Genomic DNA, 69,259 nt, shown 5'->3' with positions numbered 1-69,259 from the left:
CACGGAAATGAGGTCGCGTGGCTTCTGAAGCTGAGTCACAAAGGACATGGCAGTGTGGACGCTGCCATGGGAGGGAAAGCTGGTCACCGTGTCCTGCGGACCCTCCAGCAGCCCTAAGGGGAGGCCGACACGACAGGAAGCTGAGGTTTGCCAATGACCACTGAGTCGCCAGCCTGTGAGCAGGCCAGGGGGGTCATGCATCCTCCGTGTCCAGCCGCCCTCCTGACCACACCCTCCCAAGACACCTGCAGCCAGGACCACCATCATAAATTTTTAAAAGACTCTTGTTTTGGGGGTAACGTGTTAGCCAGCAAATGGTCTTGCAGACAGAGCATGAGCAACTGGCCTGTAGATTAACAAGGATAAACCCAGGGCTGCCTGGCTCCAGGGTCTGTGCCCGTAGCCACCACCTCCCGGAGGAGGGATGTCCAAAGCGGGCACGAAACACAAGGAGATTCTGGGTAGAGGTCTGGCCTCCCCACGCCGGAGCCTCCTAAGCGGAGTCCAGCGGGTTGGGGAGGAACGATGCCTACAGATACCCTGCAGGACGCTAAAGCCACTCCAGGCCGGTGGCCGCAGGCTGGTGGCCGCAGGCTGGTGGCAGCAGGCTGGCGGCAGCAGGCCGGCGGCCTCGGTCTGTATTTGCTGAGGGCCTGTGGGGAGGGGGGTGGTGTTCAGCTCGTTTGGAAGCCCCGGACTTGGGCCACTGGCCACGGCGACCCTCAGCATCCAGAGCGTCCCCCGAGCCTGGCAGCCGCCTGGGCGGCCAGCGACTCGGGTCCGGACGTGTCCACCGGCATCCCAGGCTGGCACCTTCCTGCGGCAGGGTTACCCCCAGGCTGGCAGAGCCGCCCCTCGGGGTCCAGTGCGGGGACGTCGGAGCGTTTCCCTGCTCCTCAGCGCCCGGGGGCCTGGAATTCAGCCTCTGCCCTCGATCTCTCCAGGAAGGGCCTAGAACCCACCCGAACCAAGCCCAGCGCTCCCAGCTCCTTTTTTCCTGAGCCGTCCAGCGTCCCAGGCCGAGCCGGAGAGCCGGAGTGCCCTGGTGCTAGGAAACGGTCCAGAGAGCTTTTGATCCCTTGCAAAAAAAGAAAAAAAAACAAAAAAAAGGGGGGCATTTATTATCAGAGACTGTTTGCTCCAGGTTTTAGTGTCCTCAAGAGACAAAGTGAATTCTCTCTGCAGTTGAAGGGGCTTCAAAATAGAAAATCGGAGGGTGGAGGGGTAGGCCCGGGCCAGAAAGCAACATCCATCACCCAGGAGGCCAGGGGGGCTGTCACCATAGAGCCCTGCGACGGCTGCAGGGGCCGCGGGGCGGGGGGAGGAGGGGAGGGGCAGTGTGGGTGCAGGGGCGCTGCAGGCAGGGCACGCTCGCAGATGTGCCTGGGCCTCCTTCGCTCAGCTTTGGCGGCCGCGGTCTGTGTGTCCCGGTCTCCTGTCCTCACTCTCTGCACCCCCATCCATCCCTAAAGACCCTAGTCTTCACTGGGGCAGAGACCGCGCGGTCACTTTGCACACCCCGCAGCCCCCACGGAAACGCCACAGGCTGATCCTTAGGCTTCAGCCCGCATGCCCCGGTAGAAGGCCCAGCCCCGTTCCACCTAGAGCTTCTAAATCTGTTCCCCAAGTGAGTCTCACTGGGAAACAGAGGAAAACTGAGGGGCTTTGGAACCAAGCGGACCTGGGTTCAAATTCTGACTCTCGGGCTACGCAGGACTCTCTGGGGACCCTGCGTCGGGTCCCTGCTGCCCTCAGTCCCAGGGTGCTGTTGGAGGACTAAGTACCTACTGTGTGTAAGGTGAGCAGTGCAAGGCCCGCGTGGGGTAGAAGCTCAAAAACAATGGCTACGATCAGGCAAGATGAAGATGAAAAAACTGCAGTCCAGAGAGGGTGGGTGACAACCCCAAGGTCACAGAGCACATTGGAGGCAGAGCCCAGACCAGGCCTTGGGCTCCAGATCCCCACTCACCTGGGTGTTTATTCCTCTAATCCAGCGAGACATCTTCCGACCCCATCTATGAAATGGGTCTGGGGCTGTATCTCTCTGTAGGGGATGTGTAGGGACAAAGGAGCGGAATGTGTGTGGACCCCAGAACCAAGTGCCTGGGTTCAAATCCCAGTTCTCCATTATGAACTCTGTGACCCTGGGTAAGCTATCCACATCGGGGCGCCTCAGTTCTCCCATCTGTAAACTGGACCTAATAAGGACCTACCGCATAGGCTTGTTGGGAGGATTCAATGGGTTCAGAGTCAGTAAACATCCCTCAACGAGCAGAACGATTATTCTGATGGCCCCCGGCCTGGGGGTGCCCACGCCACAGAGCTCGAGGCTCACCAAGCCCAGGGCAGGCTTCCGGGAGAAGGAAGGAGCTGGCCGCCACCCTGACCCCACAGAGGGCTTGGCAGGACAAGGACAGGGGGTGCCGGGCGCTGACCAGACAGGCCTGGGACGGGAGAGAAGACCGGGAGCTGTCCCCCCGCGCTGCCACCAGCCAGGCATGACCCGACGAGGTCCTCCTGGCCAGCTCGGTGGAGCCGTGGGCATGCGGGCCAAACTCTTGGGTAACCGGGTTTTGAGCAATTCTCTAAAACAGCGCAAAGTCCCCCAGGAGCCCGGGTCGGTGGCTGTTTTACATCCTTCAGGTTCGATCTCCTTGTTAAAGACAGTCATTAATCAGCCTCCCTTCTATTTTTAGACAACTCATGCCTAGCCGTCTGCCAGACTCTGGCTCCTCTCCCAGACTGGACTCTGTGTTCTGAGTTGTTTTTTTTTTAAACTAGAACCGAAGCGATTTCTTAACACTCCCTCCAGGAGGGGGAAATATACAGAGGTCAGTTCTCGGCATTTCAGCAGCTCGCAAACTAGAGAGAATCAGGGCTTGTTTTTTGGCTACACTGAGACAAAATTAGCCGTCCTGCTGACAGTGTGTTTGTTCCTTTTGGGCTTTTCACCCTGTCTTGTGATTGCGTCCTCAGGAGGTGGCTTCTCCTGTCAGATTGCGAAGGAATGGGGTTTTACTCCCTCACGGCTGTCATGAGTTTTTACAGGTTCCCAGCGGCTAGCGCAGTGCCCAAAGGCAAGGGTCTCCGTGAACTTGGCCGGGTAAATGCTCCTCCTTGCAACTCTCACCCCTCCGCCCTTCAGCGCCGTATGTGACTCACGGCGCGTGGCCTGGGGGGCGGGTGTTCACCGGCCCAGGTTGCTTTCCGCTCCCGCTTCTGATACAGGCCCCTCTTTCCACTCGGGGCCCAGCTCATGTGGTTGAGATGAGATGAGTCTTGCTCGTGGGGTCAGACGTGCGACCCAAACCCAGGCAGTGGTCCCATCTCTGAAGGTGGTTGGTAGGCGTGTGGATGGGCCTGTGAGCTAAGAAGAACCCATCCGAGCTCCCCCAGAGGGCGAGACCGCTGTCCAATACAGCAGCCGCCTGCCGCATGAGGCTACTTAAATTTAAATTAATTAAAGCTAAATAAAATTAAAAACACATGTCCCCAGTGACACCAGCCACATCTCAAGTGTTCAATAGCCACACGTGGAGAGTGGTTGCCGTGTTGTATGTCCCCACATAGAACCGTTCATAGAAGGCAGTACAGGGACTTCCCTGGTGGCGCAGTGGTTGACAATCTGCCTGCCAATGCAGGGGACACAGGTTCGAGCCCTGGTCCGGGAAGATCCCACATGCCGCGGAGCAACTAGGCCCATGCACCACAATTACTGAGCCTGCATGCCACAACTACTGAAGCCCGTGCGCCTAGAGCCCGTGCTCCACGAGAAGCCACCACAATGAGAAACCCACGCATCACAACGAAGAGTAGCCCCCGTTCACTGCAACTAGAAAAAAAAAAAAAAGGCAATACAGCCTTCACATGGCTCTATCTCCTGGGACACTCATCCACGGAACCCAGGCACCATGCTGGGAAAACAGACCCACAGGGAGAGGCCCGGGTGGAGAGGAAGCACAGCCCTTAATCCTCCGCTGCAGCCGAGCATCCAGGTGAGAGCTGGCACCAACCTGCCAACCGTCGGAGCGTGCCGTCCTGAAAGTGGATCCTCCGGGCCCCAGTGAAACCCAGCCAGATGACACCACATGCACAAGGGATGGGACTTCCCCACTGAGCCCCATCGAAACTGCAGCTTCAGAAGCAGTAGGTGACTACTACTGTTGTTCCAAGCCAGTAAGTTTGGGGGTGGTTTGTTCTGCAACCGTAGGTCGTTAGAACGAGATTCTGCCTTTGATTTACAAAAAGATAGCCCTGTGTCCTTAGAGCAAAGCCCGCTGTTGTCTTAAGCTACTTCGCGTGGGTTTGACTTGTAACTGAAGAGTGAAAGCTATCGAAGGCCTCTTTTCCATGTTAGACGGGAGTGGGGTGAAGGAAAGTAAGTGAAGGCTGTCGTTCCGATTGGCACCCTCCGCGTGTTTTCACACAGAATCCTGAGTCTTTTCCACACGTATGTGTGCATTCGTGCAGCTGGAACATCAAGCTTTTTCTCCGCCTTCAGAACTTGTTATGAGACGTTGCACATAATGGACACTCAACCCCAGACGTGACCGTCAGCCCCAGGGGAGTCACGAAACCGGAAGATGGCTTCGATTGAGAACAACGAGGTTTCTGCGCACGCGGGCTCCCCCTCCAGCAACCTGCATCGCCCCGCAGGTCCCACGCTGCGGCCACCCACCGACTGGTCGGAAGAGAAAACAAAGACCTAAAGTCCGGGGGACTTGGCCTCTCGCGCCCTTGGAGGTCAGATTCTGAACCATGGCCGCGACACTCACGGCTCCTAGGTGCCCTTGGGGAGCTGGGCCTTGAGCCACAGGTCCTTGGGATCCATCATCAGGACAGCGGTAAGAAACAGTCCATAAGGAGTTTCAGTCGATCAGGACGTGTCCATCACGTACGGTCACCACAGACCCCATCGCAACGAGACCTTGGTGTCATGTAAAGATTTCCAAGACGTGTTGGCAAGAACCAGCGTTGGATTCATGCAATCCTTGAATAGCAACAGGGCCTTGACGTCTGAGGCAATGAGGCTTGATCCAGCACCATCTCCAGGGATGAGGAAGTGCTGGCAGCAAAGGGGGAGAAGACGCAGCCCTTGCTCTGCATCTCCCCTCACCTGGCTGTGGAAGAAGGACTGAAACTAAGGCCCAGTACGATGTGCTGCCTTGGCACTGGGAAACTGGGAGGGCGTTGAATGTCCTGCCTGTAAATTCCACCCCCCACCCCACAAGCTACTCCCATGGGTGAGGTCCCTTAGCCGCACAACCCTCCCCGTCAAGGGACCAGGCGCACTTCCTGCTTGCCCCTGAGTGGTGCCTTTCAGTCTGCTGTGCACCCATGGAGTTCTTCAAAGGAGCCAATGTATCCTTCCAGGGGAGCCAGGGGGCGCCTTGCCCTCTTGCTACTACAAAGCCCACCCGCCTCCCAGAAACCTTGGTCACTCAGGCTGTGCCTGAGTGCAGCCCCCGTGACCCTGCACCATATGCGATGTCCTCCTTCCCCAGGGTGAGGCTGTGTGACCCATGAGCGGTTGGTCTCATCTGTCAGGTGGTAGGAATTCCTCCATCGCATAACCCTAGGGCATCGCGTAACCCTAGGCCAGGAATCCCTCCCTCACCAATGGGATGAACAGGAGGCAGTTAAAACACTGGTCTCTAAAGAAGGTTCTGGGGTCTCCTCACCAGCAGCCTTGGTGGTGCTAGGAATATCAGTGCTCCTCTGCTCTGTGGTCGGGCGCCTTTGCTCGTCTTGACCCCGGACCCCAGGTGCCTTCTCCTCATGACCCTCTTGGACATGGCCACCTCCCCTCTCCCGAGAGCTCCACATCTTTTCTCATCCACTCTCCCAGCAGCCCAAGGAGTCAGGAGGGAAAGTTAAGCACCAACCCCTATTTGACAGGTGAGGGCCTTGGGCTTGAAGAAGACTGTGGTCTTGGTGGAGGCCACAGCCCTGACCTGGAGGAACTGGCCGTGTCTTCCAGGGCTGGCTCTGGGGACCCTTCACTGGTTCCTGAAGGGCATTTGGAGTTCAAGGCCAAGACAAGCAGAGGTGACTCATTCACTAATTCTTTCACTGTGGCTGCTCTTGGGGAATAGAGTCAGAGAATCTCACCCTCCTCTTCTTTTCAAAGTTCCCAGCCTTCCAGAAGGGAGGAAAGACTCAGGATTAGAATGCGTTGAAGCAAAAATATGGCTCCCAGTACCTTACTCTGTTCCGTTTACATTGTGTATTAGCTTCCTAGGGCAGCTGGAACAATCACAAAGTGGGTGGCTTGAAACAGCAGAAATGTGTTCATTCATAGTTCTGGAAGATAGAAGTCTGAAGTCAAGGTGTTGGCAGGGCCGTGCTCTCTCTGAAGGCTCTAGAGAAGATCCTCCCTGCCTTTTCCAGCTTCTGGTGGCCCCAGCGGTCCTTGGCGTTTCTTGGCTTTCAGCGGCATCTCTCCAGTCTCTGCCTGTTCTGTGTCCTTCGCTCTCTTTAGAAGTCAGTCGTTGGATTTAGGGCCCACCCTGATCCAGTGTGACTTCGTCTTAATGAATTACATCTGCAAAGACCCTAATTCCAAACAAGATCACATCCCGAGGTTCTGGGTGGACATGAGTTTTGCGGGGGACACGCTTCAACCCCCTGCACGTTGTCCTCATTGGTGTGGCTGATCAGCAGCTCTTTGGGTCACCCCCACTGACTCCAGCTAATGCTGCAAGCGGGTGTGCTGTTCCCAGTTCCCTGAGAGCATTCTCACCTCAGTACTTCTTCTAAACCCACCCTCTTGCTTCACAAACCGCCCCTTCCCCTGCATTCCCTAGGTTGCCGCATAGCGCAGCCATATATCCAGATATGACTCAGGCCAAAAACTTGGAGGTCGGTCTCAACAATTCTTACCCCTCACTTCCTCTGCCTCCAGACCTAAAAGCCACACAGTCTCCTGTGTGTTTATTCGCACACCTCTCACCTCCTCTCCACGCGTCTCATTTCTGCTTTCGGTCGTCATCACCTTTCACCTGGACCCTATGAACATTTCCCACCCCCATCCACCCTGCACCGGAATCAGCTAAAATATAAAACTGGTCGGGGCGTTCCCAACACCCCTTTGAAAACCCCTTGAAAGTGATGGACCCTCAGCTTCGGAAAAAATGCACATAGGCGTGTATCACACAACTTCACACGGAATTTCAAGGGCCTCACAAGATCCCATTACCCACAGGGCAAAGCTTCTCAAACCTTACATCACCTGGGGATCTGGTGAAAACGCTAGTTCCATCTCGATGCAACTGGGCAGGCCCAAGAGTCTGCATTTCTCCCAGCCCCCCGCTGAGGCAGATGCTGGTGGTTCTTGGACCACAATTTGAGTGGGTGCATGATCACCATAGTGACCAGTTATTGTATCATCTTTTTTAATCCCTCCAGCAACGCTCTACAGGTGGCATTATTAGGTTAAAAAACTGAATTTTACAAACTTACGGTTACCAAAGGGGAAAGGGTCTGGGGCATAAATTAGGAGTATGGGATTAACAGATCTACGCTACTATATATTAAAATAGAATAGATAAACAACGAAGATTTACTGTAGAGCACAGGGAACTATATTCAATAACTTGTAATAACTTACAATGGAAAAGAATCTGAAAAAGTACATGTTCATATAACTGAATCACTTAGCGGTACGCTTGAAACGAACACAAGATTGTAAATCAACTATACTTAAATTTAAAAAAACCTCAGAATAAAACTGAGTTTTAGCCAGTGTAAGTAAACTGCCTAAGATGGTACCACCACCACGAGCAGAGCCAAGATCTGAGCCCAGATCTGTCCATCCCTAGGTTCTCTGCCTTTAACCCCACACGAAAACGCCCACAAAACTGTCCCGTCTCTTGTCACCAAGGCAGATGGACTATCCTCTCCTTGGGTGCCTCTGGGCCAAGAACTTCCTTAAAGGCACCTGTAAGGTTTTCATCGTGATGACCTGTTTACACGTCTGTCTTCTGTGGCTTTGAACTCCAGCCCTTGACTGGGGCTCCACAAAGCTTTGAGTGACTGGGTTGGTTTTGCCCCCTCTGACCCGATCCCCGGCTGGGCACCCCCTCTGGAAACTCAGCCTGAGACTGGTTTTACCTTCTTGTTAGGTCAGCGGGCACCCCCTGGCTGCAAGAGCCCGGAGCGGAAAGGCCAGGCGCGCTCCATCCCGCCAGAGGTAATTGTGTCTCTCGGCCAAGTGCCGGCCCCCTGTTCCTTGCCAGCCATTCACGGGGGAGAAATGATGGAAAAGCTGGAGACACTGACTCGTGAGGAAATATGAAAAACGCGCAACAGTCCCCAACTGTGTTTAGCTTGGCTCGCACACAAAGGGGGGATGTGATAAGGGCTCCAAGTCAGAGGGCGGCTACATGGGAGGATCGTGAGAGTGTGGCTGGGAGGGACCCCGCGCGGGGGGCGGGAAGCGGGATGGAGGGGACCAAGCTCGGGGTCCGAGCTCCAGGGGACCAGAGCCTAAGGCTCCCACACGCCCCTCCACGCTTCCTGCACGGGGGTTCTGGCCAGGAGAGTTAAGCGTCTTCCCTCCAGCAAGCTCTCCAGCGCCCACCCTGGACCTGGCACCCCCTCCAGGCTGGAGGGGCAGCTGCTGAGGCAGCCGGGGCCCGCTCTCAGGCAGCTTCTAGCCCACCAGGAAGAAGCGGTTCCTGCGGCCTCTGTGCTGGCGGTTCCCGCTTTCTAGAATGTTCTTCCCCAGCTATTCAGATGATCAACTCACCACCGTCGTGTTGGGATGACGCCGACTTTATAACCGACCCCCTTTTAAACATGGTCAACCGCACAAAGTCCCCCCCGACCGCGGCCCCCCAGATCCCACTCCTCCGTTCTGCCCATGTGCTCTGCGCTCCGGAGCGCTTGGCACTTTCTAACACACGTATAGTTACTTGTTTATTTTGTCTATTGTGTGTTTCCTGACTCGTCCCCCTGGGAAGGACCGGGGCCCTCTCACTGTCCCCTGAGGCTGCGGAGCCCTCAAGGCGACAGGACCACAGGGACCAAGGCTGGGTTCGTCCTCTGGCTCGGGGGTCCCTCTGGGGGTCCAAACACCCCTTCGCATCTCTTCCATCCTGAGTCACCTCCTCTGAGCCTCCTTTCCTCCAGCTGCCCGTCAGGCGGGCTGGGTTGCCCACAACTGTAAAGAAAGAATTAGAAATCACCCGGCTACTGGGGATGAGATGACTGGGGACTCCCCACCACGTGACCAGCCGCCCACACTGATTTGTCGTGGGAATGACGCAAACACCAGTCTCTCCCCTGAGCAGGAACACGTGTCCGTCGTGTAGTAGCTGCTGCAAACGCCCCGTCCCGTTGGGGGTTTCACACTCTACCGAGAGCAGAGGGGGCCCGAGAGGCCCAGGCTTCACCCGGAGTGAGTGGTGTTTTAAAAAGGAGCAATAAAACCAATTAAATAAGCCCGAATCACCAGCAGGGGGTCAGTGTGAGTTCTAGGGGCAAAAACTCAGGAGGTCAAATCCCAACAGCCTCTCAGTTCTGTGTGACCTCAGTTGAGTTGTTTAAAGACGCTGAGCCTCCGTTTTCTCATCTGAAAATGGGCTCATGACAGGACCGTCCTCACTGGCCAGCGTGAAGCTCAGAAACAAGTGTCAAGTGCTCAGCGCAAAGCAGGCGTAGGGAGCGCAGTCGTACAGAGCACCATGAAGAAGAGGAAAGTGGGAACGACAGGCACCGCTACCGGGGACTCAGTGAGCGGTTGGGAAGACGAGGCAGGGCCCAGGGGCTTCGGGGGATGCTGCCCCCCGCATCAGGGTACCCACGCCCTGATTTGGTCTTTGAGTCAGTCCGCGGCCTTCTCCAGCCCCCTGAGAAGAGGCCACCTCCTCCCGGCTTCACCCCGTCTAGACGGTCTTTCTCTTCCTCTGGGGCAGGGACCTCGTCTTATTCACGTCTTCCAGATCCAGATCCAAACCCAGCACTGTGCCCAGCAAGCATCCAATGTGTGTTTGTTAATGTAAAATGAGACCCATGTAGACAGTTCATACGTACCACCTAAGCTAAGTGCTTCGTTATAGACGCAGGTCAGCTGAGGCCCCTGCAGGTTACGGGCCCAGCCCAGGACCACCCACCCATTTATCAGCAGAGCCAACCTTGGCACGAGCCCCCTGACGCCTGGCCGCAGCCTCACCCACTAGGAGGGCTGTGCTGGTCGTATGCCCTGGCACCCAGAAACCCAAGAATGGTGGGTTGTCAGGAGGACGGAAGGATGGGGTTTACTGTGAATGAGACAAGAGCTCAGTGGGAAAAGATCTACTGTCCTCTGAGCAAGAGAAACAGAAGAGAGAATTCTAGAGAACCCAGAAGTTCAGAACAAGAATGAAATGTTCGAATCTTGGTAAATGCTACGTGTCGCCATCCGGGCCGGGACTTTTGAGGCCTCAGGGGTTTGCCAGGGGCAGGTAGGGGCGGGGAGGGGGGACAGGAGTGTGTGTGAAGGAGGGGGGCCCGCAGGGAGGCCTCCAGGCTCCCTCCACCCCTGCGCTAGCTTTAATCTGAGGGCTCTGCCTTTATCGCTTTTATTTGTGTATATTTCTGGGTACAATTTCCTTTGAACAAAGGGATCTGTGACTCAAAGAATGTTTGAAAACCACTTACTATTTCCAGTACAAGATCAAGGCGAGGAGCAATCGGGAATGGCTGGGAAAGACGGGGCAGGCTTCCAGGAGGGAGAGTTGGAATTCGGACAAGGAGAGGGAAGAAGAGAGGGGCCCTGGGTCAGGCCGATGACGATAGGAATGGGGTGTGGGGACCAGCCAGGTGACCGTGAGATAGCCAGGGGCCTTCTCGGATAAGAGCAAGAGTCGTGTTGATAAACGGCGAAGTGGGGAGGGTTAGAGGGGCTGGGGTGAGGGCTGCCCCGCTCTCACTTTTGTTAGGTTCCCTGAGTAGCAGGCCCAGGTTTTAAGGTCTAGGACAGCAATTCCTGAAACCTGGTTCTAGAACGTTCTAGGCATCTCCCACCATCTTCATGAAGTCTACAGCACATGGTGTCATTGGAGAAGTTCCAGCAGAGGCCGGTGCTCAGAAATATCCTCCCTCCCCTGCTGTGTCTGACCCCCTTGCTCCTGGGTTTCATGGCCTCTGGCTTCTAAGGCGTTGATCCATGTTCACATACAAACATCCAACCCAGCAGCGGTACCCTTGGGTATTCAACCCAGAGACGTGAGACTCACGTTCACCCGAAAACCTGCACCCGGAAGTTCCTAGCAGATGTGTTTGTAACAGTGCAAAACTGGAAACCACCCAAATGTCCTTCAGTGGGTGAACTGTGGTACATCCATTCCCTGGAATACAACTCGGTGATAATAGTAATTGATGTGCAAACATCTTGGATGGATCTCTAGGGAATTATGCTGAATAGAAAATCCCCAGTTTTAACAGGTTACATACTGTGATTCCGTTTACATGACACTCTTGATATAACAAAGTTACAGAGATGGGGAACAGATCACTAGTTGACAGGAGTTAGGGATGGGGAAGAGGGTGAGCCTGGCTATAAAGGGGTCGGGGGAACACCAGAAAGCCTTGCGGTGATGGAGCGGTCCTGTATCTTGATGGAGGCGGTGGCTATACCAACCTACACATGTGATAAAATTGCACAGAACTACACATGCACAAAGTGAATGCATGTAAAACTGGCAGAATCTGAATAAACTTTATGAATTGAACCAACGTCACTTTTCTCATTTTGATATTGCACTATAGTTAATCAAGATGTGGTCATTGGGGAAAACTGGGTGAAGGGTACACAGGACCTCCTGTGGATTCCTTTCTTTTTTTCTTTCTTTCTTCTTTCTTTCTTTTCTTTTCTTTTCTTTTTTTTTGCAAGTTCTTCTGGATCTGTAATTATTTCAAAGTAGAAAGTTAAACAAACAAACAAAAACCCCAAATATCACTGGGAGGGGTAACTCTTGTGCTTCAGTTAAGTTGTTGGAAATCGGTCAAATCTTCGACAGCAGAGGAGGTGGCAGGGCAGGGAGGGCCGCTGAACCTCAGTCAGCATCTCAACTGTTTGCCCTGGCTCCAAAGCAAGTGTCACGTTGCAAAACTAAAGCCAAACAGAACAACACCAACAGGATGTATTCCTGAAAAAGAAAGGCCCAGTGGTGTGCTGGGCCAGTCTGGTTGCACATCTCCTCAATTTCATGTTCCTTGAGTCATGTTGTGGCTTAAAATCAGCCATGGTGGGAGTATTTACACCACAGAAATTGGCAAACGCTACAAATCGGATTTGTTTTCTTTTTAATGTAGAAAGCCAGTTGTTAAATATTCACCAGCACCGCACTGAGAATACCTGGCCAGAACTGTCTTAGACATGAAAGGACACTTATCAGCATCTACAGAGAGGCCCTAAGGCAGGGTGTCCAGGACTGGTTAGTGTGGTAAGCTGAATAACGGCCCTCTGAATATACTTACGTCTGTGAATGTTGCAGTCATGTTAGCTATGTGAACTGGCCCTGGACGCTTAATCCTCTGAACCTCCGTTTCCCTTTCTGGAAACAGGTATGGTGCTGATGGTGGCTGCCATGCCTACTGCTGGCTCACTGGAATGAGACACGAGGTGTAGAAATGAAAGCGTTTTGTGAACAGGCAGGCTCTGCTCCGAAACAGACCATCATTACCCGATGCTCTGCTGGTCCCACGCAACTGGTGTGTTTACGAGTGTGTTCCTGAGGATTCAGGGCGGGGGCAGACACTCCCCTCTGATTTTAAAAGCCACCCTCTAGAGATCCTAGGTATAAGCTCAACGAAGAGGCCATAATGCAGGTGTAATCTATTTGATCTACAGGACGCTGGCAAATCGTTTCCTGTCTCCAGACTCAGTTTCCCCAGGTGCAAAATAAAGGCGCCGGTTGGCTGATGTGCTTCTCGGCTCTGGCTTCTGTGAGTGCTGAGAGGCACAAGCCGTGCCGTCTACACTCACAGCCCCGTCTGGCTGAATCGTCCCGGCGAGCACTGCACTCTGCCCTTTACCTGCTTCAGCCCCAAGGTCCTCCCAACAACCTCTTTCACAGGTGAGGCATGAGGGGCTCCGAGAAGTTAACGTTCCCAAGGCCGCGGGTCATAGACCCCTGGGCCAGGACTTGAACTTGGGCCTACTTGCTCTGACACCTGTGTGACTTCCACTTTCCAAACTTGCCATGAGATATTTTCATGCTGTTTTGTAGGGAAACCGGATATATTTTCAAAATACTTGAGAGGGTCAAGACTATGGTCATCTAACAGGGTGAATGGTGAAACCCCCGACAAACAACAGCCTGTGCATAAACTGCATCTGCAATCCAGGCCTTTCCAGGTGGAGGAGGAGGGGCCTCGGGGAGGACGGACAGACGCCCAGTGGCGCCTGCCAGGCCTGTGAAAGAGAGAAGAGGTGGAAGAAGAAAGAGTAGGAAAGAGGTTTCTTCCCCCCTCAAGTTAGAAAGTGGGGAGAGAGAGAGACAGAGCTCGAAAATACCGAAAGGTCCCTCCTGTCAACCTCTCCCCGTCTTAACTAAGCAGCTATTCCACACACCCCACCCTCAAAACTGCTTTGCACTCAGCGCGAGCCGCTGCCCAGCAGGCCCCAGCTAAGCCTTCAAAGTCCAGCTGCCTCAGGAAATGCCAGCAGCCCACAGGTGTGGGTAGGGGGCCCTTCCCACTCTCCTGCACCAGGCAGAACAGCCACGAGGTGGCCCGAGACGCTGCGAGAACATTCCCCAGACCCTCCCCCACGGGCTGGGACCCCCAACAGCATCCCACCGACTGTGACCACCCCCGGGGGAAATGCATTGTCCAGGGAAGCCCAGCCTACACCTGCAAGCACCCACACGGGTAAATCTCAAACAAAACCTCCTACACTTAGCACCACGATGTGCAACGCACACGTGTTTCCTACCCTCTTTTTTTAATGCTGGTGGCAGCCTTCGACATTCATTTTACTGCTCATGGATGGCTTTTGAGTTTCATTTTTTTTTTTTTCTAGCTGCGCTGGGTCTTTGTTGCTGCACGCAGGCTTTCTCTAGTTGCGGCAAGCAGGGGCTACTCTTCGCTGTGGTGTGCGGGCTTCTCATTGCAGTGGCTTCTCTTGTCACGGAGCACGGGCTCTAGGCGCGCGGGCTCAGTAGTTGTGGCTCGCGGGCTCTAGAGCACAGGTTCAGTAGTTGTGGCGCACAGGCTTAGTTGCTCCGTGGCATGTGGGATCTTCCCGGACCAGGGCTCGAACCCGTGTCCCCTGCATTGGCAGGCGGATTCTTAACCACTGTGCCACCAGGGAAGCCCCTTGAGTCTCATTTTTGAAAACCCAGACCACTGGATGGAGGCACCAAGTCCTTTCTTTCTTTTCTTTTTTTTTTTTTTTTTTTTTTGGTTAAATATAATTTTTATTTTTATTTTTAAAAAATTCAACAGCTATATTTATTTTTAAATTGCACCTAAGTTTGATTCTAAAAAAATGTTTCAGTTATGTGTACTTCCTTTTAACAAGTCAATCTGTAACTTTCTTTTAAAACTTATGGATACGTTCTTTTCCGTTATGGTCTATCCCAGGAGATTGAATGTAGTCCCCTGTGGTCTACGGGAGGAGCTTGTTGTTTATCCGGCCTGTATCTAATAGTTTGCATCTGCTCACCCCAAACTCCCACTCCATCCCTCCCCCACCCCCTCCTCCTTGGCAACCACCAGTCTGTTCTCTGTGTCTGTGAGTCTGTTTCCGCTTCACAGAGAGGTTCATCTGTGTCATATTTTAGGTTCCACATATAAGGAGGCGCCCAGTCCTTTCAAGGAGGCCTGGCCCCGTCTCCAGCCTCCTCACCGCTCCAGTCCGGGGGCCCCGTGCGCCTGCAAACCCTGGCGGTTCCTGAATGTCTCCAATCCTTCCACACGTCCGGGCCTTTGCCCAGGCTCGTGGATGTCCGTCCTTCTGTCTGCTGATGTGTCCTACAGTTGCGACCACCTTGATGAAGCCTTTCCTGAAGTCCTCATTTGTGCCATGGGCCGTGTGCAAGCGCCTCTGTTCTCCACTGATCACACAAGGTGTGGTCGTCCTATGGGGACCAGGCGTGAGCCCTCTGGGACCTGTTCCTCCTGCCTGGCCAGCGTCCCACAGATCAAAGTTTCTCCATTAACGTTTGTGAATGAGAGAGACAGTGGGTTGGAGAGGGAGGGCCGGAGGGGCAGGATTCGGACCTCCGCCAACGGCAGGTCCAGCTCCTAAGGAAGGAGAGCAGCATTTACGGGTTTCCTCTCTGTGTCACGGACGGCACCCACCTCTGTCTCCAGGTGGGGGCATGAGTCATCCTGCAGGTAAAATGTTTAAGAAAACCCTTAGAGATGCTTTGAGAAACCTTCTTAGAAGAGAAAAGCACAACCCCTTGGCTTAATCCAGAAAGGCAGGAATGAGGTAGAGATAGGGAGATTTGGGGGCAGGGGGGAGCGGGAGAGGAGAGAGGGGGCCCCATTTCCAGAGCAGTGATGCCTGACCTTGAATTTAGAGCCCCTCCCCTATGCCCACCCCGCCGACAGCCCCAGCCTTTAGTGTCAGTGGTCCTTCAGGGGACAGAAGGGAGATGGAAGGGAGACCTTCCCACTGGCACATGACGATAATAATAGGACCTGTCTCACAGGGTTTTGTGAGAACCCAGCGCGTTAATAGAAATAAAGCACTTAGAAAATGGCCTGGCAGGGAAAAAGCGTTCCGTTCATTGTATTTCACCATCACGTCAACCCTTCAAAGTGAATATTATTATCCCCAGTTTATAGAGAGGGAAACTAAGGCAGGGAAGGTCTCCAGGAGAATCAGCTCAAGGAGAAATACATCACAGAATCAGCTCAGTGAGGAATATTTAGTGAGCATCTATCACGTGAAGGGCCCTGGGAGGGTTCCAGGAAACTAAAGGTCCTCCCTGCCCTGAAGGGCAGAGAAAACCCTGGGGGAAGGAAGGGGCTTGTGGCTGTCAGGGAGAGCTTGGTAGGAGGAACCACACCTGGAAAGTTCTAATCAGGGTTTGTGATTAGGTGGAGAGAAAAAACCATCAACAGCTCAGAGGCGGGGAGATGCTTTAGTTAGATTTACCTCCTCCACCCTCCAGCCCTGCACCAGAATGTGCTGATTACAGAGAATAAAATTGCTCTGGTTAAGAGCAGGTCAAAGGACCCATTTATCGTGGGCCTCAAAGTAGACTTTTGATCTCCAAGTGAGGATGCGTACCCCACCTCACTCCACCAGGGTGGAAAAAAGTATCCACCCCTCCATCCTCACCATTAAAGGTAAAGCCCTTCAACCTTGGGGGCACATTAGAATCCCCTGGGGGAGTCCCACCCCCACCTCAATTAAGTCTGAATCCCTGGGGGTGGTGCCCAGGTATCAGCAGGTTTTAAAGCTCCCCATGGCTGCTCCAAAAGCAAGTTTGCAGCTCTGTTTCTTCGGCTTATTATTATTATTAATTATTATTTTTAATGGAAGTGGCCAGAGCCTCTTTCCAGGCGAAGAACAGAAAGCAGGGAAGAACTGGCTTCTCCCTGTGATCTGGGTCCAAACCTCTTTTTCTCTTGCTGAGGGATTCTTCCCAGCAACCTCCAAGCAACCGGCCGAGAGACGCTGTCCTGCATTTTCGGTCCTCAGCTATAGAACAAAGAACCCTTAGAGGTTTAATATAAGAGGCTGCTCAGCTCTCTGGCCCCTGGGCTAGTAAGATCTAGAGTGAGAATCCGGGTGGCCCCTTCTAGGACAGAGCAAGCCTCAGAACAGGGCTGGAGGACTCCAAAGGAGGCAGCACCTCTGCCACTACCTGCTGCCCACCTGTCCCAGCCTGCAAGGGAGGCCTCAGCAAAACACGGGGCTGCAGGACATAAAAGCCTGCAGCTCACGCCTGAGTGAGGGGTGCGCGGTGTTAGGCCCTCAGGCGGCGAGCCACATCCCGAACCCCAGCCCTTCCTCCTCTTGAGGGAAACCCACTTGAATTCGACTAGTTGGTGGGAATCTCTGTCAACGGACTATCTCCCAAGCCTCCTGCTCCCCGAGCTTTGTTCCTTGGGGACGCGACTTCAAGCTCGTCTGAAGTGGTCCTGACCCCCCTCGGGCTGGGGGTGGGAGGATAGGCAGTGAGCACTGAAAAGGACTTGGGTCACGTGAATGAGGCAAGGGGTGGAGGGGACATTGCGCCCACCTTTTCACTCTCTCCAGGAGATGCTGTGTGGCAGTCAGGACAAAGTGGACCTCTCTGAGCCCTAGCGTGGGACCTGCCAGTCACGCCTTCTCCCCCCTGCGGCTTCCACAGTTCACTCTTACCTGGGTCCCCTCTGCGTTTACCTTTGTGCACATTTGTGTCTCTTCAGGGTCATCCTGCCGGAACCCACATCTCCTCCCACCTCCCTTGCTCTTTCGGGGTCTTCACCTCCCGCTCCTGCCCAGTCCTTCCACTGGACTGGTCCTGTCTGACGACTTCCCAGACCTAGTCCACTCCTCTTGCCCAACGTCTCACGGCCTTGGGTATTGCTGACCACACAATGTAGCTGTGGTGGTAGGGTTAAAATGACGATCTTGATAGATAGATGGATAGATAGATAGATAGATAGATAGATAGATAGATAGATAGATAATTGATAGGTAAATAAATGGTAGATAGATAAATAAATAATAGATGGATAGACAGATGATAAATAGATAATTGATAGATGGATGGATAGAGAGAGAGAAGGTAGGTAGATAGATACTAGATGGATAGATAGATAATAGATAGATGGTAGATAGATGATAGATAGATGATAAATAAATGATTGATAGATAATAGATGGATGGATAGATAGATATAGGTAGATAGAAAGATAGCTAGCTAGATAGCTAGCTAGATAGATAATAGATAGATGGTAGGTAGATGATAGATAGATGATAAATAAATGATAGATAGATAATGGAGGGATAGATAGATATAGGTAGATAGAAAGATAGCTAGCTAGCTAGCTAGATAGATAGATAATAGATAGACGGTAGGTAGATGATAGATAGATGATAAATAAATGATTGATAGATAGATAATGGATGGATAGATAGATATAGGTAGATAGAAAGATAGCTAGCTAGCTAGCTAGCTAGATAGATAGATAATAGATAGATGGTAGATAGATGATAAATAAACACTTGATTGATAGATAATAGATGGATGGATAGATAGATATAGGTAGATAGATAGATGATAGATGATAAATAAATGGTAGAAAGATACATAATAGATGGATAGATAGATAGATATAGGTAGATAGAAAGATAGATGATAGATAGATATAGATATCACATAGTGCTTAAAGCATGTTTGTTCTTTTTCTCCCATTTCTGCCTCCCCTCTTGAGGGTTTATGGTGCTGAGTTTACCTGGGGGGCTGGTGCTGTGTGGGTCAGCAGTGGCTGGAGGGGGCTACAGGGAGGAAAGTGTCCAGAGACGACAAATCATTGGTCTGAGGCCCGATGGAAGTAACCACCCCCAACCTTCTGGGGCTGCCATCCCTGGGGTGGAGAGAGTTAGCGAGATGGTCTCTGCTTCACCGTCCCATAGAAGCAGCACGACCAGAAGCTGAGGTGCTCTTGAGATGGAAGTGGCTGGCCCCAGTTCTCCCCGTGGCTGCTTTAATAAGGAGGCAATCTTTCTTTTTCTCTGTCCTTTGAAGATTTGGGTCTAATTTGCAAGGGAGCTGCTAGCCTGATCGTTCCATTTTAAGGACGTGTAGCCCTGGAGGAAAACACCAACTAAGAAAACGGATTATCTTAAAGAGGCAGACAAAGGAAAGAGAAGAATTGGAGAAATTTATAATTTTTTAAAATTTGGTAAGAGAAACAGGAAAAATATTAGTGAATAGTTATGAGGTCAGGTAGGGAAGCATTTCTAAGCAAACACATATTAAGAACATATAGGACTTCCCTGGTGGCACAGTGGTTAAGAATCCGCCTGCCAATGCAGGGGACACAGGTTCGAGCCCTGGTCCAGGAAGATCTCACATGCCGCGGAGCAGCTAAGCCTGTGTGCCCCAACTACTGAGCCTGTGCTCTAGAGCCCATGAGCCACAACTACTGAGCCCACGTGCCACAACTACTGAGCCCGCATGCCACAACTACTGAGCCCACATACCTAGACCCCAGGAGCCACAACTACTGAGCCTGTGAGCCACAACTACTGAAGCCCGCGTGCCTAGAGCCCCTGCTCCGCAACAAGAGAAGCCACCACAATGAGAAGTCCACCCACCACAACAAAGGGTAGCCCCTGCTTGCCACAGCTAGAGAAAGCCTGTGCGCAGCAACGAAGACCCAACGCAGCCAAAAATAAAATTAATTAATTAATTAATTTTAAAATATATATATATTAAAAAAAAGAACATATAATGGAAGGAGTGAAAGATTTGAATACTTTTTTTAAATGTAAAATTTCTCTATGTGAAAAAGAACAATTTCTATAGGTAAAAAGAAAAATGTGTACAATTATAAATTATATAGGTTAACAAACAAAATATTAGAACATATATGACAAAGTAAATGTCCTTCATATATAAAGAGCTCTTAAAAGTGAATAAGGAAAAAATGGAAAATTCCAGTTAAAGAAAAGTTCAATGAACATGTAAGTTACAAATGAAGACATACAAGAATACAAAGTGTATCCTGTCTAGTAATAAAATAAATACAAACTAAAATAACAGTGAAATTCTATTTTTTTCACTTAAATAAATACTCAGTGTTGCTAAGAGTATGGGAAACAGGAATTCTGATTCAAAGCTACCAAAAATATAAATACATTTCTGGGGGCAGTTTGCTAATATGAATTAAACTCTTCACATCCCTTCACTTAGTCACTCTCACTTTTAGGAATGTTTCTTAAGGAAATAAATATGAAGATTTGCATATGAAGATGTTAATCACAGAGTTCTTCATGATGATTTTATCTATTTTAAAAAATTTTTTATTGGAGTATAGTTGATTTACAATGTTGTGTTGGTTTCAGGCGTACAGCAAAGTGAATCAGTTATACTTATATGTCCACTCTTTTTTTTTTTTTTTGTCCACTCTTTTTTAGATTATTTTCCCATATAGGCCATTACAGAGTATTGAGTAGAGTTCCCTGTGCTCTACAGTAGGTCCTTATTAGTTATCTATTTTATATATCATGAAGATCTTAAAATTAAGAACAACCTAATGTGTGAAAATAGGAAATCGATTTAATATAGTTTAGCATAAATATATTGGATAAAATACAATACAGCCAACAAAACCCTATTTTCAAAGAATATTTAGGGATACACAAAAATGCTCACAATATAATATTAAGTTTTTAAAAAGGCAGGCTACATTGACTTCCCTGGTGTTCCAGTGGTAAAGAATCCGCCTTCCAATGCAGGGGACTCGTATCCCTGGTCAGGGAACTAAGATCCCACATGCCGCAGAGCAACTAAGCCCGTGCGCGCCACAGCTAGAGAGAAGCCCATACACCGAAACGAAGATCTCGCGTGCTGCAACTAAGACCCGACACAACAAAAAATAAATTAAATAACTAAATAAATAATACATCTTTTAAAAAAATTAAAAAGTAAATAAAAAAGGTAGGCTACACACTTTGTATGCATTCGAAGGCAAATATGGCTTTTTAAAAAAGCAAAAAAACAAAAAAAAAACAAGCTAAAGGAGTTTGGGAAGGTCTGTGTATCCCTGAGCCAAGCACGGGGCCAGATAAACTGAGTCAGTGAGGGTCCACCTGGACCCCTTACCCACGTCTTTGTCGGGGAGGAAGAGCCCTGTGATTGGCAGCTCACCAGAGTCACATGGAGTCGGGCAAGGCGATTCCCCACGGGAGGGACTTGGGGAATACAGATATAGCCATCCTGCCTACAGTGACATTGACTGTGATGATGGCGGTGGTGAGAGGGGGAGGGGCTAGAGGGGCACTGAAGGGGTGGCACCTGCCGTGCTGGGGTTCCCAGGGGCAGTCAGTCTAAGCATGTACTTGGCCACTTACAAAGCCGGGCACCAAAAACTAATTTTTAAATGTTTTCCAAAAGCTTTGAACTAGAGAAAGACCAGAAATGATTGATTTCTTTATATTTATTTTGTAGCTGAGTATTATATTTAATTTGCCCTTGAGTATTGTTTTTCTTTTGAATTAAATAGGGCAGGGAGAGGAGTGGGGCTCGTCTGGCCCTCATGATCACTCTGTGTCACCACCAGACTGCTGGGTGGGGTCTGATCTCCAGCCCACCCAGAGGAGGGGGGCGACTGGCTGCAGGACTGTGGCCCCTCCTGCCCGGGAAATGGAAGGCTGGACCCAGAGGCAAGGTCAGGAGAGCCTGCTGGTGGGCACCAAGGCTCCCAGACCAGAACTCAGCGCAGACCCTACTCACTGCATAAGACAATTGTGTACCTAGAAAATATTCAGGAAGCTGAGAGAAATGAGTGAGTTCTGCAAGAGCACAGGATGTGAGGTCCAAATTAACACTCGATTATCGAGACTGCCCTGTGGTCCAGTGGTTAAGACTTCGCCTTCCAGTGCAAGGGGTGAGGGTTTGATCCCCAGTCGGGGAGCTAAGATCCCACGTGCCTCGCAGCCAAAAAACTAAAACATTAAAACAGAAGCAGTATTGTAACAAATTCAATGAAGACTTTAAAAATGGTCCACATCAAAAAAATCTTTAAAAAAAAAACTCAGTTATTATCTATAGACTATCAAAGAACAATTGGAAAGTAACATTTTAAAATGCCATTTATAATAGCATTAAAAGGGCTTCCCTGGTGGCGCAGTGGTTGAGACTCTGCCTGCCGGTGCGGGGGCGCGGGTTCGGGCCCTGGTCTGGGAAGATCCCACATGCAGCGGAGCAACTGGGCCCATGAGCCACAATTACTGAGCCTGCGCGTCTGGAGCCTGTGCTCCGCAGCAAGAGAGGCCGCGATGGGGAGTGGCCCCTGCTCGCCGCGGCTGGGGGGGGGACCCTCGCACAGGAATGGGGACCCAGCACAGCCAAAAATAATAATTAAAAATAAATAAATAAATACAATAGCATTAAAAGAAAACCAAGAAAAAACTAGGAGTATATTTAACAAAATATATCCGAAATATGAAATATGAATGTTTTGAAAACAACAAAACATTACTGAGAAAAATTAAAGACCTAAACAAATGGTAAATTATGCTGTGTTCATGGGTTGGAAGACTCAGTTGTTAAGATGTTAGTTTTACCCAAACTGATCTATGGATTCAACTCAGTCCCAATCAAAATCCCAGAGTCTTTGGTTAGAAATTGACAAGCTGATTATAAAATGTGTATAGAAATGTAAAGGACCTAAACTAGTCAAAAATATTTGAAAGAGGAATAAATTGGGAAGACATACCATCTGATTCCAAGACATTATAAAGCTATAGTAACCAAGACAGTGTGGGACTGGCATTAAAGAATGACAAATATATCAATAGAACAGACTAGAGAATCCAAAAATACACCCACAAATCTATGGTCAGTTGATTTTTTAATGAGTGTGTTGGAAAAAAGTCAACAGGAAAAGGATAGCTTTGGAAAAACTGGGTATCCACATGAGAAAAAAAGAAATGAAACGTAAATCCAAACTTACACCATAGACAAAAATTAACCCAACATTAATCATAGAGCTAAACTTTATAAAAGCTAAACCATAAAAATTTTTGGAGGAAAAAGTCTTTTTGACTTTGGTGTAGGCAAATATTTTTTTTAGAAAAAACACAAAATGCACTATCAAAAAAGAAAAAATGGATGTTTGACTTCATCAAAGTAAATACCTGGTCTTCAAAGATATTTCTTATTTTTCATTAAAGAATTGAAAAAGAAAGCCACAGACTGGTAGAAAACATTTGAAATACAAACATCTGACAAAGGACTTGTATCCAGAATGTACGAAGAACTCTTTTAACTCAATAATAAGAAAACAAATGACCCAATTTTAAAAATAGATGAAAGATGCTATCAGATATTTCCCCAAAGAAGATGTATTAATAACCAATAAGCACACTAAAAGGTGATCAATGTCATTTGTTGTCAGAGAAATACAATGGGATATACTATACAGGCACTAGAAGACTGAGAATTAAAAAGCCTAATCATTCCAAATGGTAGAGAGGACATGGAACTCTCACACATTTTCATCCATTGTTAGTAGAACTATAAAGTGACAAGACCACTTTGGAAAACAGTTTGGCCTTTTCTTATACGGTTAAAAACATACTTATATAAACGAACACAACATTTTAAATCAACTATACTCCAATATAAAATAAAATTTTTTAAAAAGGAAAATTAAAAAAAATATATACAACTCAATGATGTCACTCCTTACTTAAGTGAAAACATATGTTCACACAACTTATCAATGGATATTGAAAGGAGACATATGCATAATGTCCTCACACTGAAAACAACTCAAATATCCATCAACAAGTGAATGGACACACAAGTTATGGTACATCCATACAACGGACTAAGCCTCAGCAATAAAAAGGAACAAACTAGACACATAACAGGGCTAAATCCTCAGAACTACCGTGAGCAAAATAAGCAGACACAAAAGAGTACTTACTGGGTGATTCATTTATCTGAAATTCTGGAATTGTCAACTGTGGATGATTTTGCGCTCCCAGGGGACATTTAGAAATATCTGGAAACATTTTTGGTCTGTCCCAAGTTGGTGTATGCTACTGGCATCTGGTGAGTAGAGGCTGGGGTGCTGCTAAACATCTTAAAAATGCAAAGAATTATCTAACCCCAAATGCCCAAAGAAACCCAGGCAAAACCAACCTGTAGTGACAGAAAGTGGATTGCTGATTGCTCCTGGCTGGGCAGTGGGAGAGTGAAGATTGACTGCAAAGAGAAAAGAGAATGTTTTATATCTTGATTGCAGTACACAGAAGCATTTCATTTTATGCAAGTTATACCTCAATAAAACTGATTTAAAAAAATGACCCTGAACACTACCTTGAAATACTTTTCTGTTGTTCTCATGCGCCAGGTCACTAAAAATGCATGGTTCTAAGTGTAAAGTACCCTGAGCAATCTCTTAGTACTGAAGATGCCCCTCCCATCCTACAAAACTGAACCTATGTTTCCTAACTAGAATTTGAGGAGGGTGAAACCAGGAGGCGAGCAAGAACAAAGAAGTCTGTGGTCAATCGATAGTATTATAATATTCGATTATTACACACACACATAGATGTGGATATGGACACATATCACATCCATTTCCACAAATGCTGTTTGCATGGTGCCTGACATCAGGAAACTATATAATGTGTTAATAACCTTTGCTGCAACCCCACATTCTTTATGCTTTGATCTCTCCACCCATGGATGTTTTCATAAAGCCAAAAGACGCTTTAACCTTTTGGTGAGGGTGCAGGCTTTGGGAATGGAGGCAGGTGAGGAGAAAGCAGTTCTATGCTGATCATCTCAGAAACGATCATTTTGGAGCCCTTTTCCGTGGTGTCCTGGGACCAGCTCACATAGGCTTGTGAAAGCTGACCTCAGGTTTCCATCTCAAAGCAACCGTGGTGGGAGCATTTACACCATGGAAACTGGCAGATGCTACAAATCAGGGTTTACTCCCCGGAGAGCTGGTTGTTACATGTCTGCCAGCACGCCACTGCCTCTGACTCAGAAAGAAATGAAATTCATAACAAAAAGAGGATGCCCAGGGGGTGTGAACACGGACATTGCGGTTTGGAAATTTTTGCCTCTTAGGTCATAAAGACAGTTGCAACGGCGCTGAAGATCCGTCTTCCTGTAAGACGGAGGGTGGGAGTGGGAGGTGGGGAGGGGCCTGGACCACATTCCAGGCAGAGGTTTAAGTGAAAATTGTACTTGGTAGCATGGGGGGCTTCTGGTTAAGCAACACACCGTGTTTACTTTAAAAAACCTGTTCTTTGTACTGTATTAAAGTTGGATGCAGCACAGAGTTGGGTGGGATCTTGGCCATGACCTCAACGCGAGGGCAGAGGAGCCCCCATGTAGGGAGGGGCCCACCACAGCCTCTGCTCACTGTGCTTTCCGACGGTTCAGGATCCTGCAATGAGCCCGAGGAGACAGGATTGCTCGAGGGGCCACACGGTGAGTCCCAGGCAGAGCTGAGGCGTCCTGCGGGGCTTCTGGGGCCTGACTCACTGTCTGCTTTTCCACGCGAGTAAGGCCAGGAAGGAGAGAGCGTCCCCAGGGAGCAGCTTCTGGGGAGCTGTGGCTCTGCCCCGTGCTGCCTCTGGCTTTCTGGGTGCCGGCCTGGCCCACGTGGAGAAGTTCATTTCTTCCTGGTGCGGGGAGCAGCGAGATGCCCAGACGAGATCCCAAGTCCGTGCAGTCAGTAGCAGCAGAGCGGAGGCCTTGGTGGGGGGACCCATGCTGTCCTGTGGCTGGAGGGCCCTCCTAGCATGTATTTAAATCACCTTGAAAACGTGACCTCTATTTTTTTCTCATCAAGGAGCAGTTTGGGGTCCCAGCAAGATACTGGCCCATGTCCCTGGGCTTGGAAATCAGACCTGGAAAGCTGAAGACCTTCCTGCCCTTCTGAGGGCAGAATGCCAGTGCCAGGTCCCCTCCGTCATGCTGGGACACAAGGAGGAGCGGAGGGGGGCGGAGACGCCCACCACCAGCAGCCCTGCTGGGCCACCAGAGCTGGGCACAGAGTCTAGGCTGCCCCCCCTGGCCTCCTAAAGGGCCCTCGGCTACTTGGGCTCCCGTGGGACCTGGGGTGGGGGTGGGGAGTCTTTAGCTCCGTCCCACTCTCCCAGCAGAACAGGACGGCAGGGCAACCTGCTCTCCTGGGTGAAACTGTGGGAGGAGACCCCCCAACCTCTCTGCCGCTGTCTCCCTCTGATAGCGGTATTTAAAAAACTATATATATAAAAAAAAAAGCAAGCAAGCAAGCATAAAGGATTGCAGGGGGGCAGGGGGAGGCGGTTTGAGGAGTGGGGAGACCCTAGGTAGAAATCAATGAAGTCTTGAAATCTTCTGCACTGAAAAAGCCTGCACTTCTCTGTTGTCTTTGGGAAGCCGTGGAATGGCTGGGAAACTGTTTTTAATAAACAAGAGTTCAAACGCTAGGCTCCATCACCAACAGTCACGTCTTAAACTCTAAACTTTACATGAAAACTCTCCCAGTTCCTTTGAACTGGCCTCCCCTCTCCAGCGAGCATTCCAGTGTTTATGCATTTTTCGAGATTGCTGGCAGGATCGCGGGGCGCTTTGAATACTTTCTCTCTCTTTAGCAATCGCCTGCTTTCAGAACCCATTAATGCTCCACTCAGCAACATCAAGGTATTGCTTTGAAGTCCCTTCTGGCTACAGGCCTCTCACACTCTTTGGTTACTGTGCAATCAAATAATTAAATGGATTCTCAGGGAAAAAAAAAAAAATCATTCTTTTCCTTGGTAATTAAACACTCCGGGTTGAACAGGAGTGCCGCCTTGCCAAGGAAGTCAGGATCTATAAAGACTCGGAGCCCAGAAGTCTTTTCTCGTGGTCCCTGGGGAGAAAAATAATCACAAGCACTCAGCTCGGTTCTCACTTCCCTTCTGCACAAGCAGCTTCCCTGGGCTCCGGGCTCTCGGTCTCAGGACCTCCCTTCCAGGGTGGGGGGCAAGGGGATCCCCGCCGGGAGGGTCCCTTTGGGGGTGAGGGATGGCCGGGGTGCTGGGAGGGGCATCTAGAGGCCAAAATGGGCCTGTGAGAGATGGTAGGTGCAGGAGGGCAGGGACTGGGGCTGCCCCAAACCCCCTGTGAGTACTGGGAGGGGGAGACAGAAAGAGGAAGGGGAGAGGGGAGGGGGAGGGGAGAGAGGAGGGAGGAAGAGCGGCTGGAGGGAGGAGAAAGAAGGGGAAAAAGAAGGATGAGGAAGGGGCTTCCCTGGTGGCGCAGTGGTTGAGAATCCGCCTGCCAATGCAGGGGACACGGGTTCGAGCCCTGGTCTGGGAAGATCCCACATGCCGCGGAGCAACTGGGCCCGTGAGCCACAACTACTGAGCCTGCGCGTCTGGAGCCTGTGCTCCGCAACAAGAGGCCGCGATAGTGAGAGGCCCGCACACCGCAATGAAGAGTGGCCCCCACTTGCCGCAACTAGAGAAAGCCCTTGCACAGAAACGAAGACCCAACACAGCCAAAAAAAAAAAAAAAAAAAATTAATTAATTAATTTAAAAAAAATACCTGAACCAGTAAAAAAAAAAAAAAAAGGCCATTACATACCCTAAGCCTCTGGTTGCAAGCATCTAAACGTGGCATCTCTAGAACTTGAACTTGAGATATCTCTTCGTCACTCCATCCTGTTTCTCAAAGTGGCAAGTGTCCCCCCTCCAACCTCTCTCTCCCCATTTCGGACCATGTGGTGTGTGTTCTTGGTCTTGAGAACACATCCGCCCACTCCAGGGACAGGAGCTGTATTATTAGTCAGAAGTCTTCTGGTTGAGCAAAACAAAACCCAAGTCAAATTGAGTTAAGACAGAAAAGGGATGACAGGATTTATTGGCTCACAAGGCCAAGTTTTGGGGCCGTTGAATCTGAGGATCCAAGTGACGTCATGGAAGTTGGTCAGTCTTTCTCTCTGCCCCCCATCCCTTCCTCTGTGGCTCTGAGTTCTTTGTTGGTTTCAACCCTGGGGGTGGGGGTGGGTCACTCTGCACACTGTGGTCTCCAGGAGCTCAAGGATTCTGCGCCCACTGCAGAAGCCCCAGCAGAAGGACAGCATTCTCTGAATTCCTGGCACGAGCCCCACGGCTGACTCTCACCGGATCCACATTAGTCACGTGTCCGTCCTCGAACCCGTCATGATAGCCAGAGGGATGGAATGTATTAATTGGCCAGATCCTGTGCCGTTTGTATAGCTGAGGGGTGTTCGCCAAAGGAAAACCAAGGTACTATTATCGGGAGACAAAAACATGGACGCAGAGCTAGCTAAAATAACAGCGGGGACAAATGCAAGAAAAACATCTCACCGGTGTCATTTATGGAGATTCTCACAAGGAAGTGGGGCCCAAAGGGTGGAAATCAGCCGGGATCAGAAACAAGACGTCATCAGATGTGGTACAAAGTGGGAGACGCAGAGCAGTGGAACCAGGCAAGCAGCTGACGAATCAAGCAGGTGTGACCCAGAAGAAGGACCTCCCAACAGGTAAGGGGTGAGGAGAGGCAGGCAGGAACCGCAAGCCATTCCTTCCCCGCCCAAAAGTGAATTCCACAGTTCCTGGGGAGTCAGGAGCCTCTGCTGGGCTTAGCCTGCCGCCTGCCTCCGAGCAGGAGAGGCTGTGCGATGATGGGCTCTCGTTGGAAGAGGAGGTACAGGTGGCTGGTCTTCACAGTGACCAGGGCGGTCTGCAGAATGGCCACAAAGTTTGCTTGCAGCGATACAAGTCTTCACACATGTAGGGATTTATCCTCAAAAACTGGGAGACGTTCAGAATACAGAGCTAGAGAGTGTGCCACATACTGGAAGGGAATGCACCGAAATATTATCAATTGCTATCTATGGGTAGTGGGATTATAGATGGATTTGGAGGGCCTTTTTTTGTCATTCTATGTATTTTTCAAAATTTCTACCATGACTATTTATTTCTGTGGTTAGCAAAAAAAAAAAAAAAAAAAAAAAAAAATTTAAAGGAAAAATCTCTAAGTAACTCACATATCAAATGTTCTATAAGCCAGACTTTTACTATCATAATCCACTCTCCCATTTAATTCATTTTCTCACCATCTCTCTGTCCCTTGCCCTGGGACCGGCTATCCCTCAGTCTGGATAGTTGGCCTCTGGCCGACAGGGAAGCAGGTGGCCCAAGCAGCCGTGGCCCCTAAAGCAAGGCTGGGAGGCGTCTCTGCTTCTCCAGGTGGCCTGGCGCTGCCGAGGGGACAGGGCTCAGATGCACAGCAGCTGCGCCCCTCCCCCGGCTCACGCCCCTCCCCGTTCTCTCACCCCCTGGGCGTTTTCGGGCAGGAGGAACGGACAGCTAAGGCCTGCAGCCGTCTCATGTCTGCCAAGCAGTGGGTGTCATCTGGCGGCCCTTCCGCCCAAACCTTTTATGTTGACAAACCGTGTCTGTCAGAGGACTAATTGCGTCTTGCCGTCTCCAGCCCGGCCAAGTGCTCCACAATGATTCACAAACCATCTACACAACTGATGATCGCAAAAGACTTCACCCCCGTGGAAACAGACGCCCGAGCACGCACCGCCTGGTTGAGGATGGGAGCTGAGGCTCGTTTTACTGATGCAGGTCCCCGCCAGGACAGAAACCTCCCCCTAAAAGTCAGTAAGACCCCCCCCTGCCACCAGCTCTACCTACCCCCATCCCTCCCAGCTGCCCCCCAGCAACCAGGGAGCCCACCGTTTCCCTTGGGAAAAATACAGTCACCCAGGCCCGTGCCAAACTCAGAATCCCAGGGAGGAAGAGACTTGGAAAGCTCATCTAGTCTAGGGCGCAGCCTTCGGGCCTAAAGATGACCACTGACTTCGTCTTCTCAACCTGGCAATCTGTGGAGACAGAAATTCCATAATTTCTCCCAAGGGTCTTATATCCTGGTAGCCAAGATGGTTTTGTGGAAAGATGGTGGCATCCTGCTTTTCGTCCTGTTGTGTCTTCCAGGAGAACAGAGGGGAAACGCCCAGATCCTGGCTTCATTTTCAGATGGTCAAAGATTCGGACAACCTGGATTTTCCAGCTTGACCCAGGCTGAGCGGAGATGAAAATCAGAGGTGTGTGTAGTAGTCGGGATAGAGCGTGTGGAAGAAAAGCCGGCAGAGTCTGCTGGGGCCTGTGACAGCAGGCAGACTGGGAAGATGCAGTTACCAAGGTGACGGGCGGGCGGGGGGAGTGTGGAGGTCTTTCACGTGGTCAGAGGAAGTTTCTCCTTAAGACGATGCTTCAAGTTTTTCTCTTTGAAAGATTTGTGCTTTTCTTTTTCTGTTAGGACAAAATGGTAGGTGTCCCCATTCTATCGGTCGGGAGACAGCCATCACTCTAGGTATTTGTTATGGGTTGAAGTGTGTCCCCCTTACAAAAGTTACGGGGAAGTCCTAATACGCGGTACCTCAGAATGGCACCTCACTTGGAAATAGGGTCTTTGCAAATGCAGTCAAGTTAAGATGCAGTGATGAAGGTGGGCCCTAACTTAAAATGACTGGTGTCCTTATAAAAAGGGGACATTTGGGCTTAGTCACAGACAAGTACAGAGGAAGGGCTGTGTGAAAAGACACAGGGAGATCGCCATGTGAAGACTGGGGTCATGCAACCACTGGTCAGGAGCACCTGGGGCCACCAGAAGCTGAGAGAGGCAATGAAGGCCACTTCCCTCCAGGTTTCAAGGGGAGTCTGGTGCTGCTGCCACCTTGATTTGCGACTTCCAGCCTCCAGAACTGTGAGAGGATACATTCTGCTGTTCTCGACTACCCAGTTTGTGGTATTTTGTTACCACACCCCAGACTAATGTAGCATTTTAACATAAAGTAAACTGATACAGGATAGGAGATGCTTAGAAATTTGGTGAAGAAATCAGCAGCAGGCCAGGTTGAGCCTGTGGTCATGACTTCCAAAACCCCGCAGAGCTCACCTGCCCAGGCAGCGTTCCGGGGTCCACTGCAACGATCCTACATGTCCTACACGTACTGCACACCCGTGAGCTGGTGGCCGGACGCCACCAAGGGGAGTCGGGCATCTCTCCCAGCTCCAAGCCCCTCGGGGACCAGGGAGCCGAGAACGGGCGCCCACGAGGCTGCAACAAGCCCTGTGTCTCCACCACTTGGTAGTCAGCCGACGAGCCAGAGGGAAGACACCTCTGCCTCCTACTGAGAGAAACGAAGTGGTGGAGCCCACTTCACATCCAGACACAGAGGGGTCGGGAGAATGCGGCGCTCAGCTGTCCAGCCTCTGCCGTACAAGAGAGCACGTTAGCAGCAAAACAGGAGGAAGGCCAGGTGAGAAATTCACAGCCCCCATCACAACTGGACTTGCCAGGTTAAACGCCCGACGCCCCGTTACCTTTGAATTTCAGATAAGTTTTTAGTATAAGCATATCCCGACTGTTGTGTGAGATATACTTACACCAAAAAATTATCCATTGTTTATCTGAGATTTAACTGGCGTCCTCTACTTTTATTTGCTAAATCTGGCCACCCCGAACACAACACCGTAGGGATCTGACCCCCGGCTTCCTCCTGTTGCTAAGATCACTTGGAGAGGGTAGGAGAGAAAGCCAACCCTCAACTTCCGGACCATCGGATTGTCCTCTGATCCTCTCTGTGCACCACCTCTGACACGTCTGGGGCTCCCGATGACATAATTTGGGCCAAAGCCGAGTTTGGGAAAACGGAGCGAAGTCGGATATGGGGCTCAGGAGGGTGGTGTGGTCATGGGATGTCTGGATGAACTTGACCTCGCACTTTCTCTATCACTCGGGGTGACCTTCTATCTGTAAAGTTCTTGCACATTGAGGTCTGAGCCACAGGCCTTGCTCTCCAAGTGGCTTATAGCTCAGGGGAGGAAAAAGAAAAAAATAGCCGATGTGAGCACAGGCTAAGTGAGTTCTGGGGTTCTGAGAGGGAAGGCTGGGGAAGTGGGGAGCAACAGCAGGGGGACAGGGCTTCATAACAGGCAAGAGGAAGAAGGAAGAGGGCTGAGCAAAGTCAGGCCTGAACCCAGACGGCAGGGGACAATAGCGGCTGATGTGTACGAGACCCTTGTCGTGGGCCAGACTCTCTTCTGAAAACCGTGCAGACCTTAGCAACTGCCATCAGCACCCTGAAGGACGTTCATGACTCTCGTTTTACAAAGAGGCAAACCCAAGTAGAGGGAAATTCATTGCTCAAGACTACCCAGCTCGCGAGTGGAAATCACAGCAGAGAGACAGGCTGGGCTCAGATTAAGGCGAGCCTCGACTATCCAGGCTTGAGAGGGAAATTGAAGCCACAAACCCGGCTTGAGTGTCGCCCATGAGCCAGGCACTGGGGAGTCACAGTCAAGAATTCACAGACAGGATGTGGCCAAAGCCCTAAAAAGGACCTTCCATGAGTGATTCTCCACGAAAAACCTTCATCCTAATAATTAAAGACTGTTTAGCTCAGACTACCAATCTACTTTGCAGATTTCATTACAATGTGGCTTCTAATTGCACCATTTGGAAACTAGATAAATGTCCAACCATAAGTGATGAGTTAAATAAGGTATAGTTCAGCCATACATTTATGTCATGTTGTAGAATAATAGAGAAAAATATTTATTGATATGGACATATGCCAAAGACGTTATTGAGTGAAAAATGCAGATTACAAAACTGTATATACTATAATGTACTATGCTTGTGTGTGTGTGTGTGTGTGTGTGTGTGTGTGTATTCTAACCTGGAAGGATACTGCAAAGTGTAATAGTGGTTATCTGAATCTTAGGTGGTCCTACTATAGATAATTTTTATTTTCTCCTTTTCCTTCATTGCCTCAAATATTGAGGGCCCTCTAGGTGCTAAGCTCTATGCTGGGATGATTCTGGTAACAGCCAGCATTGACCTAAATGCATTTTTTGTTTGTTTTGGTTTTGGTGGTGGTGGTGTGTGTGTGTATATATGTTGTAAACCATATCACTACTACCCACTTCCTGGGACAAATACAGCAGCAGTTCACTCTCGTAGCAGATTTTTAGAAAATCCGGTTGATAAAGTGAGACAATTACTAAGAAAGATGTAAACCACTCTTTTGAAGCTTCTATGTAATTTTGGCAGTTTCTGTACAACCAAATTATTTATTAAAGGTAAAAAAAGAACTTCTTTTTTTTTTGTGTCACAAAAGAAACCAAACCAACAACCGCAAAAAACCCAATCTTACTTGATTATTCAAATACACTGGACTACTTTCTTTGGGGTGATTTCCAATTTCCTTCCTTTTGACAATACGATTACGGTCCCTGAGGTCGGGGGAGAAGAAGACGGGATCCTTTTCCCCAAACCCCACATCTCCACATCAACCGTCCCCCTAGGTGAGGGTCCGCACAGATTTTCCAGGTACCGCGTAAGGTCAGACTTGATAAAGAAAAATTTAAAGATGCGCTGGGGCCAAAGCGAGGCTCCGGCTGAAAAGTCTCAGTTTCCGACTCCAGCAGCCTGCCGGTGCCTTGCCCCCCACTTCTAGGTCCTGTGCCAGGGCAGGAGAAGCCGGACGCCCGCGCCCAGATGTTGCAGCAGGAAGAGGGGGAGGCCTGGAATTTCCACTCGAGGAGCTAATCATCACCCAGGGAGCGAGGATGGAGCTGTAAAAGCTCCAACAAGCGCAGCCCAGAGAGGACTCAGCCCCGTGGTCTGTGCTGCTCCTCTGACGAGCTGGTCAGCAATTAATCAGGACAATGAGGCCGGAGCGCCGAGGAAATGAAGATGAGGTTGGTGGGCCCGATTTACAGCTGGGGTTTCGAGAGGGGAGGTGGCAGAGGCCCGGAGCAGTGAGACTCCAGCGCAGCCAGGCCTCCCGGGGCGTGGACGGGGGCTGGGGGCGGATCTGGGGGGGGGGGCGGCTGTGTCTCACCAGATCCCCGCTGAGACCCGAGGGCCTGGAGGAGGGAGGGCTCGCGTTTTAGCTTTTTCTTTCGAATATGCTAGTAAAGCCATAGACCCACTCCTCAGAGGAAGGCACAGGTGATTCTGCAAACAGTGTCAAGCGTCCAGGGATCCCAGAAGCGCATCCCCGCCAGGTGAGGAGCCCCAGACGGTGAAAACAAGAAGCAGAGATACGGGCCCCTGCGAAGAGGTACAAGCAGAGTGGTCACCTCATCTGGTTTCTGCCCCACAGATGCTGCTGGGAAGGTGCCCACGGTCCCCCAGGAGGTGGTGGCACCGGGACTTGGGTTCAGGTTTGTCCGAACCCCAAGCCCGTGTTAGACCTCATTATTCTCATGGGATGAACCCAAAGGCCTGAAGATGAAAAGCCATAACCACACCCCCCCACGCCCCCCCACGCCCCCCAGGCACAATAGCTTGAGCCTCTTCATCCTTCCGGATTGGAAAGAGCCTTACGACTCTGGGAGTGGGTCTGGGATACCCCGCTATGAGCCCCCATTCCAGCAGGAGGGGAAGGGTGCAGCCACCTGCATCCTGAGGACCAAGATCACCGAATCCGGCAGCCCGGACTCTCACGGACTCTCGCGGACTCTCGCCAGCTCCCCTGGCAGCCGCCCCACCACACTGCCACGCGGAGGCTGCGCAGTGCAAGCCGGCCCCGCCCCCATCCCCGCGCGGCCCCCATCCCCGCGCGGCCCCCATCCCCTGCCTCGTCGGCCCTGAACCAGCTTACAGAGGAACAAAAAGTCAACCAGATCCGCCGCAGACCCCGCTCCTGAGAAGTCAAGTCCAACTGCCATCACAGACACTTTTTCTTAAATTTTATTGTAGTTGATTTTCAATGTTGTGTTAATTTCTGCTGTACAGCAAAGTGATTCAGTTATACACATATATACATTCTTTTAATATATTCTTTTCCATTGTGGTTTATCAGAGGATACTGAATATAGTTCCCTGTGCTCTACAGGAGGAGCTTGTTGTTTATCCATCCTGTATACAATAATTTGAATCTGCTAATCCCAAACTCCCACTCCATCCCTCCCCCGCCCCCTCCCCCTTGGCAACCGCAAGTCTGTCCTCTGTGAGTCTGTTTCTGTTTCCTAGACGAGTTCACTGTGTCGTATTTTAGATTCCACATGTAAGTGATATCATATGGTATTTGCCTTTCTGAGTAACTTCACTTAGTATGACAATCTCTAGGTCCATCCATGTTGCTGCCAATGGCATGATTTCATTCTTTTTTATGGCTGAGTAGTATTCCATTGTATAGATATATACCACGTCTTCTTTATCCATTCATCTGTCGATGGACATTTAGGTTGTTTCCATGTTTTGGCTATGGTGAGTAATGCTGCTCTGAACATAGGGGTGCATGTATCTTTCTGAATTACAGTTTTGTCCAGGTATATGCCCAGGAGTGGGGTTGCTGGATCATATGGCAACTCTCTTCTTAGTTTTCTGAGGAACCTGCATACTGTTCTCCATAATGGTTGCACCAATTTACATTCCCACCAACAGTGTAGGAGGGTTCCCTTTTCTCCACACCATCTCCAGCATTTATTATTTGTAGACTTTTTTTAAATTAAAGATTAAAAATTTTTTATATTTTGAAGTATAGTTGATTTACAATGTTGCGTTCCAGATGTACAGCAAAGTGATTGTCATATATACTTTTTCAGATTCTTTTACATTATAGGTTATTACAAGATAGTGAGTAGAGTTCCCTGTGCTATACCGTAGGTCCTTGTTGGTTATCTATTTTATATATAGTAGCTTGTATCTGCTAATCCCAAACTCCTAATTTATCCCTCCCTCCCCCACCTCTTCCTCTTTGGACATTTATTTCAAAAAGGGTTCATCATAGGACTCCTTTACATGGACTTGCTCTCCGGGATCTGAAATGCAGCCCAGCCCTGAGTGCTCTGAGCACGGGGACGGGACATGTGTCTGTTGGATGAACAATGGCCACACGACGCAAACTGTCGGCAAACAGTGCACTATTCTCACTGAACCGTCTGGTCTACCCAGCCATGGGGAGGGTGGCTGAGTAGCACCGAGACCGAGGTTCACTGACCCCACTGGGCATTCACGACCTCCACACCATTTTCAGTGGCTTTTCACCCCCGAGACACCTATTAAAAACACAAATGCTCCTGGGAGGACCCCAGCCCAGCTCCTCACCACCTGTACCTACCTGGCCAGATGGCAGGCATCTGCCTGGGAGGAAGAGGCTGAATCCAGGTGGTAGACGGGGGGAGGACATCAGAGGAGACGCTGTCCACACCCGCTCCACGACGAGAAGATCCTCAGCCAGTCAGCAACCAGGTGATCCTGAAGACATCGTTTTTGGAAACACCGGTTGGGTAAGAAGAGCTCCAGGTCAGATAGAAATGGGCTCGAGCAAAGTGGGAAAAATCAAGCGAAGACTGTTCATATACAAAAGGGGGCCTCTAACCCACTTCCACCCCAGGGGGTTCAAAGACGAGGCCGATATTTTGAAAAATATAAAATTTTAATAAAGGCTACATCTCTTAATTACAATAATTATTGTACCAAGTAATTTTCCTTAAATGAACTCTTTATAATGCATAATTTACAGTATAAGTAGAACAGAATGCCATGGCAAAAGTCATTGAGTACAAGACTTGTAATAAAAAGGCATAAAATATATTTATACATAAACCCCTTTCAAAAAACAAGGGAAAGCTGGAGCCCTCAATATAGGGCGACACACGGCGTGCACACCGTGCAGGTACAGGTACTGTACTGATTCAAGGTCAAGCACTAGAGAGAGTGGATTAATACTCTTCTCCGTACAATGTATACAGACGTATGGTACGAGCAACGATGGCAAACAGAATGCACAGATCAAGTTAATGTAAAAACCCGAACGTCACGATGAAGGTGTCTGGAGGAAAGGTGCTGTCAGGTCTTCCCACAACTGTTCGCTTCTTTGCCGGGCTGGGCGCAAGGGGAGGGGGTAGTTTCCAGAATGGCTGGGGTCCAAAGACTAATTTTAGAAGACTCCCAAGTTGTTGTCATTTCAAGACAAGCACAAGTCGAACCACATGGTTCCAGAAGGCCTCAGCCGTTGGGTGCTGGGCCCTGGTGGGGAGCTCCAGGAAGTCACGGGGTGAACCTGGGGCCCCGGGGACGCTCCCCCGCCTCCACAACGAATCATCCTGTCCGACAGGAGGGCCCCCAAATCAAACCTCAGACCTTTATGACAAAATAGAGCAGCGCTGGGGGAAAAAGATGCACCAATTTCTGCGTGTGTCAACGGTAGGACACCATTTTTTTAAAAGTCTATGTTCACTTGGAGAAACGCACGGCACAGCTTAAATCCTCTTTCAGTGAAATAGAACCACGAAAACTTCCTCTCTCCCCCTTCCGTGTTTAAAGCAGCATATCCACAAACTGGGGGCGGGGGAGCCGACTGTCCAATAAATAGCAGGAAGGATTCCTGTCCAGGTGAGCTACAGCTTCTCCTAGCTGATGGATTTAGAGCCCTAGGAAGTCATAGGTTATGCACGGCAGTCTCTCCGATACCGTCAGCGTCCACAAGAGCCAAGAGCCGTCCTGTCCGAGGCCGGTGGCCCGAGCCAGACGCCGAGGCTCAGTCGATCCTCTCCACCTTCCCCAGGATCCGGCCCTCGTACGTGGGCAGCACCACCTCGTCGTCCCAGACCTCCTCAAACACGGCTCCACACGCGAACTCGTTGCTCGCTTTTTTGAAGTAATACCTTAAAAGGAAAACCCAACACGCGGCTTGGTAAAGCTGCATTTTCTACTCGGTTTGAGAGGACAGTCTGTCAGCGCTGGGGGCGAAGGGGTCTGAGAATGCCGCTACCGCGGGCGGCAGAAGACTCTCTGCCCGGGTCTGCTTCGTGCGGCTGGTCGGAGGGTAAAGCCAGGCAGGGACCCCGGAGGCGGCGGCTGGGCACCCCCCAGCTGCCAACAATGCTGAGGCCCAGCACTGTCACCCGACACACACGGTGAGAGGCACCCTTTGCAGAGGACAGCTGCTTCTTTCTCCCACTTTATTTTGGGGGGGGAGGGGCAGGGGAGCGCAGAGCACGCCTGGAGGGGGGGGTCCCTCAAAGAGACCCCCGACTCAGCCCCCCGACCCGGCGGGAGTCTGCGGAAGGCTGGCACCGCTCACGCTCCCTGCCCTCCAGCGCCCAAGGGCCAGCCCTCCCGGCTGGTGTCGGGCACAGCTTGGGCTGGGGGGGCCAGGACAGGCTGCCTCCCCTGTGGTCACCGCAGGAGGCGGGCAGCCCACTGCTTCCCGGGGTTGCAGCCACCGAGACCCCCGCTACTCTCCCCTCTGCCCCCGCCCCTTCCCTCCCCTCCTCCAGGGCTAACGCTAAAGGCCCCTATTCTGCCCGCTGATTAAAAAAGCTCCTTCGATCCCACCCCGGCTTCTTGCTTGAAGCCTGTTGAGCTGCAAGGACGCAAACCACCAGCCTGTCCCAGGAGAGTCACGTCTGAAAACCGCTGTCCCGCTCGGCCAGGCCCACCCGAGCCCCTTCCCAGGACGTGAAGCCAAGGCCTATCCCTCCCCGTCCCAGGCCAGGGAGACCCCTCAGACGCTCTCAACTCGCCCCTGCAAGCCGTCATCTTCAGCCAATAAAGGCCACTCGTGGAGGGAGGGTCACGGTCCCCTGGGGGGAGGGTAAGAGCTTCTCAAAAAAAAAAAAAAAGTAATCGTGTCTCAGGGTTACAGTGGTTTTCTGTTTTTGTCTTTCCTCCTTAAAAAGTTTTTTTAAATTCCCCTTGGTTAGAGCTAAATTTCTTTCCTCTAACGAAGGCCAGCCAAGTACTTTCATAGGAGATAAGGCTAAACCCAGTGAAACAGCTGCATTTAGTCAAGGGTCTGGGTTTCTGGCGTTCCCGGCTGGGCTAAGGCATCGGGGTGACCGCCCAGCTCGAGGGGGTCAGCGGCGCAGACGCTCTGGCCTGAGGCGGGGCAGAGTCCCGGGGGGCCCGATGAGCGCTGGGGGAGGGGCGCTGCGCACAGGAGACCCTGGGCAGCGGGGGGAGGTCTTTCCAAATGAGAGGCTCCGATGCCTACACCACGCCAGGCAGGCCTCGGGCCCCGCACGGGGGCTCTCCCGGCCCCTCTGAGCAGGGACACGCAGCGAGTGACCCTGTCCCTGACTCCTCCCCAGCCCTGCCCCGCCCCCCCGGACTTCAAAGGCACTGCGCTGCCCTCAGCTTCTCTTCCACTGCGACCTGCTTTGTGTGGCAAACTCTGCTTCCTTCTGCCATCTGGCACGTCTGCAGGGGCTGCTCTGAAGCTCTGCCACGTTGAGATTGCTCAGCGCAGCCCAGGCCCCCGCTCCCCGCCCCGTCCTCGCTGGGCTTCGGATGGCGGGCGGCCGGGCGGCGGTGAGGGGTGCGAGTGCTGCAGTGCCCCCCGACCCAGCGGGCACAGGGTCCAGCTCCGGCCCGGGGAGCGGGTCGAGCCGCGCAAGGCGGCTGGGAAGGGCCGCGGCCTGATCCAATCAGCAAAGGATCTGCGAGCCGCCCGTTTGTGCGCGTCTGTGCGCGTGAGAGGGGAGGCCGGGGCTTCAAAGCCAGGCTTGCTGAGTGTGCCTTAGAGAAAACTCAGAGCCAGATGGGGCTGGAGTGGCTGCGTGTGGAGCCGGGCCTGCAGCCTCTGCTCTGCGCCCCTCGGCCCTGCTCCCCTGAAGGTCACCTGCGGTTCCACTCAAAGTCCAGCCGAGCCAAAGCTGAGATCAAAATGAATCCCTGGAGGGGCACACTTGTGTAATTAGTTTCACCTTGTGTCTGTTCAAGATAAAAAAAGAAGAAGAAGAAGAAGGAGGAGCCAGGCCCGTTCCCCAGTCCCCTGGTTCATTTCCAGAACTGTCTCTGCCCGGGGGTAAAAGGGAAAGATCTCAGCCCAGCTCCAGGCCCCACTGTCGGTCACCTGCAGGGTCCCGGCCCTGAGCCCCGTCCCTTCCCTGCAAACAGAGTCAGTCTGGGCCGCTGCCCAAATCAGCCCCTCCCCGCCCACCGGCCCCGGTGGAAGTGGCTGCTCTGGAAGGGCTGGGGTCACGGGCCCCGGGGCTGGGCTTGCCGGGGGTCCAGAGCCGGCGTGCGCCCAGCAGGTGGTGAAGTGTGTTAGAGCTCTCCACGCCATCCCTGCTTGGGGCAGCAGCAGGGGGGCACCTTCCGGGCCCAGGTTGTCTCCTCTCTAACCTCCCGCCTCTCCTGTCCCAGCCCTGCACACGGCACCCGGGACACAGCGGGGTGGAACCCACGGGTTCCCTTGGGACGGAGGCCGCCGAGAAGGGGCAGGTGGGACTCTGGTCATCACCTGCCCCACGTTGAGGGGAAAGTGACCGAGAGATGCCCAGGGCCAGCCCCCGGCTCCTGAATCCCCTCCAGGGTCCGGCAGGCCAGGGTGGGCATCTGGACCGTGTAGAGAGAAGAGGAAGCCCGGAGGGAGGGCGGGTTCCCGTCCCGAGGCCCCAGCAGGAGGGGCGGCCAGCCCTGACCCCGCCCCTCCCCGGTGCCCACCCACAGGTCCTGCCCTTCCTCTGTTACAGGCAACCCTGCCCCACGTGACTTGGGGCACGGAGGCTGAGGGAAGAGGGCGCTGCCACAGTGCAGGCAGTGGTCTCTGCCTGTCCCTGAGCCTTCGGTGAGGACGGCCTCTCCCAGACGTGCCAGGAGGGCAGCCTTTCAGCCTCCTCATCAGGCAGTCTCTCCGTCTGTCTGTTCTCTCCCTAGCTTTCCCCTACACCCCTCGCCCCTTTCAGGCAGAGCCTCCACGAGACGGCCCCAGCCCAGCTCTCCTTCTGGCAAAGCCAGCCGACCCCTTGCTCCTAACCCTAACCCTCAGTCTCGTCCACCTGGTAAAAAAAAAGCCCACCCAGGTGCCCACAGAGCCCTCCCTGCCGCCGCCGCTGCCGTGTCATCTTGGGGAGGGGTGAGGGGACAGCGTCAGTGAGACAGAGCGAAGCATTGCGCAGCCCCTCCAGTGGCCCCTCCAGGTCTGGCCCGGCCAGGAAGCGACCCTGGCTCTTGCTTCTGAGCAAACCAAGTCCGGAGCAGAAAGAAGCCATGGGACGCTTACCTATAATTTCCCTTTTTGCTGAGCTGCTCTTTGAAGTGGCCCAGGGTCAGGCTCTGAGCCTTCAGCATCCTCCGGTACGGGATTTCCTCCCCGCAGAAAAAGTAGGTGACGACCAGCTCGCTGGCCTGGAGAGCGTGCACCCCTGCCAGCTTCTTTGGCTCTTTGTGACTGAAAATAAGATGGAAAAGCAACAAGTCCTGCATTTGAAGGCAGCAAGCACGTGTGCACATACATGCACGTACACACCCAGGGGCGCTGAAAACACTGTCTCCAGAGATAAAGTCGGGCTGGAGCTGTACACCACAAGGGTGCGGGTCCCGTATCACACAGGCAGCCACTGCTGGTGGACACACGGTCCTCCCTCAGGTCATCTGTGTGGGGCACACAGGAAGGGACCATCTCCTTCCATCCAATGGGAGAACAGAGTAATGTCCATCAGGGGGGCACCAATGGGGTGCTTGCCAAGGAAGATGAGAAAGAAGAAACCCACCCAGAGCCACAGGGACACTCGCTCTGACCAGCGTCTGCTGTAGGGACAAACCCAGGAGTGGCATGAGCCCGGAAAGCCAGAGCCCACTGGCGGGGGGTGGGGTCAGCCCTCAGTCATCTCAACTTCTGAGTTTTTGTGGAGTGGCTTAAAAAAAAAAAAAAAAAAAAAGATGCAGGCACGGATAGCTGGTCAACTTAAGGTCCACCAATTGTTAACAGGATGGAGGTCTTCCAACTTCCAACACTGTTCATTGCTCACAATGAAGACACTAACAAAAAAAACTTTAAAGATTTAGGCCCCTTTAGATCTCTGCAACCTAACACTTTTTCAACGCACCATCCTGGGGTGAAACGAAGGCTGGCTTCCCTGCCCAGTTTACAAGAGTGTAGGTTTAGGACAGGAATCGTGGGACCAGTGGGGAAGATGTGCTGCTCCCCCAGCAAAACAGCAAAGACGGTCCCTCCCTGTGTCTGCAATGGTGGAGAAGCATCCTCCGGCTCAGTGTGACACAAAGATGGTTTTCCAACTCGCTAGCTTTCTGGGCTAGTGGGGACAACTTTTCCCTCCGGCTTTGGGGTCCCTCTACCCATCAGCTAAAAGGCTTCCCGTCTGAGCTTGAGTCCAGGAACCCTGAGCCATCCACCACTTCAGGAAGGAACACTTGTGTACAAGTCACGATGCGTTTCTCGGTACAGGTGGGGTTTTCCGAGATCCTAATTTACGGCAACATCTGAGTTTACTGTTCCTTGTCGCTAATATAAAAACGAAGGTGATTTTATAGACTAAAAAAAAGGTTTCAAAAACCACAGCCCCTGATAGAGAATACCCTGAAAGCGTAAAGTCTCCGGGCGGATCTCCGCAACACCAGGTAAAGATACTCACTCTTCCGAAGCCAGGCTTGGGCTGGAGAAGGGCGTGGCTCCTGGCGGACCGGTGGCCGAGTGGTGCCTGTCCCTCTGCTGACTGGCCGCGCAGCACCTGAGGACACCAAGGACTTAGAAGCCTGCCGTCCCCACGGCCAATGGGAAGCGGACAGAGAGCTGCTCTCCCCAGCCTCCGACTTCCATCCCCGCCGAGACCCAACCAAGGCCTTGTGTTGGCAGCAGCCCCTGGAGACTTGGCAGAGCTGTGCTAAGCCGCCCAGGAGCCCAGCACTAGACACTGCAGCCCAGGCAGAGGGCTGAAGACTCTAGAAGCCCCATGGGTCACGGCTCCTCGTAAGCTCACCTCCCCAGCCTTAACCCGTCAGGACCTTCCTAAGGGAACGGGCGCTGTGGGGGATTCCTCCTCCTAGGACTCGCCAGGTCCGGGTTAGCCCTTCGGAACGACTGGAGCTCAGGGGGGCCGTCCCTAGAGGCCGGCAAGGGAACGCGCCACGGGCCGCCCCGTCCACTCACCGCTGCTTCGGGGGCTTGGACACCTCCGCCAGCCGGCGGCAGGCCTCCTCCAGCTGTGCCAGGGTGTTGGGTGGGGTCAGGGGAGGCACCGCAGGGTCCTGGGTGAACGGGTGGGCGCGGGGGGCGGTGCGGGGGTGCCCATTGCCACCCGCCCACAGGTGGTGACGGCCGGCTGGGGACGCTCGGGCACACTCCAAGGGGTAGGCCCGCTTGGTGCTTTGGGCACTGAAGGGGCAAGGGCGAGAGAGAGCCGGGGGGAGAAATGGGATTAGGGGGCCGGAAAGCGCGGCTTCAGGAGACATCACAGAGACAAGGGGGGAAAAAACGCGACGGTAACACGGCTGGGCACGTGGCCCCAGCGCGGCACTCCTGCGGGCCGCCCAGTCGGACGCTTACGACTAGCAGGGCAGGAGCCGCCGGCCGTGGTCACACTCGCGCGTGGCGCAGAGGACCACCCCCCCACACCCCCCGCCCCGGGCGGCGAGCCGGCCGTGTTCACCTGTGCGGCTTGGGCTTGCCCGGCCGCTCGCTCTCCAGCACCCACTGCCATACGTCCTGCGCCCGGTCTCCCTCCTCCCCGGGTGGCTGCAGCGGCCCCGCTCCGCCGGGGGCCCCTCCTTCCCGGGCTGGCCCGGCCGGGCCCGGCTCCGAGCCTCTCCCGCTCCGTCGGGGTGGGACGGCGCCTCGGCCGCGGCCGCTGCGGGGAACGAGGAGCGCGTCCATCCCGGGGACCCCGGCCGCCTCCGCCTCCCACTCCGGGGCCCCTCCAGGCGGGCGGGCAAGGGACACCTGCTACCCAGTCCCATGCCCCGCCCGCCCAGCCGCCCTCCCTGCGACCCAGCGCCCGCGACCCCCGACCCCCGACCCTCCGACCACGGGACACCTACCCAGCCTGCGCGGCGGCCGCGGGCTCCGGCGCCCCGGGGTGGCTCTTGCACTTGGCGCAGCAGGGGTAGTCGGCGCCCCCGGGGATGGGAACGGGGCAGGGGCAGCGCGCGCGCTGGGCGGCCTCGGCCTCCACCTCCTCCCGGGTCCGGGGGCCGGCGTGGTGGTGGATGTAGTGGTGGTGGACGTGCTTCGTCGTCTGCCTGCTCACGAAGCCCCGGGCCCCGAGGAGGGGGCAGCCGGCCGGGGCGGGGGCGGCGGGCAGCAGGGGGCCCCCGGGGGGCGGGGGCGCGCGGTGCTGCAGGAGATGGCGGCGGCGGTGCGGGTCCGGGGAGCGCGCGCGGGGGCTGTAGCGGCCCACGCCCGGGGACTGGCCGCCGGGGGTCTTGAGGACCCTGGAGAGGTGGTCGTCCAGGATGCTCTGCGGGTCCTCCTCGTAGCTGCCCGACGGCAGGAGGGAGAGCGGGTGCTGGGCGGGCCCCGCCTCCCGGGCGCTCAGCGCCAGCTCGGAGCCCTCCTTCTCCTCGTCCTGGAAGGGAAGGCAGCGGTCGGGGGGCGCCGGGGTCAGCAGGAGGCCCCCCACCCACCCCGGGCAGGGGGCGGGGCGGCGCCCACCTCTCGGATCTGCTGCAGGCGCTCCTCCAGGCTGTGCCGCGTCTCCAGCTCCAGCTTCAGCTTCTCCAGCCGGGAGATGAGCTCGGCCGCGAAGGCGGCGGGCTCCACGGGGGTCATCTCCTTGGGCAGGCGGTGGGTTCTCTGCGGGGCGCGGGGAGGACACGGGGCGGACGCAGTCAGGGGGCTGCCCGGGCCTGGGGACGGGCACCGCGGCGCGTCCACAGCCGCGCGGAGAGTGGGCGGCGCGGGGCCCGGGCTGCTCGGGCGCTTTATGCGCGGGGGCCGCGGCCTCATGGAGAGCCATGGTCCCGGCAGCGCGCGCCCCGGGCAGGAGCAGTTGGTCGCACTGCGAGGGGCCCCGCTTGCTCTCCCTCTGGAGTACAACCAGCCCATCAGCCGCTACTCTGAACTAGAAAATCTTCAAAGACTGTTGTCAAACATCAAAAAAAAAAAAAAAAAAAAAAAGGCAGCTCTCTGCGATGGGGAGGGGAGAGAGCCCACCTCAAGGAATAAAAAGTAGAGCCTAAACAGAAAGGGAGCTGGAAATGTAAAAAATAAGATTGGAAGGGAGGTGGGCGAGGGGGAGGAAAAAGGGAAAAAAGGGGGAGGGGGAAAAAAAAGAGGAGTCACAGGGCCCAGATCAGACGCAGCGGTAATGTCTCTCCTGGCCGCACACTGCGCACCTTTGAGGCGGCGTTGTCTACCGCTGCCCCGGACCCCCTCGTGTTCCCCGCCCCTCCTCCCGTCTCTTTGTACAGAAAACGAAGCGAGCTGCTGCCGGCTAATAGCAGAACTGCTGCGCTCAGCTGCCTGAAGCGGATCTACCGAGGGAAAAGGGCACATCTCCAAACCGGGTATGGAATATAAACAGGCACGAGCACGCCGGCCAACGCAGCCAACAGAGAGGACCCCCGCGGCCGGCTTTCTGTCCCCCTCCCGTCGTCTGGTACCCGCAGCCCCAGCCCCTCATGGTTCTGCCTCCTACCCCTCGTTTGCCTCCTGCTTTGGCCCTTTTCTTTGGTAGGGGGCGGGATGGGGGCAGCAGAGAGCCAACCTGCAGAGGCCAGCATCTCCCCACCCGAGCCGCAGATGAGAAAACGATCGCACACCCCAGGACAGAATCACGTAATTCACAATCCTGGGGGGCCGTACAGCTTTCCTTAAACACACATACCTCCCCCCAGCGCCCCAACCAAGTCAAAAAAAAAAAAAAAAATATATATATATACACACACACATATATGTATATATCATCGATACTGCTGTATGGGTGGGGGGGATGTTATTGAGGAGGGGATGCTGGAGGTCCCCAGAAAAGCAAACTTAGTAGGCTAATTTTAAGCCTACTAAAATTTAAGTCTGCCCTGGACTGTCCGAGGGGCTTCAGAGAGAAGTCGCAACACTCCGCACACTAATGCAACGTGGGATTAGCAATTCGATGTGTCCACTTCCGACATGTGACATCACCGACGGACAAATCGCATTCTCTGAAGCTGGCAGGAAGGACTCTAAGCAGAGGTGCTGCTCTAAGCTGGGCACTCTCTTCCCCTCCCTAAGGAGCAGCTGGACCTCAGGGCATCGCAAGAAGCACAGCTCCTGAGACGTAGATGGGGCGGCTCTCTACGTGCGGGGGCCACGGGCTGGCTGCCCCCCGGGACTTGGAAATCGTAGGGGAGGACCCGGAGAAGCCCTCCACGCCACGCTGGCCTCTCATCTCAATCGCAGGAAGGAGCTGCTCAAGGGACGCTCAGACACTTATTGGGGGCAGATTCAACAAGCAGGCACTAAGCCACATTCTGGGGTTGGAAACAGACAAGAAGAGGGACAGCCGACCTCCAGGGCTTCGGAGGAGAAATGGCCGAGCACAGAGATGAACGGTGACTGAAACGACAGAGCCACGCGGGCAACACAAGGAGAACGTCCCAGGACGTAACCCGCAGGAGGCAGATCCCTCCAGCCTCCTCACTCTCTCTCTCGTCCCTTCATTCAGTCGACCAGCAAGCGTTCAGGGAGCGCCCACGACGTGCCAGGCACGCTTCTCGCCTCTGTGGCGGGATGGGCTCAACGGGATAGCCCAACACAAAGCGCCGGTTCCCTCCCACCCTTCGCGGCTTCGCTTCTTTCTCATGGAGTTTTCTTTTTTGAATCGAGGAAACGGAAAAGGCCGACTAGGGCGTCGTGGGCACCCCTGCTCTGGGTTACACCCCGGTGAACCGCAGATCGCCCCTTGCGTGGCCCTCCCCTGCCCTCCCTTCCCCCAGGTCCCAGGCGCCGGCCCCCAGCCCCCCGCTCTTCCTCCCAGGAAAGAGCCGCCGACCGTACTCACCGGGAAATGAGGTAGGCACACCTGGCCGTTGGCCTTCACGCTGCGATGCATTTCTCTCTGGAGCTGTTTCTTACTCCCCCCGAGGTAAGGAGGGATTCCATCTCTAAGGGAAAGGAAAGGGCAGAACCCACCGGCTCACGAGGAGGCCTTAGCGCACGGGCCGACTCACGCGCGCTCCTGAGACCCCGCCAACAGACGGGGCCGCGCACCTCCTGGGGCTGGGAGTGCCCCCCGTCCCCGGGCGCTGTGGCCGTCCTTGCAGGGAAAGTCAACCCAAGGCCCAACCGCCACACGTCCTGCCCCTCAAGCCTCTCTGGAAACGGCTCCCACTCGGATGCAGGAGTATCAACCTGGGAAGAGCTCGTGTCTCAGCTCTTGTCTTAGAACTGGGCCCACCGCAGAGTGAAGGTCCCCCTATTTTACAGGTGCCCCAAGCAGGAGACTAAGACCCCTTTGGTCCCTCCGACGGTCTGCTACCACGGCAATCGGGGACCAGAGCCACAGGAGACCAGGCCAGGCACTGGGGGAGGTGTGCGCTATCCTCCAGCAGCCAACCCCCCAGTCGTTCCCAAGTGTCTCCTTCTATCAGTCCCCGGCAGACATCTTTGGGCTCCTTCCTTCTCTCAGCTCCAAACCCTACTACCCCCAACCAGTGGATTCCCAGATCCGTGACCCATGTGGGCATAAAGAGAAAGCCCCTACTCCGTGGTATTCTGTGCAATTCATGCAAATATTTGAATACCTACTATGTGCCAGACCTTGTTCTAGGCTCCGGGCAAGAGAGCAGCGAAGGAAGGGGATAAAAATGCAGACGACTGCCCTGAGGAAACTTGTGCTCTAACGGAGTGGAACAGGTAATAAGCAAAAATTAAAAAGCAAGATCTGGGGCTTCCCTGGTGGCGCAGTGGTTGAGAATCCGCCTGCCAATGCAGGGGACGCGGGTTCGAGCCCTGGTCTGGGAAGATCCCACATGCCGCGGAGCGACTGGGCCCGTGAGCCACAACTACTGAGCCTGTGCTCCGCAACAAGAGAGGCCGCGATAGTGAGAGGCCCGCGCACCGCGATGAAGAGTGGCCCCCACTTGCCGCAACTAGAGAAAGCCCTCGCACAGAAACAAAGATCCAACACAGCCATAAATAAATAAAATTTTTTTTTTAAAAAGCAAGATCTATGGTGAGTTAGAAGGTGGTAAGCACTATGATGAAACACACGGCAGGAGATGGGGAGTGAGGACAGCGGGGGCATGGAGCTGCACTTTACAAGGGAGGCGGTGGTCACTGAAATCCTCTCCATGAAGGTGATTTCTGAGCAAAGACCAGAGGGCAGAAGGGGCCCTTATGTTCTTCTTCATCACTATATTTTTAAAAAGCAAATGGAAGAAGTTTAAAAACAACTCTACCACCACCACCTCCACTCCAGCTAGTCTGCACTAAAAACAGGACCTGGAGTTGCTATGATTTTTTTTTAAACTTTTGTTCTTGAAAGCAGTCGGACGGTCAAGGTGTGATTATTTTCCCATTGCTGTTCCTTCCAGAAGCCACTTATTTACAAAAGCCTCAGGGTTCAAACATTTCCATACTGAATCATCCTTCGAGGCTATAAATGTTGAAATTAGCCGTTTGGCTATTTCCCTTTCCCTGGTGTTTTGTTCATCAACGGGTGGCTGGCTCATCAGCAGTGGGTGACAATCAGCTGCGCCTAAAAATGCCAGGAGCAGCCTGGGCCAACTGGTCGACCTCCAGCTCCTCCGTATGGCTGTGGATTCCGGAAGGCTGCTGACCTGGGCAGGAGAAAAGGGCTGCCGCCTCAGGGATGCAATACAGATACAGATGAACTAACCTGTGCGCCAAACCTTGGAAAAGAAGCACACAAAATCCGATCGTACTGAGGGTACAGGCGGAGAAGACAGGTCAACCTAAAGCAAGGACTTGCTCACGCGTGTGAGTCCTGTCGCAGGGAAAGGCTGAGGGGGGTCAGACAGCAAGCACTGTGGCAATGGTCAGCCCGTTGACCAGCGAGGTCAAGTCTCCTAGGCAGCCTCCTACTCACTAAGGCCTGGGACGGGACTGGGCCCATGAAGGCCAAGTAGGAGAAAAGGTTCTAAGTCCAGAAACTTCCTGAACCACCTGGAGCTTCGTTACCAAAACACTTTTCACCCCAGGATCATTCACAAGATGTGGGCCTGTCACAAGCAGGCCTGGCTTGACCAGCAACTAAGGGCCATGCCCGCCGACTCCAACCCAAGGCTGCCGGCCCCCCATGGACTGAGTGATGTATGATCCAACTGCGCCCTCACAAAAACCCTGAATCACCACATTTTATGGATGACCAGAGATGCTCCAAAGCGCTCCTGGAATCAGTCAGTAGGTCAGACCCAGGCTTCTAATCCAAGCCACCGGCGGGCTCCAGAACAGGCATCCTTAACTCAAACACATACAGTCCAGGCCCAGCTGGAGGAGCCAAGCTTCCCAATGGTCTGAATGCAGGGGGCACCATTTCCTAAGCCCCACGGGGTCACCTGACATTCTGAAGGGGTGAATGGGGGGTTTGGGGAACATCCTGGAAAGTCCTCCTGACCACTTAGGGCTCGCTGGCTATGGGGCATGCCGGCCCCCCACCTCCCACCTTAAATCCCTTGTGGGGTGTGGGTAACGGTGGGGAACCAACAGACTGGGTCTCACAATGGTCTGCGCAACAACTTCTGCTGCCCCAGGGCTGCAAGACAAGGTCCACGTCCCGACCAGCAACTCTTCCGGGGCCGTAATAAGAGGATGGCTCTGCTCCAGGCCTCTCCCAGACAATCCTGGGGGTGGGAGTCAAGCACCCCGTGGATCCCACCGTGACACACATGGGGCCGCACGAGTCCCAGGAGGCCCCCGCCCGTCCCCTCCAAGACTCTGACCGTGAGTGTCCCCCAGAAGCCTTTGCTCCTCCCCCTTGCCTCCCAAGATGAAACGAGCGGTAAGGCTTTCACACCTCGCGCTCTGTCTCCGTATAAAGCAGGAGAAAGAAAAGTTAACTGGGGGAGGCAGAGGGAGCAGGTCCCTGGCCACCTGAAGGCAAGAGGAACAAATGCGTTTTTAAACCACTCCTCCAACCAAGAACATGCACGCCCGCCACAGCCAGGGCAGGTGAAGGGTCCAGGTGCAGGCAAGGAAACGCGAGACCAGCACAGGAAAGGGAGACCGACTTGCCAAGGCTCAGAGGCTCGACAGGCACCTTCGAGGAAATGTGCCTTTAATCCCACCCCGTGACCCTCCAGCCAAGAATCTTCTTCTTCCAAAACAGCCCCTCATTCCAGAAGGGGGCCTCTCTTCTTTTCATCCAGGCTCTGAAAGCCTGTGATCGGTTTCCTGGCTTCTCAGGACCACGAGCTGACCCGTGCCTGCGTCTCGGTCCCCGGACGGCCTCCTTTAATTGTAAACATTTTAGCTAACGCGCCCGCTGCCAGGCCAGCTGTTCTGGGGAGCGCTGGTTTTGAAGTGTGGCCTCCACTTAGTCGCCATTTAAGCCGAGCCCATTAGTTTAGCCTTTTGACTCGGCCGTGCCCGGCCTGACCTGAATGCCGCTTTCCGGTGGCTTTGAAATAGCGGGCTCACGTACACACGCGTCCACTCGCATGTTCGTTTGGCCGCCACTCCGAAGGCGGCCTCTGATCACAGCCAACATCAAAAGGCCGGTTCGTAAGATAAGGCACTATTTGAAGTTCGCTCAGATGCTTTCCCCAGGGTCCAAAGTAAACCCATAAATAAGATATAAGGAAATAAAAATAAATATTATAAAATAACCTGGGCCACCCTCTGTGTGAAAGGCGACAAGAAGGTCTCGGGCTGATTTTGTGACACCCTCAGCAGAAGCACCCTCCGGATCGAGCAGATGCTGATTTCAGGAGCAGCTCTGCGCAGAGAGAGAGGTCAGGGCGCCGCCTCCATGCTGTCCTCCTAGCTTTCACTTCCTAACAGAGGCCACACCTGGGCACCAGGAACCTGCTGCTTCTGATGTTTCTAGTGTGCCCCCCCCCCCGGCGCCACTGCAATCCTCCTACAGCCCCCGCAGTCTTTCTGCCCAAGGGCTGGGGTTGAGGACTTGGCTGGGAGTCTAACTCTCCAAAAAAAAAAAAAAAAATTAAAAAAGCCATTTCTTCTGAGAATGTAGGTTTCAGAGCAACGGGCTCGTAAGAGAGCCTTCTCAGAGGCCTTGTACAAAGACTCAACTCCCCAGCCATCTTAGACGGGGCTTTCTGTGTAGCGGGGAACCAGAAGTCGGCAGCGGGCCCTGGACTCGCCAAGGACAAGGCCCCCCGGCCCAGCTTCTCCCGGGCCTCGTGCAAAGGCCCTGGGCCTTAACTGCTTCCCTGGCAAGTGAGACGACTGCTTGTGTCCGATGAACTCCATCCTTCTGGAGTCTACAGAAGGCGGCCCGTGACCCCCGCGCCTCCCGCCCCCCGCCCAGCTGCGCCCCTTCCCCAGCCCCCAGCAGGGCAGCCAGCCCCGCTGCCCGGCCTCTGTGCCCACGAGAAACGGCCAGGGCTCCTTTCATGCCTTACGGGGCGCTCCTATTCGCTAGCGCCAGGAGGTTTCAAAGGGGCCTGCTGCCCTCTCGTCCCGCGAAGCTTCCCTGATGGACAACGGGCCGAAAGCGACTCGGTTCAGCTTCGCGTCCCCCCCGCGCTCCATCGCTCGCTCGGGCTCTGCTCTGCGCCAGGCCCCAAACTGGCCGAGCTGAAGAGGGCTCTAATCCTGGCCCAGGACCCCGGGGGGCCTGCCCGACGGGCCAGCCGGCCAGAAAGCACCTCGCCCGGCCCGGGCTTTCAGCGCCTGCCAAGCCTGCGGGCCCGCCTGCGCCCCGTCGGAGTGGCTCTTGTGCCGAGACCCCTTTCCCACGCTGATGGGAAACGCGGGCCTGGCGGCACCAACATGCCCACGTGGGGTCTGGCTGTGCCGGCTGCATCCAATAAGCTGCCCTAGAGGTTGGGAGGAGGACCAGAGGCCCCCCAGCGCTGGCGTCAGAAGACGGGCTCCAGCACACGAGCCCCAGGTCCCCAGGAACCCTCCCCCACCCCTTGGGGTCCTGGTTTACTCATCCCCAGCCCGAGGCAGCTGCGCCGAGGGAAGGGCTGGCCACGCCCTGAGGTTCTGCCACCTGGGACCCAGGGGTACCCGCTGTGCCCTGGAGAGAAAGCCGCCGAATGAGGGATTTGCCCTCTGTCTCGATTACCAACACGGACCCTCCCGGCCCACACGCCGACCCCTGCCGCCCAGGACAGCTGACTTCTCTGATCCCGGAACGCGGCTTCCCCGTGCGGTGAGGGTCTTAAGCCCACGAACGCTCTAGCTAAAGGCGGGAAGGGCGGGCGAGGGCTTTCAAGTCATCTCTCGATAGAACCGAGGGTTTTTCTTCCAGGCATAAAAGGGGGTAAAAAAAAAGAGGGGTGAAGGCAGAGGGTGCAGGGGGGAAGTCCAAACTTGCTCCTCCCTCCCCCTCCCCGTTAAAAAGGAAAGCTGTGTGGTCACCAATAAATAAAACTAAAAGAGACTCAAGGTAGCTCAAAGGTCTCATTATCAACTACTGGGCCTAACATGCACGCGGGGCCGGTGGGAGCAGGCCAAGGGCAGGGGCCTGTCTGGCCCGGATCTGAGCTCTGTCTCTGACAGGAGTAGTTATGGGGAGCGCTGGGCATTCCTCCCTCATCTGTAAAAGTCACAAGCGTCGGCCAACCTTTCTGACTGGGTCCTGTGAGGCTCAACCGGGTATGGGGACTACACCCAAGTTATCTCATCCTGAACCCAGAATCACACGTCCGTGACGGGGAGCAGGAGGCCAGCCAAAAATAACCTTGAAGAAAACTGAACAGAAGCCTCCTAGTCTAAAGGAAACTAACCTTGGCCAAGGAGAGTCGCTCGATGCCCTCGTTCAAGTCCAACTCACTCTTACTTTACACATAACGCTGACTCCCACGTCATCCAAACACTAGTTAAAAGCTAGAGGAATGCTGCTGCTGGAAGCAAGTGCACACGAGCAAAAAAACGACAGCAGGCAGAATGACAGAGAGAAGAAAGAAGAACTATCTTAAAAAGGGGGGTGACGCATCAATATCTCTAGGGGCAGAAAGCCTTATACAATTTCGAATTCTGTGAGATGATATTACAATGTAGAATGAAAACAGACCTTGGGATTAAATTACTTGAATCAAGAAACAAACTATGCCTTGTCTAATACTATTCAATAAAGACAGAGCAAAAACACATTGTTTTAAGAAATACATCCACCAAAGGATAATATTTTTCAAGTACAGTAACTTAAAGAGTACAGTCGATATGGAAAACTTACCTCTGTGGAAGCCCTCATTTCTTCACTTTGGATGAAAGATGTGTTCCCTCCCTCCATTTTCACTCATGCCAAATTGCTATTCTTTTATTAAACTGGAACTTTTCACCTTAAACATCTCCCTCCTTTCACTAACAGGGGAATCTGAGGTAACACAATAAAAGCCACCAGGAAAATCAACAGTCAAGTCCCAAACCGACCCGTCAACTTTCCTTTCAACTGGTTCCACACCGCAGGCCAAGCAACAGATCACTGGCCAATGGAAACCAGATCATTTCAAACAAACTGGAAGGAGAGCCGGTCCCGTTTTGGGGAAGCAAGCTAGAAGGAACAAACTTGACATAAGCGTGCCAGAACTTACAACGGCTCCACGGGCCTGCCTTGCAAAACGGTTCCCTTAGCAGAAGATCCTCCTCCAAGATGTTTGTAGAAAAGCCTCCAAAGACCACTTTTAGAACGGTGCTTCTCAGCTGGGTGCTGGCAGACGTGCCCCTGGGGAGTCTCGCCCAAGCCCAGGCTCCACCTCCGCCGAGCCTCCTGAATCAGAATCTCCAAAGTTGGCAGGAGACGGGGACGCCTGGTCCACCTCCCCGCCCCACTCCCACCCACCTGAGGCTCACAGAGGGTCACTGTTCTCCATCCACAGAGGTCACCACTGCATGACCTCAAATGACCTCCAACTCAAAGCACGACCCTGCCCCATGGCCTGCTGACCGCCATCAGACCACCCTGATGGCCTGGATTGCATCCAGAAATGCCAGCCGTCCATCTGCAAGAGAGCTGAGGTCAGAAACTGCTTTGGAGAAAACCCCCACTTAGGGGCAGAGCCCCGGCTGCAGAGGGAAGACGCCCGCCGACACCAGATGAGCTGGGTGACGGCAGCTTGAGCACATCCGTGAGGCAGCCTGGCACGCAGTGTCCTGGAGGGAACCCTGGCTTTCTGATCCCACCATCACTGAGCCCCCAGACACATACCCTTCCCACGCCACCCCACCTCCCCACCTGCTGGCTCTGCGGAGGGACACCTGGATTCAAGACCCTGCCCACTGGGAAGGCAGGCGCAATGATAACCGCAAGAGGGGCTTTTAAACTCAGGGACTCTGTGGACGTTCACCTTAACCTCCTACCTCAGCTTGGCTTTCTTCTGTGAAGGTACCATTCGACCCCCTTTCAAGGCTCTGAGCGTCACTCCACCCAGGCGACCGCGGGAGCCTCCTGAGCCAGACCAGGGCCACCCCTGCGGCCTACTCCCCTCCCATCCAACAAACGTCCACGTGGACACAGGTGGGATTGGCAAAGTCGGGCGAGGACCCGGCCCCATGGCCTGGCGGGTCACACTGCCAGCCGTGTACGCGGTGGGGAAACCAGAACATACTTACACGCTACTGTCCGTCATGGACATGGAATCGTCGGTCAGCGCGTCACTGGATATCTCGCTGTCGTTGGCGCTGGCGGCTGGCGCGAAGACGCAGCCGGAACCCACGTGGTACGGATTCACCGGATCGCTCCTCCTGAAGGGCCACAGCACCGCATCACCGACTCTCGCCCAAAGCCCAGGGAACCGGGGGGCCCCAGGACAGCCCCACGACGTGTTCCAGGCCAGCCTGCTGCCCAGGGCCAGGTGCTCCTCTGGGCAGAAAGCAGGGGCCACAGAGGGGCCTGCTGAGCCGCAGCGCTGCCAGGGGACAGGGGACCCCAGGGCATCTTACAGAGTTCTCAAGAGTCACCTGGAGGGGGACCCTGCTCTTGGGGGGGGGCTAGGGGATGACCGACGGGGTGGAGTGTCCTCCCTCCCCGCGCCCCCCACCCCCCCAGGCCTGTATGGGGAGAAGACAACGTGCGGGCCCCAGGACACCGAAACTTCCACACTCCCCGCCCGGGCTCCGCTGGCGGAGATCTGAGAGGCAAACAACTAGCGGCTGGGCCTGGCGAGCGGACAGACGGACAGACAGGAGAGCTCAGGACGAGATCTGGGGCTTCCGTCCTGCCCCGAGCTGGGCCTCGGCCCACAGCCAGGCTGCCTCCCCCCGCAACCCCGGGGCCGCCGAGGGCCACCGGAGGGAGAGGAGGAGCGCAGCTGTTTCCAAGGAAGGTCCAGGCCCTGCTCCGGGGCCTGCGCCCCCTGTTCTGCCCCCCCGACCTCCTCCCAGAAACGCCAGTGTGCCGGCCCAGCCGGGCTGTGTTCCTCCTGTGTCACCTGCTGTGTCACCGCGAGGGCCTCAGTGCGGGAGGGAAGGGAAGGGAGAGGGAGGACCCGCCGTGGCCGGTGGGCTGCAGGAGGGGCCCTCGTCTGCAAAGACCCAGGCCCACTCTGCCGGGGCCGCCGAGTCCAAGTAAGGGAACTCACTCCACCAGGCCGCAGCCGCCGGTCTGTAAAGATGGCCTTGGGGTTGGCGGATGAAAGGGGCCCCTGAAAGGTGCCGGCACCTCCTGCCCGCGCTCACCGAGCCCCAACCCTTTCGTGAGGTGCCCAGCCCCGGTCTCTGGTCTCCTGGCACCCATGGCCTGGCAGGCGGGTCCCTGTAACGGGGGTTGGGCAGGGGTACCAGGAGGAAGGCAGACGCGGAGCACAGGCCCACGAAGAGGCACCCCTTACACACGCCGTCTCATCCAGTCCCCACAGCCCCCTGGGGGAGGAGCGCGTGTGCCCATTTGACAGGTGTGCCCCGGTGGCCCCGCAAGCACAGCAGCCCTGGATGTCAGAGCTGGAGGCAGCGGGTGTGGGATGGATTCGTGCGGCTCCCATTCAGCCCCTCTCTCTGCCTCTGTTCAGAGACCAGCCTCGACGTTTCAGAAAGCTCTCGCATAAGAGGCACGATGAGTGACCTGGAAGAGGAAGTCCTGGCCCTGCAGTGTCGGAGGGGACGGGCCGGGTGGGAGCAGATGTGAGGACCAGGGATGGGAGAAGCAGTGGACAGTCCTGCCCGGCCTGGGGCAGGAGGGCGTCAAGCTGGCTGGGGGGGGGGGGGGCCTGGGGCAGGAGGGCGTCAAGCTGGCTGTTGGGGGGGGGGGCCTGGGGCAGGAGGGCGTCAAGCTGGCTGTGGGGGGGGGGGCCTGGGGCTTCCCCAGTGGCACGAGGGGTCCAGGGGGGCCACCAGGCTGCACTGAAGTGGCCGTGGGGTGGGCAGGGAGCCGCTGCACAGTTTGGCGGGAGGGAGGGCGACAGGGCTGGAAAAGGGGGGAGAACGGCTCGGGCGGCTGTCCTCAGGGGGCCTGCCCTCTAGCTGCAGTGACAAAACAAACAAGAGTGACACTCAGAGGTGTACGAGTTGAGAGCCGGGAGGAGCGACTTAGGGCTCGCTGTGGGCGGGGCCTGGTTTGCTCCCTGCTGCACCTCCCCCGGCCCACGGCAGGGCCTCGAGGACTGTCTGCTGCCCGATCGTCTTCACGACCCCCCAGGGAGGTAACGGGCCCCAAGCGGGGGCCAAAAGCCTCGTCGGAGGTCACCCGCTGGAGGCCCGGCCGCGTGGAACCCACCGCCGGCCACCTGGAGGAGCTGATGGCAGCAGGGACCCCGAGTCTGTTGGTCTGAGCTGGGCCGGAACGTCAAGTCAGATCTCAGGGATGTGGCGTGGTGGAGAAGTGACCAGAAAGTGCAAACGAGGAACATGGCGCTTGAACCCACTGAACATCACGGCCCAGCGACCTTGACCCGTCACCTGGACACTCTGGCCATTGAATACCATGGGCCAGTGACCTTGACCTTGTCACCTGGACACTCTGGCCCCCCCCCGCCCCCAGGATTTTCTACGATGAGGCAGTGAGGCTGGTGAGATCTTCCATGACATAGAACTGGTCCCGTCCTCAGTGTGGGATTTCCAGACACCAGCGCAAGAGAGAGAGAAGGGTGGAGACAACCAAGGAGAGGCAGTTGGTTTTTCTGGAGAAGAGAGATGAGGGATGATTTAGTGAAGACAGTCTCCTAGCTGATAAGGAGGAGGGTGGCTCTGGGTGGTACTGCCACTGAAGGTGGAACAAGAGGAAACGGCTTACGAGCCAGAAAGAAGAAATCACTTCTCCATGGCCAGGGCAGACCCAAGGAGCGGGTGAGGGCAGGTCACGGGGTCGCCCAAGGCTTTAAAATGGCCCAAAGCCCACAGCTGCCTAAACAGGCTGCTGCCTCAAAGCAGGATGGAGAAGCTGATGGGCTTCAGGAACCAAGTAACACAGAAATCAAGAAGCCGAGGGCTGGGGCCAGCTTGGCTCCCGGCCAGCTGGGTGACCCCAGGTGTCACAGCCTCCGTGGACACAGGGCTCCACTAAAACAACGTGCAGTTCAAACACGGCCACCTGCACGGGGTCCGTATGTTCTCCGAAAGGCCCAACGAGGGCACTGTTTACGGGGGTGGCATAGGAACGCTCCAAAAAACCACCCGCCGACAAAAGCAAGACTTCTTGGGTGGCACTGATCATGACAATTACATATCGTCAGTGCGTTTCCACGGTGAAGGCCTGTCCCGTGTACGAGACAACAAGCTCCACGAGGGCAGGGACAGGTCTGTGTTCCCCATCTGGGTCTCCCCAGCTGCAGGCAGCGTGGGGCTCGTGGCAGAAGCTCAAAGCTTTGCCCACTCTCCTTCTTTAAGGACCTAGGACCGAGCGGATTGCTGAGGGGTGTTTTCGCCTAAGAGGCATAGCATAGAGATCAAAAGAGCCAACATGGCCTTAAACAGCCTTCACACACTCTTTCCATCCCTTCAGTGTTGCTATCTTTGTGGTATTAACACATTAACAGTGCCCCAAGTGTGAGGGTTGTAACTCAGCCTCTACAGGGAGAAAATGACTCAACAGAAACCCCTCCCTCCCCAGCAGAAAAAGGCACCTCGCTCAAATCCCACGTGTGGACAGAGTTCTGTGCTCCCGGTCAGACACACGGGTCCCAAAATAAACTCACCTCCCTCCCTTCCAAAATAGAGGGCTACTGTGTGACCAGTAATTAAAAATGGAATATATTGCTCTTAGCTCAGTTGCCTGCAATAAAGTATTGGGATTTTCCTACCATCATAACAAGACAAGGCAGAGGAAGGTGGCAGGCCTGTGGGGAGAGACAGAGACTCAATTTTTTAAGAACTCAGAACTTCGTCAAAATCATCACGTAATTTCAAGAAAATGAATTAGAGCTGCTTTCTTGTGATCGCTTTAAAAAAAAAAAAAAAAGAAAAAAAAAAAAGAAGGGAAGAAACTCAACCACACTACAGTAATTGTACCCAGATGCTTTGAGTATTTCTTCAGGACTGTTGTGCTCCCAGTTGCTGCAAGGGTTTTAAATTCCTCTGGAGAGTAAAGGCCTATGTACAGATTTTGCACTGGGCATCCATCCACAGACCTGGTTTGCAATTTCAATATGCAAAGGGCTTTCAGCTGTCAGGTAGCAGAGGCTCCTGGGACCTTAAGGGAAGGGAAATGTCGGCTCCTCCTCTCCCCCCACCACCATTCTTATCTCTTATCTCGATGAGATGCTGCAGGCCCCCGCCTGCTCCCCAGACACCAGGGCAAAGCCCATACAGAGAGCACAATAGACGTGACCTTTGTGACCCCCTTCTGGGTCCCCTCTCAAAACAATGCAACTTAAAAAGTATTGGCTTCTAAGGCTGTGTGCTCTTCTTTTCCAAAGCCCTCTGACACTTTACTCACAAAGTCACTGCCCAGAAGGCGATGCTCGCTCCCTCCCACAAGCGTCTTCTAAGGTGAGGCTGGGGGCCTGGAGCGAGAGAGGCCGGGCACGCAGATGGCATCAGGCCACACCCCTGTGAGAGCAGGCAAACTTCGACAAGCGTGTCCTAGCAAAGCGCCCTCCTCAGAGCCTCTATCCGCTCGCTGTGGCCCGCCGCTTCCAGCACAGCTTTCCTCTCACGTCATTTTCTTTGATGATGGAGGCCAAGCTTGATGCCAGTGGCTTCGCATAAACCGGCCCCATCAGCGAGCGCGCTCTGGGGGGACGGGAAGCGCGGGGAGCCGGCAGAGGGCCACCTGCTGGGGCCCCTGGCTTCACGTGAGGCCAGAGCAGAGGGTCCAGTGAGAGACAGGGGAGACCGCAAGGGCAGGGCAAGGAGGGCATCCCGACCCCGGCTCCGAACTCCACAGCCCCTCTGCACACGCCTCCACGCTCCAGGTGTTGTGTGTGTCTTTGTGTACTCTGTGTATGTGTGTAGTCTGTGTGTGTACATGTGTGTGTAATCTGTGTGTGTCTGTGTATAGTCTGTGTGTGTGTCTTGTGTAGTCTGTGTGTGTGTGTGTAGCCTGTGTCTGTGTAGTCTGTGTATGTGTCTGTGTGTGTGTCTGTAGTCTGTGTGCAATGTGTCTGTGTAGTCTGTGTATGTGTGTGTCCGTGTGTAGCCTGTGTGTTTGTGTGTGTGTTGTCTGTGTGTGTGTCTGGGTGTAGTCTATGTCTGTGTGTAGTCTGTGTGTAGTCTCTGTGTGTGTGTCCGTGTGTAGCCTGTGTGTGTCTGTGTGTGCATCTGTGTGTAGTCTGTGTGTATACTCTGTGTGTCTGTGTGTAGTCTGTGTGTGTGTCCGTCTGTAGCCTGTGTCTGTGTGTGTGTGTCTGGGTGTGTCTGGGTGTAGTCTGGGTGCCTGTGTCTGTAGTCCCTGTGTGTGTGTAGCCTGTGTGTGTGTCTGGGTATAGTCTGTGTGTGTAGTCTGTGTGTCTGTGTCTGTAGTCCCTGTGTGTGTGTGTCCGTGTGTGTCCGTGTGTGTAGTCTGTGTGTCTGTGGTCCCTGTGTGTCTGTAGTCTGTGTGTGTCCGTGTGTAGCCTGTGTCTGTGTGTGTGTCTGGGTGTAGTCTGTGTGTCTGTGTCTGTAGTCCCTGTGTGTGTGTGTGTAGTCTGTGTGTGTCTGTGTGTGCGTCTGTGTGTAGTCTATGTCTGTGTGTACTCTGTGTATAGTCTGTGTCTGTGTGTAGTCTGTGTGTGTGTCTGTGTGTAGCGTGTGTGTGTCTGTATGTGCGTCTGTGTGTAGTCTATGTCTGTGTGTACTCTGTGTATAGTCTGTGTCTGTGTGTAGTCTGTGTGTGTGTCTGTGTGTGTCTGTGTGTGTGTTATCTGTGTGTGTGTCTGGGTGTAGTGTGTGTGTGTAGTCTGTGTGTCTGTGTCTGTGTCTGTAGTCCCTGTGTGTGTGTGGCCTGTGTGTGTCTGTGTGTGTGTTGTCTGTGTGTGTGTCTGCGTGTAGCCTGTGTGCCTCGCCCTGGCTCTGGGTTATTTACAGGGACCATCAGAAGCCCAGGCCTCCTACTGGACCGCTCACCAACCAGAGCCCCTCCCTCTGAGGACCATGCCTGCTCTTAGGCTCCAACTCTTTACGTGAAACCTGACACCACGTCAGTAAGGACACAAACAAGTCATTAAAAACGAGGCTCCTCTAGGCGCTCAAGGAAATCAAAGGGCTTAACGACCAGCCATGCCCTTGGCATCCAGCTGCCGAGACTGCTCCCCAACAGCTGGTGAAAGGGACCGACCCCTGGGCAGGATTCAGGTTTCCTGCTTCATTCACTGGACTGACTTATCAGGCCGTCCACAGGCCGGGCACCTGGCCTGACAAGTGGCGGGGAGGCCGACTTGACTTAGGGACCATCCCACATCCCACATCCCAGAACCAGCTGCGAACGCAGGCTCAAGTTCAGCAGGCAGAGAAAGTTGAGGCGTGGGGAGGGGACATGCTTCAACTTCACAGTGAACACGTGCTAGAACCCAAGGCTCACTCTCTGAAGGTGGGACCCGAACCTGGTTGGCCCTTCTCACACAGCCGGTGGTGAGCGCTGTTAAGTCAAGCCAATTATAATGCTTTACGTCTGTTCAGACATTTCCCTTCACAACGGGCTTTCCTGTTTATTATTTTGGTCCTAATATTATAGCAACCTGTGACATAAACTGAAGGGAGGGTTGTCCACTCACTTTACAGAGGGCACACGGGCTTCAGAAAGACTTCCACCCAGGTGGTAAGAGGCGGTCCGGGCTGCAGCTCAGGCCTCTGAATACCTCGGGGCAGCTCCTAATAACACACCTCAGGCACCCTTGAATACCTTGCATGTTAAAAGAATTATCAGGGTGTGTCTTAATTTCTTTCTGACGATGCCCAGGTAAGACATGTGCGGTCCAGGTAAGATATGTCGTCTCATCCCAACAGTGGGAGAAAACACACACACGAATCTAGTATGGAAACCCCAGAGGCCAACGAAAGGTGTCATTTGTACATGAACACCCACGGTTCCCAGCCAAAAGCCGAGCGCTGACACACAAAGCACCCCAGGCCCTGCATCCAGGGTCCCCAACGCTCCGGAGAGTCACCCCATAAAGCCGAGTCCTAGAAGCATCCCAGCTGGGGGCTGTGGAAGGGGGAGGGGCGCGCCAAGGCTGGGTCCCACTGCCCGCCCACGAAGGGGAGGGGTCGCAGCAGGGTCCCACCTGGGGAGCCTGTCTCGCTCCAAAACCACGCAGGGCGCTGTTTACAAAGGTGGTGCTCTGGGCCCTGACACTGGGGGACACAGAAGCCCCACTGTCTGAAGGCTCCGGGAGAAGCTGCCTGACCACAGGCCTTAAGTAGCCCTGGCGACCGCTGCCAAGCTGGAGGGCACGGAGGCCAGCAAGGTTTACCCAAACGTCCACCTAACAGAACAGGGCAGGGGTGGCAGGTGGCCGTGACTGCCAGCCACAGAAGCCAGAGCCAGTATCCTCCTCCAGAACAGCCTGAAGCCGTAAGCTTAAAGATGCTGAAACAACTCCGCTCACGTGATCCTTGGCTCCCTCGCAAAAGCCAATCCGTTCCCACTTAAGGTGTAGACCAGATGTCTGCGCGCAGACGCCTGGCTCCCGAGGCTGCAGGAGCGCCCCCTGGTGGACCCAGCACAATCCTTCCCTCCCTGCAGGGCCACCCCGAGATCACAGGCTTCCAGGCTCAGACCCCGCTCCTCTGCCCCTCCTCCTGCCTCGGACCCTACAGAGGGAGGGTAACCTCCAGAGAGACAGCCGCCAGATCGCGTCTGCCTTTCCGAACCCACGGAGCAGGTCACAATGGGCAGCGAGGTAAGCAGCTCCCGGCCAGCCCCTCCCCTGCACGCTGTCCGCCACAACCCGGGATTGAGAGGCTCATTCTCTTTCTGGATATTTGGAAGGGGACAGCGAGAAAGAGACAGAAAAACTCATTCTAACAGGAGGTCTGAAGTTGCCTCCAAAGGTCAAGAACCTTGAGACTTGGCCATTCTATAAAGAACTATTTGTCTTTGAAGCCTCGAAAGAGAAGGTACTCTTCTCTTCTCCAGTCCTCTCCGGCCAAGACCTCTTCTCCATCAGCACCAAGCAACGCAATAATCAACCGGGGTCTGATCCTCGGGCCGCAAGCACTGGAAACCCAGCATAATGTATCAGCAGACTCCAAAGCTAAGGGTCCTGCATTCGGGAAAGTCACAGGGCCTCCCCTCCTTAGGAGGGTTTCTTGCAGGGTTAATATCTCATTCCACAAAGAGAACCGCAAGCTCAGCTGTTAGGCCAATTGCTGGCTCTTATCTGAACTTAAAGCTCAATAGATCCCACTTATCCCCACGGTCAGTGGGCACACACGGTATTTCCTGGGGCTCCGCCACAACCCAGGTGCCTCCCTGGCCACGTTCATCCTACTCCCTATTGCTTAGCTGTGAACGACCCTCCCAAACCGGTGCCTGGTAGCTGGTGAGTCAGCGGCATCAAAAGCTGCTGTCCTCTCTCCACCACCCCACCCCAAGACTGGCCCAGGATAGTAAGTAACCCGCATTAACGCACACTGCCTGCCACTGTGTGAAGTCAGCACTGGAAAACTACAGGTATTTAGCCGTGTGTGCATCGCCTTCCCGTCCCTTTCAACAGCAAAACGCAAGATCGAAGGGTTCGTGGCCAGCGGTCCGAGCTCAAGACAGGCCTTTGTCAGCCTCCGCAGCACATGCATCCGGCCATCCACCCTACTTAACTCAAAACATCTGCAAAGGCCATCTCATCCTCCAAGCTCCCCCAGCCCCTCACCCTCCACCAAAGGCTCACCTGTATCCATTCTCGACAGTTTCTGTGGACCTCACACTGACTGTAGCCCTCAGAGTTTTGCTGGACAAGCCAACCACGGTGGGGGAGAGTTTGCACTTGAAGTCGGCGCACGTCCACTCCTCTTCCTCGTTCAGCGTGGGGAGGTAGCCACACACGAGCTTCAGGCTCCCCAGCCCCCCGCTGCTCACGCAGGCTGGGTTTTCACCCCCACTCCTCACGTATTCGAGGTATATATCAGAAGTCAGAAACATCTGGTAGGCATTGTCCTCCATCACCGCCTGGATCTCAGTCTGCGCCTGGTCAAACATGACAGAATCGATCTGCTGCTTCTTGATGCCATCTCTGATGTAGGTCTTGGTGGCAGGTTTCAGCTGCTTGGAGACAATGCTGTTGTTCTCGATGTACCTTTTGTAGATCGCTTTGGCTACTCGTAAAGTTTTGGCATCCTTCAGGTTCATCTGCCTGAATCCATTGCAGGCAAACCAGAAGTCTAAGGTATCCACGCATTTCTCCCTCTCCAGGAAAGTCCGGAAGAGATAAGCACCGTCTTGGTCACCCAGCAAGGAGTGCAGGGACTTGGTCCACCTGGTCAGAGGGGAATCCGGAGACGCCCGCCCCTCCGGCTCCCCCAACCCGTCCTCATTCCGCCTGGCATTGGAGGAGACAGGCAGGGGTTTGGCGACCGGGCCCTTTCCCACCCCGGGCTGGCACGTTGGGGTCTCTCCTTCTTCGCCCGGCACTGGGGGCCGCGGGGCATCCTCGCGGAAGCTGCTGCTGGGGTCTGGGAGGCGAGGCACCAACACAGCGCTGCTCATGGCGAGTGAGTTCTTCCCGCTGAGTTGAGGAATTTTTTTTTCTCCTTCCAGTTCCTCTCAGCAATCAGCGTGGTCTCTCTTTCTCTCTCAAGTCAGCAGGGACTCATCCGAGCCTCCTTTCTGGGAAGAAAAGGAAGGGAGGGGGGAGGTAGAGGGAGAGAAAAGGGTATTGATATAATCAAAACCAGATCTACCCAACATCAAAGCAAGAAAGTAAACAGGCTTTTCAACTCCTCAAATTCAAATCAAGCAACCCAGCTATCTGCGAGGTGCTCATCTAAAGTATCAGACGCTGCTTTTTCAAAGGCGAAATCTGAGCTCCCTGCACGCTTGGGGGGGAGGGGGGAGGGGGAAGGGGCGGGGAAGGGGCGCGGGGAAGGGGGGAGGTGGGGCGGAGGGCTCGGGAGGTGGAAGACACCAGCTTCCAAAAACCCACCGACCCGGGCGCACGCAGGGCGGCCCTCCCCTCCCCTGCCCTCCCCTCGCCCCGACAGCATCCACTCCAAAGACGCGCACCCCGCACCGCTGGGCTGTGTGCAGGTGAAACCAATTTCGGTAAATTTCCCCACTCGGCTCTCCGCACAGATAACTCGAGCTCCAAACGCGCCCGTCCCCGGCATCTGGTTCCCATTCCTCCCACCCACCCCTTCCCCCTGCGCCCCCCCTTCCCACTCCTTAAAAATTCAGAAGAGCCTCGACCGAGGAGGAAAGCCCGCCCAGCACAGGGCGGAACGGGAGCCCGGACTCCCGGCTGCAGCCCCCGCCCCGCAACCCAGATGGAAGCGTTCGCTGCGCCCCCGCCTCCCGCCAAGAATCCGGCTCAGTCTACACCTCGGTCTTCCGGGCTCCCCCAAACCAGAAATCCACTCACTCAGACAAGGCTTTGATCTTCCAACTTTGCCAGGGAGCAGAGAAGCCTCACGACCCGTCGCCCCCGCGCCCCCCGCCTCCTGGAGCCGCAAACCCTACAAAACCGGATCAGAAACCGTCTCACGCTACCACTGCCTGTGCCAGGAATCCCAGACTCGGCTGACCTCAAGCCTCTTTTTCCCAAAAGCAAAAAGTCTTATCTAACCAGTAAACCAGCCGCTTTCCCCAGCAAGGGGAGGATCAAACTCGGGAGAGGGCAGGGGCGGGCCGGCGGGGCGGGGGGCGCGACCCCGAACCGGGGACGGGAACCCTGGGCTCCGGGTGGGCGCGCGTGGCCCCCGTGCGGGGCCTCAGGCCGCCGGTAGCGCCGCGTTCCCCGGGCGGAGGGGAGGTGGGGCGGCCCCGTTACCTGGAAGACCAAGGCGGCCCGAGGCCCGGCTCTCATCTCCGCCGAGCCCCCCCGGCCCGCCCCCCGACCCCAATCCACCCCGACGCGTCCAGAGCCCCGGTGGGCGCTCGCAGCCCCCGAGCCCGGGTCGGAGGCGCCCGCAGGAGAAGCGCGGAAAGCGGCAGCCGGTCCAGCAATGGCGACGCGCGGAGGCTCGGCCTCTCCGCACGAGGGGCCGGGGCGGCCGGGGGCGCGGGGCCGGGCGGCAGGAGACACGCGGGGGACGCGGGCGCCCCGGGCTCGGGCCGCTCGGGCGCGCAGACTGAGCCTCGGCCGGCGCTCGGGGCCCCTCTGCGCGGACCGGGGCTGGGAGGGGAGGACTGGAGGGGAGGAGAGGAGGGGAGGAGAGAGAGGCGGGAGGGGGCGGGGGGAGGGGAGGGGAGGGGGCGGGGGGCGCCGCCACCCTTTCATCCCACCTCCCAAAGGCACTCCGGCGCACACTCGCACCCAGACTCCCATCCAGCACCGCCCCGGCGCGGCGCCCCCGGGGGAGGGGGATCTGGCCCCGCTCCGCCCCCGCCGCGGCCGCCACTCGCACAAGTCTCTCCGCCGGGCCCCCGCCACCCCGGCCGAGCCCCCCGGAGCGCCGGGCGCCGCGCCCGCCGCCCCTCTCCGCGCCCGCCCGGAGCGCGCCCCGAAATAGCCGGCCTGCCCACTTCAAAGGGCCGCCCGGCACATCAAAGCGCGCGGGCCGCCCGCCGCCTCGGCCTCGCACTCACCAGGGGTCCGCGCGCGCGCTCCGCGCCCAGACCTCGCGGGCGCCCCGGGCAGGGCCTCGGCCCCGGCCCCCGGATCGGCTCGCCGCCACGGCCCCGGGCCCCCCCGGGCCGGTCCCGGCGTCGGGGAACATGGGGGAGTCGCACGGCCGGGGAGGGAGTGCGGGGAACCCGGCGGCGAAGGAGGGGGCAGAGGCGCGCCCCGCCGCCCCTCTTTCTGCGGAAGATCCGAGTGGGCCTCGCCCCCGCCGCGGCCGCCCTCGGCCCCTCCGGCCCCCGCCCGGCCCGGCTTTCGACACGGGCCCCGCTTCCAGCAGCCACTCCGGGCACCCAACGTCCTCCGGGCGCTTCCAACAAAAACTGCGCCGTGGATTTCACTGTGCACTTCAAAGGCGCGAGCCGGCGCACGGTCCTGAAAGGGAGGTACGCGCCCGCCGCGCTCCGGGCCGCCCCCGGGGCCCCCGCCGCCCCTCTCCGGGGCCGTCCGGCTCGCGGCCGCCCTCCCGGCCGCCTCTCGGCCGGGCCGGACCCCCTCCCGCGCCCTGCGCCCGCGACGCGGCTGGGCGCGACCTCGCCCCCGGCCCGGGGGGGCCCGGCTCGGAAGCGGCTCGGCCGGGGCCGCGCCTCCGCCCCCACCTTTTACAGCACAGCTTTCGCCGGGGGAGACGGGCGCCTCGGACGCCCGGCGGCCCGGCGATCCATGACTGCGAGGGGTTATTTTTATTTCCCGGCCCTCGGGTGGTTACCGAGTTGCCAGGACCTTATCAAAGCGCAGCCGGCTCCAGCCGACTCCCCCGGGCCGGGCCCGGGCCGCCAGTGATCCCGCCGCGCCAATCACTGCCGCGCTCGGCCGGCCCGCGCCTCCCGCCTTAAAGGGACAGCGCCCCGCGCCCGCCCCGGCCCGGCCCAGCCCGCCCCCGCCCCCCGCCCCCCGCCAGGCCCCCGAGGCCACCCGGGCGCTCCCGGCCTGAGTTCTGATTCCGCCTCTCAAGTGCTCTGGCCTTTTTGCTCTGGCTTCCTTCCCCGGCCTGCCTCGTCCTTCTCAGCTCGGGAAAGCAACAGTTTATTGTGGCATCCTGGCCAACGCAAGAACTGCAAGCAGGCAGTTTTTTTGTTTTGTTTTCTTCTATCATCGAACACTTTTCTACCTCTGTTCAAGTTTCCCTGGGAATTTGGGCTTGGAGGAGCTTGTCAAAGGAGTGGCTAGTCCCGGGATGGGATGGCCAAGTGTCACAGGAGGGACGCGGACCTGGACGCAGAAGGCACGGGCGTGCTTGTGCGCTCCTGCCTCTGAGTGTGAGTTAGTGTGAGTTAGGGTCAAAGTGAGTAGTTTGTGGATGTGTGAAGATGGGGGTGTGACTCTGCCAGCAGGGGCCTGAGTGCTGGAGAGGGGCCCTGACACCTCGCTGGGAAGCGAGCCTCAATTTCCTGAAGATTTAACCCCAAATTCCCAACCTGGCCGTCAGGACTCTCCCAGCACGTACATCGTACATCGACCCTCTTTCTGTATCAACTGTATAGGCAACACTCTCTTGGAAGCATCCCCCCATCCTCCCATACGTTACGTATTAGACATGGGATGTCTTCTTTCCCCATCGACTCTCAGTTTTAATGTATTGAAAACTCCTCACCCCAGTGTCACCTTTGAATCCTTCCCAACATCCATCCAAAAATGTTTAGGAGGTACAACCTTCTCACTTAAAGTAATAAGAAAACATACCACAAACCCAGAACATTATTTACTTGTCTGTTGCTATAGAATGATCTCTCATATGATGAGCTAATAATTGATTTTTCCTCCTCTTAAAAAACATAAAGGTGGAGCCCAAATTTGTCCCAGAGGTGAGAGGAAGAGCTTGGCATACTCAGAGCTGTGGCTTTCAACTCTACTCACTTTTTCTTTATTTACTTCCCTAGTGAACTGAATGGACGACAAACCCTGTTCAATGCAGAGGTGCCTCGAACCTTCATTAGGCCTTTAGGACTTTAAAACATGCAAGAAATGTGTTTCTCTGTCCGTTTAGGTTTCCATAGGAAAAGAGGAAGAGGCTGCACCACCCGTGGCCTGCTGGAACACGACAAGCAGCAGGGAAGATGCCCTCCCGGCTGTGACAAGGGACCAGAGCTCTGGAAAGCCACGCTGCCAGACTTGCCAGCTCCTGGGCACCGTGGGGGGTGGCATCTCCCTCCCCAAGACCACGCTCTCCTCCTTGGGCTCACCTTCCCGGGTGGCCAGGCTGGCATAAAGCCAGTGGTCCAGGCTATGAAACACATGGCCACCCTGGGGCAAACCGGGAAGGCCAGTGAGCGGGTGTGGCCAGATGACTCAGCCCTGCCTTGGGACAGCTGCTGGGTGCAAGGAAACTGGAAGCCAGTCCACTTGAGGTCAGCTCCCTCCAACAGCCCGGCCTTTCAGAGTGCTGCACACCCGCCCCCGTGGGTGACCCGGGAGAGCCAGGAGCAAAGCCGTCCCTGTGGTTCCCAGGAGTCTTTCAGCCACAGAGGGTGTGATCCTAGGGCCAAAAGTGTATACAGAAGGGGATGAATTGCCATAAAAGCGTCTGCAATGTAAACAGCAACAGCACGTGTGTGTGCGCATGCGCACACACGGGCGCGCACGCAATGTGAGGGAGGGGAGGTTGCAAACTCCAAACATCCAAAATCAAAATAAACAATGATCAGAAAGAGGAGGCTTTCAAAAAGGAAGTGAGAAGCTGGTCTTCATGGGTGGTTTTCCTCCCCTCCACTGCCACCCCACCCCCCACCCCAGCCAGCTCTAACCATCACAGGCTCGGCTGTAACCCAAGGGCTCGCCTTCTGCTGCCTCGTTAGCCCAGGGCTGTAGCGACAAGAAGGGCGGATGAAGATAGCGCCACAGGAGCAAGGCTGACTTCAGTTTGGTCCTCTCAGTAATAACCCTTCGGAGAGCTTGGTTTCCAGAACAGGTGCTCGGTCACCTTGGGCCAGTGACTCCCCTCCCCCCAGCTTACCCCTCGCCTGTCCCCTGGTGGTACATTTCCCACCCAGCAGTGGGGCCCTCTCAAGCCTCCGGGTCTCCGACTACTTGTTGATAACGTTTCTGGAGGAGAATCCAAAGTCCTGTGCTTATACCCGGCCCCTTTCTCAAGATAGCACAGTTTTCCATTTTCCCCTTCTTCCTGGCAGCCGCAAGGTCATGTGACTTGTTGTAATCCTGCGCGGTTGCCTGGAAACTGGAAAGCAAGGTGATGGATTTCTGCACATGCTCGCTCCCGCCTCCTTTAAAGACAAACCCTACCGGGGATCAACAGCCCACTTGGCCTAAGTGCAGACAAGTTTAATAAAGCAGAGAGTAATTCTTTTCTGCAATTATGTACTGGGCTGAAATCCTAGAATCCCAGAAAACTCAGGGCTCCCTGAGAGGCATCTGGCCAGATCTCCAATCTTTAGTGAGCCTGACAAAAACCCCTCCGGTGGGGAAGTCACACCAGCTGCGACTTCAGAGGAGCTCGGACCCAGGACATCACTCTTTAAGACTCCGTGACTTTGTCTTTTATTTCTTTGGAAAAGTGGCACCTTAGACAAGGTAGCTTTGTTTGGGGAGCGGGGTGGAGAGACACTCAGGCAACCTTTCTAGAGACTGCAAGTCACCTAACCGCTCTGAGGCCCTGCCCCGTGTGTTTACCTGTGAAGTGCAGGGAACACCCCTCAAGAGGCTGCTGCGA

At 54.7% G+C, this 69,259-nt stretch overlaps 1 protein-coding gene and 3 long non-coding RNA genes across 14 annotated transcripts; 2 read left to right on the top strand and 2 right to left on the bottom strand.

The window, feature by feature from the left end:
* Window positions 1–18,535: 18,535 nt before the first annotated feature.
* On the bottom strand, window positions 18,536–27,974 carry LOC309650501. 2 transcript variants are annotated; one of them, XR_014257592.1, is made up of 4 exons: window positions 27,244–27,974; window positions 23,814–23,876; window positions 21,489–21,607; window positions 18,536–20,510 (listed from the first exon to the last, which is right to left on the bottom strand). It is a non-coding gene; the product is annotated as an uncharacterized lncRNA (long non-coding RNA). The 2 variants fall into 2 exon arrangements; XR_014257591.1 differs by having other exon boundaries at window positions 18,536–21,607.
* Window positions 24,765–27,140, top strand: LOC309650509. The gene is made up of 2 exons (XR_014257603.1): window positions 24,765–24,794; window positions 25,071–27,140. It is a non-coding gene; the product is annotated as an uncharacterized lncRNA (long non-coding RNA).
* A 19-nt stretch (window positions 27,975–27,993) lies between the features above and the next one.
* On the top strand, window positions 27,994–35,179 carry LOC309650502. Of its 3 annotated transcripts, none has more exons than XR_014257593.1 (3): window positions 27,994–29,737; window positions 33,158–33,401; window positions 33,619–35,179. It is a non-coding gene; the product is annotated as an uncharacterized lncRNA (long non-coding RNA). The 3 variants fall into 3 exon arrangements; XR_014257594.1 differs by having other exon boundaries at window positions 27,994–33,401; window positions 33,619–33,710; window positions 33,809–35,179; XR_014257595.1 differs by having other exon boundaries at window positions 27,994–33,401.
* Window positions 35,180–36,069: 890 nt separating this feature from the next.
* AXIN2 (axin 2) lies at window positions 36,070–66,528 on the bottom strand. Of its 8 annotated transcripts, none has more exons than XM_082441896.1 (12): window positions 65,559–65,904; window positions 64,393–64,486; window positions 62,707–63,641; window positions 54,083–54,214; window positions 46,377–46,479; window positions 44,051–44,191; window positions 43,438–43,964; window positions 43,050–43,247; window positions 42,551–42,775; window positions 42,036–42,131; window positions 40,664–40,831; window positions 36,070–37,319 (listed from the first exon to the last, which is right to left on the bottom strand). In XM_082441896.1, the coding sequence occupies exons 3-12, from the start codon at window positions 63,519–63,521 to the stop codon at window positions 37,193–37,195; spliced, it is 2,532 nt and encodes an 843-aa protein (XP_082298022.1). In that variant the 5' UTR covers window positions 63,522–63,641; window positions 64,393–64,486; window positions 65,559–65,904; the 3' UTR covers window positions 36,070–37,192. The 8 variants fall into 8 exon arrangements, with proteins under 8 accessions (XP_082298022.1, XP_082298021.1, XP_082298024.1 ...); XM_082441895.1 differs by lacking the exon at window positions 65,559–65,904 and adding an exon at window positions 64,801–64,941; XM_082441900.1 differs by lacking the exon at window positions 65,559–65,904 and adding an exon at window positions 39,278–39,369 and having other exon boundaries at window positions 37,182–37,319; window positions 64,393–64,613.
* Between the last annotated feature and the right edge of the window lie 2,731 nt (window positions 66,529–69,259).

Source organism: Balaenoptera physalus, assembly GCF_965194825.1.
Source record: "Balaenoptera physalus genome assembly, chromosome: 20".
NCBI lineage: Eukaryota > Metazoa > Chordata > Mammalia > Artiodactyla > Balaenopteridae > Balaenoptera > Balaenoptera physalus.
This window is presented reverse-complemented; position numbering and strand designations above follow the sequence as displayed.

Bases quoted from the DNA above. Each gene is read 5' to 3' on its own strand.
- AXIN2 (XM_082441898.1), bottom strand. From the start codon at position 63,521: ATGAGCAGCGCTGTGTTGGTGCCTCGCCTCCCAGACCCCAGCAGCAGC. The intron at 44,192-46,376 runs GTGAGTACGGTC...CGCGCCCCGCAG, and splicing joins TGTGCCTACCTCATTTCCCG to AGAACCCACCGCCTGCCCAA. The intron at 37,320-40,663 runs GTAAGCGTCCCA...TTTCCTTTTAAG, and splicing joins AGCAAAAAGGGAAATTATAG to GTATTACTTCAAAAAAGCGA.